The sequence below is a fragment of the Zeus faber genome, assembly GCF_960531495.2.
Source record: "Zeus faber genome assembly, chromosome: 21".
Taxonomy (NCBI): domain Eukaryota; kingdom Metazoa; phylum Chordata; class Actinopteri; order Zeiformes; family Zeidae; genus Zeus; species Zeus faber.
The window spans coordinates 714,991-774,990 of NC_137208.1; the positions used below are offsets into that span (position 1 = coordinate 714,991).

General features: G+C 47.5%; 2 protein-coding genes across 2 annotated transcripts in view; one reads left to right on the plus strand and one right to left on the minus strand.

Moving 5' to 3' along the window:
* Positions 1-7,042, plus strand: part of LOC307246367 (glutamate receptor-interacting protein 1-like) — a gene marked incomplete at its 5' end in the record, with an annotated part of 16,845 nt that extends 9,803 nt beyond the window's left edge. The window contains 8 exons of the mRNA XM_080022286.1: positions 2,127-2,285; positions 2,726-2,867; positions 3,404-3,515; positions 4,494-4,520; positions 4,730-4,843; positions 4,959-5,075; positions 5,252-5,398; positions 5,484-7,042. Coding sequence (XP_079878412.1) covers positions 2,127-2,285; positions 2,726-2,867; positions 3,404-3,515; positions 4,494-4,520; positions 4,730-4,843; positions 4,959-5,075; positions 5,252-5,398; positions 5,484-5,768 — 1,103 coding nt within the window. The 3' untranslated portion in view covers positions 5,769-7,042. The remainder of the gene's footprint in view (positions 1-2,126; positions 2,286-2,725; positions 2,868-3,403; positions 3,516-4,493; positions 4,521-4,729; positions 4,844-4,958; positions 5,076-5,251; positions 5,399-5,483) is intronic.
* A 24,800-nt stretch (positions 7,043-31,842) lies between these two features.
* cand1 (cullin-associated and neddylation-dissociated 1) lies at positions 31,843-57,003 on the minus strand. Its single transcript, XM_080022052.1, has 26 exons — positions 56,786-57,003; positions 53,311-53,386; positions 53,147-53,214; positions 51,947-52,101; positions 48,675-48,798; positions 47,978-48,065; positions 44,595-44,763; positions 44,408-44,513; positions 43,964-44,109; positions 43,605-43,756; positions 41,941-42,078; positions 41,236-41,377; positions 40,743-40,951; positions 40,445-40,613; positions 40,201-40,290; positions 39,919-40,072; positions 39,583-39,820; positions 39,271-39,459; positions 39,047-39,190; positions 38,810-38,948; positions 35,935-36,111; positions 35,387-35,482; positions 34,436-34,605; positions 34,099-34,263; positions 33,328-33,435; positions 31,843-32,983 (listed from the first exon to the last, which is right to left on the minus strand). The coding sequence occupies exons 1-26, from the start codon at positions 56,851-56,853 to the stop codon at positions 32,759-32,761; spliced, it is 3,705 nt and encodes a 1,234-aa protein (XP_079878178.1). The 5' UTR covers positions 56,854-57,003; the 3' UTR covers positions 31,843-32,758.
* Between the last annotated feature and the right edge of the window lie 2,997 nt (positions 57,004-60,000).

Here is a 60,000-nt window from a genome sequence, read left to right on the forward strand (position 1 = left end):
GCGGTGAAGGATGCTAAATGGACATACAGAGAGACTGTGGAGCTACAGATGGAGCAACAGACACCGGACGTTTGTGGGAGGGGCTGCGGACTATTACAAACTACAAGAGCAGCTCTTCCACAGCCACAAGTGCAGACGCCTCCCCAGCCAACAACCTGAACTCCTTTTATGCGCGGTTTGAGTCCGGCAACAGCACCACTAGCTCGCGGGCTAATTGGAGTTACATCGCTGGGGTTGAGCGCGCTCTCTGTGTCTGGGCATGACGTCAGGAGGGCTCTGATGCGTGTGAACACCAGGAAAGCTGCGGGCCTAGATCGCATATCTGGACGAGTACTGAAGACCTGTGCTAACCAGCTAGCCCCGGTGCTCACAAGGATATTAAGCACCTCCCTGACCGAGTCAGTGGTCCCGTCCTGCTTCAAGAGGTCTACAGTCATTCCTGTGCCGAAGATCCTCTCTCTAGCCTGCTTGAATGACTACTGTCCGGTGGCCCTCACCGCGGTGGTCATGAAGTGCTTCTGATCAAGGATTACATCTGTGCCTCCCTCCCCCGCACCTTGGACCCGCTGCAGTTTGCGTACCGGCAGAACAAATCCACGGATGACGCGGTCTTCCAGACACTGCACACCACGCTCACGCACCTTGATGGCCGGAAGGGGGCCTATGTGAGATTGTTGTTCATCGACTATAGTTCAGCTTTCAACACCATAGTCCCCACTAGACTGGCTGTCAAGCTGCGGGGAGCTAGGACCGAACACTCCACTGTTTGCCTGGATCCTGGACTTCCTCACAGGCCAGCCCCAGGTGGTTAGGAGGGGATTACAACCAAGAATGCACACGCAGTTGGTGATTAATGGGACTGCTGTTGATGGGGTGAACAGCTTCAAGTACCTGGGAGTCCACATCACAGAGGATTTAACATGGACTTTACAAACAGACACTCTGGTGAGAAAGGCGAGGCAGCGTCTTTACCACCTCAGGCAGATGAGGAAACTCAGGGTCTCGGTGAGGATCCTCAAGTCCTTCTACTGTGGAGCAGTGGAGAGCATCCTGACAGGCAACATCACTGCCTGCTTTGGGAACTGTACTGCTCAGGACAGGCGGGCCCTGCAGAGGGTGGTGCCTTCAGTTGAACGTACCATTGTAACTACCCTCCCCCCCTTGCAGGACTTATACACCAGGAGGTGTAGTAGCAAAGCTGCAGCATCATGAAGGATCCTCACCACCCCAACAACGGACTGTTCCAGCTGCTGCGGTGGAGCAAGAGCCTCCACAGCCACACAGCGAGAACAGAGACTGAGACGGAGTTTCTACATCAAGACATAAGAACTGTCAACGCTGACCTCACCAGGGGTCCTCACAAAAAGTACTGAGACACTTACACCACCTTACTGTACTGTATGTAGCATACTGTACTGCATACTGGATCACTGTTCTGGGTTACTGCATATTGTACTGCATACTGTATCACTGCTCTGGGTTACTGCATACTGCGCTGGATTGCTGTTCTGTGCGTTGTTACTGTATTGCTGTGTAGTATTGTTGTATACTATACTGTTTATCTCCACACACTACCTCACTTTATTCACATGCCACTTTAATGCACATATCTGTATATATATATAATAGCTTATCCCATATACATAAGTCTATTCCCTTTACTTCTACTTTGTACCCCCACTTGTACATCTTTTTGAGTCTTATTTTATTTTAATTTATTCTATTCACTAACTGCTTTACGTTTTATGAATCAGTTAGTTCAGTTAGTTGCTAGGTAGAACTAGGTTAGATATTATGTTCTGTTTAGTAACTATTGTGCATAATCACCGAGTGCATTGCAAAGACATTTCACTGCATATACTGTATGTATGAAAGCATGTATATGTGTGAATGTATGTACATGTATGAAAGTATGTATATGTATGAAAGTATGTATATGTGTGAATGTATGTACATGTATGAAAGTATGTATATGTATGTGACAAATAAACCTCTTGAATCTTGAATCTAACATGGAACATCTATATGAAAGACACAGTACATGTTGAACTGATGTACAGCCACTAGGGACGCTGTGATATTGGGGGTTGGTTTTCCGACCTAATTGTTAATCCTGATTGGTGCAGGTGTGATGGGGGCGGGGCTGAATCCAGACAAACAGGAAGGGGAGGATGAGCCTGTGGCGCCGCCATCAGGCCAGAGGCAGTACAGCACCCTGCCGTCCGTGGACAGCGCCGTGGAGTCATGGGACAGCGCCAACATGGACGCCCTGTTCAACAGCACAGGTACATGGGTGGGGCCACGTGGGTGGGGCCACATGGGTGTGGCCACGTGGCTGGGGCCACGTGGCTGGGGCCACGTTGGCTAGCGCCAACAGTTATTACATTGTTCATTTGGGAGTTTGCGTAAATTACTAAAATACTGTTTTAGTAAACTTGTCACTTAGACGATTGCATTTGTATTTAAATTTCAGGGGAATTTTAAAGAAATGTCATGTGTCAGTACACTGTTAGTACATTGTCAGTACACTGTGAGTACATTGTCAGTACACTGTGTACACTGTGAGTACACTGTTAGTACATTGTCAGTACACTGTTAGTACATTGTCAGTACACTGTTAGTACACTGTCAGTACATTGTCAGTACATTGTCAGTACACTGTTATGAATTTATTGTGTACTTCAATCTTCCTGTTTACTGACTGGTTTGACTTGGATGTGTTTAGCTCCGCCCGTCCAGTCCGCCTCCTACAGTTTCAGCGAATGGCGCGGCTCCAAGCCGACGCCCGGCGCCACCTGGCGGGGAACCAACCCAGTGCCGGACCCGGGGCTGAGCGACGATGACTGGGACCGTGCCCCCCTCGGCGGGTGAGAGGCTATTAGCGCTAGCACCATGTTAGCATTAGCATTGCTGTGTTGAACCAGTAGGTTTGTTAGTCTTTTGCTAACTAGCTAACTAGCAGTGTGTCTCTCTGCAGAGTCACTTCTATTCCCAGCGGCTTAATCTCTGACAGCAGGTACCTGACCTCTGACCTCCTGACCCCCCAGTGACCCTGGGTCTGATACCCACTACACCCTGATATCCCAATCACGCCCCATGCACCAATATACCCCTATGCCCCTAATTACACTACACCCCTGATACCCCTTTGTACCTTGATACCCCACTACGCCTGATACTTGACTGCACCCTGTTACCCCACTTCAGCCTGATAGCTTACCACACCCTGAAACCTTCCTACCCCCTGATACCCCACTGCCCCCTCACAGGATCCCTTGCTTCTCAGGCATCCAGTGGGACTGTATGTTGTGTGTGTGTGTGTGTGTGTGTGTGTGTGTGTGTGTGTGTGTGTGTGGGGGGTGGTAGTGTTCCACTCTCTGATTGGCTGGCCCCGCCCCTCCAGGTTCAGCGTGGGGCATGATGGGATGGAACCCGACCAGGAGGAGAACTTCTGGTCCCAGGCCCTGGAGGACCTGGAGACCTGTGGGCAGAGTGGGATCCTGCGGGAGCTGGAGGTGAGTCAACAGCACCCCTGCTGGTCACTGACAGCAACTACACCCCTGTTGGTCACCGGCGGGAACTACACCCCTGCTGGTCACTGACAGCAACTACACCCCTGTTGGTCACCGGCGGGAACTACACCCCTGCTGGTCACTGACAGCAACTACACCCCTGTTGGTCACCGGAGGGAACTACACCCCTGCTGGTCACTGACAGCAACTACACCCCTGTTGGTCACCGGCGGGAACTACACCCCTGCTGGTCACCGGAGGGAACTACACCCCTGCTGGTCACCGACGGGAACTACACCCCTGCTGGTCACCGGCAGGAACTACGCCACTGCTGGTCACCGACGGGAACTACACCCTTGCTGGTCACCGGCGGGAACTACGCCCCTGCTGGTCACTGGAGGGAACTACACCCCTGCTGGTCACCGGCGGGAACTACACCCCTTCTGGTCACCGACGGGATAGGGTTACGGTTAGGGTTAGGGTTCCACCTCTGCTGGTCACCCGCGGGAACTACGCCCCTGCTGGTCACCGGCGGGAACTACGCCCCTGTTGGTCACCAGCGGTAACTACACCCCTGCTGGTCACCGGCGGGAACTACACCCCTGCTGGTCACCGGCAGGAACTACGCCACTGCTGGTCACCGACGGGAACTACACCCTTGCTGGTCACCGGCGGGAACTACGCCCCTGCTGGTCACTGGAGGGAATTACACCCCTGCTGGTCACCGGCGGGAACTACACCCCTTCTGGTCACCGACGGGATAGGGTTACGGTTAGGGTTAGGGTTCAACCCCTGCTGGTCACCCGCGGGAACTACGCCCCTGCTGGTCACCGGCGGGAACTACGCCCCTGTTGGTCACCAGCGGGAACTACGCCCCTGCTGGTCACCGGCGGGAACTACACCCCTGCTGATCACCAGCTGGAACTACACCTTCATGTTCAGAGAAACAATGATTTTTTTTTGTTTGTTTTTCTTTACCAGGATGAAACTGGAGCAGAAAACCACCTGGTACTAGTTCCTCTCTCTCTCTCAACCTGTCTCTCTCTTCCTGTCTCTCTCTGTCTACTTGGTTGCAGTGTTAGCATGCTAAAACAATGCTAACACTGCGTGTCATTGTAGATGCTAACAGCCTGAATGCTAACCCTGCTGTTACTGACCAGTACACAGTGTGTATCAGTACAGAGTGTGTATCAGTACACAGCGTGTGTTGTTTCCAGGCCACTATCATGTCGGGTTCCAGTCTGAGTCTGAACCAGGAGCCGGTGGTTCTGGGGCGTGGCACCCTGGGTCGCCAGGCGAGCTTCCAAGAGCGCAGCAGCACCCGGCCTCAGGTGCATCACTCCACTGAACTGTGCATAATATCAAATATCAAATAATGACAAATATTACATAATAATAATAATAATAATAATAATATGTAGTATAATAATGTGGTGGTGCCTCCAGGTGGCACTGCGCTCCAACACACTGCCCTCTGACCCCCAGCGCCGAGCCTTCGCTGTGAGGAAAATGAAGCAGGAAGTGAGCGATGTCCTGACGCCGAGCCCCGTGGAGCTACACAAGGTGAACCCCCCAGACTGGATCAGACTGGATCAGACTGGTCCAGACTGGATCAGACTGGATCAGACTGGTCCAGACTGGTCCAGACTGGATCAGACTGGATCAGACTGGTCCAGACTGGTCCAGACTGGATCAGACTGGATCAGACTGGATCAGACTGGATCTTGTGCCGTGTGCAGGTGACCCTGCAGAAGGCCTCGGACCTGGAGGACTTTGGCTTCAGCGTGTCGGACGGTTTGTTGGAGAAAGGGGTTTACATCAACAACATCAAGGTGGGTGGAGCCGCGCAGGGGGCGGGGCTACGCAGCTACGACCGTATCCTGCAGGTACTTAAGAAAAATTATTCCATCGGATCAGATCATTGTTTACATAAGTTCATAAGTTATTACAGAAGTTCCCCTTCACCCCCAGATCAACCATGTCCGGACCAGGGACTTCGACTGTTGTCTGGTGGTTCCTCTCATCGCTGAGTCCGGGAACAAGCTGGAGCTGGTCATCAGCCGAAGCCCCGCCCCTTCCTCCCCGACAGCCAATCACAGTGACGCTCCAGGCTCCAGAGTCCCCTCCCCCCCCGGGGCGGCCAACGAGCCGGGTCTCTCGGAGGCGGCGGAAGGGCTGCCGGCCCGGAACCGGTCGGGAGATGGGAACCTGGGGGCGGGTCTGGGCATGGTGGGCGGAGTTATGAATTCCTTATAGCGGGGAGAACCAGACCAAACTGGTTTGAGGCAAAACGGCTTGACCTTTGATCCCTGAACCTTTAAACCTGCACATCAAGAACCCAAGCACACGGACCAGACCGGACCAGAACTGGTTCCTGCAACAGACTGAAACTCCTCTGGTCCCAGAAGCAGAAGCACAGTAGCACAAAACCACTTCAACCCTTATGCTCTGAATGGTGAGAGACAGACAGGTGGATATCTACCGTCTCTCTTTCACACAGGTAGAGAGACAGGGCGATATACTGGTCTCTCTCTCTGAGAGGGAGAGACAGTGAGACAGGTAGAGAGACAGACAGGTGTCAGAGAGTGAGACAGGTGTGAGTGTTCCCAGAGACGGGTTGTTTTGTAGTGAAACAGTTACCATGACGACGTACATCCCAGCGTTTACACCGTCCGACTGGCCGCACTGTGTGTGTGTGTGTGTGTGTGTGTGTGTGTGTGTGTGTGTGTGTGTGTGTGTGTGTGTGTGTGTGTGTGTGTGTGTGTGTGTGTGTGTGTGTGTGTGTGTGTGTGTGTGTGTGTGTGTGTGTGTGTGTGTGTGTGCCAGTCTAAACTCCGCCCCCTTCTGCTGACTGACAGCCTGATTGGCTGGAACCAATCAGAGCGGCGGCCCGGCCCCGCCTGGCCCCGCCCCCTCCCGTCCTAGCATGCACCCTGGTAGATCCATCAGTTTATTGATCCGTGTTTCGATCAATCGTGTTTGTTTGTAGATTAAAGTAAAAACACTGAAACCTGTGTGTGTGTGTGTGTGTGTGTGTGTGTGTGTGTGTGTGTGTGTGTGTGTGTGTGTGTGTGTGTGTGTGTGTGTGTGTGTGTGTGTGTGTGTGTGTGTGTGTGTGTGTGTGTGTGTTGGGATCAGCTAATTGGCTGATCTGAATGGGGCGTGGCCTCAGGAGGTTTCACTGTGTCAAATCAAAGCCATAAGGACACTCCCCCCACGTGTGTGTTTGTGTGTGTGTGTGTGTGCGTGCGTGCGTGCACACACTGTGCCAGGGAGTCACACCCTCATACACATCAGCACACACTGTACAAACACACACACACACACACATTGTCCATGTACTTGTACACACAGCGTTCACAACATTGATTCTGTCACACACACGGCAGCACTGCCAGTGTCTCTGTGTGTGTGTGTGTGTGTGTGTGTGTGTGTGTGTGTGTGTGTGTGTGTGTGTGTGTGAGAGAGAGACGCAGGTTATAAACTATTTTTGTACAAATTTAAATTTAATACTTTGGTAGCATGAACCTCCTGACGCACTGTGTGGAAAACTGAATAAACAGACCAGAGTCCACTTCCTGTACGTGCACTCTCTATCTCACACCCACACACACACACAGCAACACACACACAGTTACACACACTCACAGCAACACACACACAGAAACACACACAGCAACACACACAGACACTGCAACACACACACACACAGAAACACACACACAGAAACACACACAGACACAGTAACACACACACAGAAACACACACAGCAATACACAGGCACACACAGCAACACACACACACAGCAGCACACACAGACACACAGCAACACACATGGCAACACACACAACAACACAGACACACACACAGCAACACAGACACACACAGCAACACACAGACACACAGCAGCACACAGACGGCAGCACACACAGACACACAGCAACACACACACAGAAACACACACAGCAACACACACAGACACTGCAACACACACACACACAGAAACACACACACAGAAACACACACAGACACTGCAACACACACACACACAGTAACACACACACAGAAACACACACAGCAACACACACACACACACACAGGCACACACAGCAACACACACACACAGCAGCACACACAGACACACAGCAACACACATGGCAACACACACAACAACACACAGACACACACACAGCAACACAGACACACACAGCAACACACAGACACACAGCAACACACACGGCAACACAGCGATACACACAGTAACACACACAGCAACAAACACACAGACACAGCAACACAGACACACAGCAGCACACACACGCAGCAACACAGACACACACAGACACACGGCAGCACACACACAGCAACACACACACACAGTAACACACACACACACACACAGACACACACACACAGCAACACACAGACATACACAAACACACACACACAGCAACACACAGACATACACACACACACACAGCAACACACAGACATACACACACACAGCAACACACACAGACACACAGCAACACACACAGAAACACACACACACAGCAACACACGCAGACACACACACAGCAACACACTCTTACAGACACACACAGCAACATCTGCCCCTTACCTCTGAGGTCCTGCCTGTCTAAGGTTCCACCCCTTTTCTTTAAAGCCCCTCCTCTTATCTATACTGCCCCTCCCCTTGTCTAAAAGGACCCTCCCCTTATCTCTAACAACACCGACACAGGTTATACATTAAAAAATACATAACAAATATAAATGTATACAAACATGAAAAACAACCTCAATGTCACGGTTGCTTTTATAATATTTAATATTCTGGAATAATGAAATATCGTTACATCAAGTCCCATCATCACCATGTTGGAGCAGAAGTTGTGATGAAGACAGATCATCAATTACATCATCTTCATCATCTTCATCACCATCATTATTATCATTATCATCACCATTGTCAATATCAACACCTTTATCACCATTATCATCATCATGATCTTCATAATCATCTTTATCACCATCATCACCGTCATCGTCATTATCACCATAATTATTTTCATCATCATCTTCATTTTTATCATCCTCATCATAATCATTATCATTATCATCACCACATCATAACCATCTCCATCATCATTATTATCATCACCATCATTATTATCATCTTCATTTTTGTCATCATTATCACATCATCACTATCATCATCCTAACAATCATCGCCATCATAACCAAACAGGAGCCTTTCTGTGTGGAGTTTGCATGTTCTCCCTTGGCTCACATGGGGTTTCCTCCACCTAACGTCATTAAGGACCCCCCCCAAAAACATGGACACTCATCACCTGGTCCCCAGGCATGTCCAAATATGCTGGCCGTGCCCCCGGAGGAAGGACAAGCCAGGATGGGTTAAACATAGAGGCTTCATTTCACAAGCCACCATCCAAAAGCATGTGCGTGCATGTGTTGTAGTGTGGTGTGCTGTGTGACAAATAAAGATTGTTCTTCCATCACTGTCATAACATCATCATCATAATTATCATCATTGCCATCATAACATCACCATCACCATCATCATCATCATAATTATCATCACATTATCACCATCACTATCATCCTTATCATCATCACAATCATCGTCACCATCATAACCACCCCCATTATCATCATTATTATTATCATTATCAACATCATTGCCGTCATCATCAGCCTCATCACCCTCATCACCATCATCATTATCATCATCATCACAGTCATCATAACCATCATCATCAGCATCATAATCACCATCATTATCATCATCATCATCATCACAATCATCACTGCAATCATAACTATCACCATCAACTTCATCATCATCATCACATGACTATTATTATCATCTTCATCTTCATTATCATCATCATTACCATCATCAAAATCATTACCGCCATTATAACATCATCATTATCATCATTATTATATAATTTCCATCATCACCATCATCATCATTATTATCATAATTGTCATCATCACTATCAACATCTTTATCATCACAATCATCATCACCATCATAACCATTACTACCATCATCACCATCATAACCATTACTACCTTCATCACCATCATAACCATTACTTTCATCATCACCATCATAACCATTACTACCATCATCGCCATCATAACCATTACTACCATCATCACCATCATAACCATCACTATCATCATCATCATCATAACCATTACTATCATCATCACCATCATAACCATTACTATCATCATCACCATCATAACCATCATCACCATCATAACCATTACTACCATCATCGCCATCATAACCATTACTACCATCATCACCATCATAACCATCACTATCATCATCATCATCATCATCATCATCATCTTCATTTTTATCATCATCATCTTCATTTTATCTCCATCGTCATTATCTTCATTTTTATTTTTTGCACTCGGTCGAGACAGAAGGAGCCGGAGCCGATGCTGCGTTCAATCAGAGGTTTCAAGGTTTAGAGGGTTAGAGGGTTAGAGATTTAAAGGTTCAGAGGTTTAGAGGTTCAGAGGTTTAAAAGTTTAGAGGTTTAGAGGTTTATTACATTTCACTGCATATATGTATGACAGTATGTATATGTATGTGACGAATAAACCTCTTGAATCTAGAGGGTTAGAGGTTTAGAGGGTTAGAGGGTTAGGTTTCGAGGATTAGAGGTTTAGAGGGTTAGAGGTTTACAGGTTTACAGGTTAAGAGGGTTAGAGGGTTAGAGGGTTACAGGTTTACAGGTTTACAGGTTAAGAGGGTTAGAGGGTTAGTGGGTTAGGGGTTTAGAGGGTTAGAATGTTAGAGGTTTAGAGGGTTAGAGGTTTAGAGGGTTAGAGGGTTAGGTTTCGAGGATTAGAGGTTTAGAGGGTTAGAGGTTTACAGGTTTACAGGTTAAGAGGGTTAGAGGTTTAGAGGGTTAGAGGTTTACAGGTTTACAGGTAAAGAGGGTTAGAGGGTTAGTGGGTTAGGGGTTTAGAGGGTTAGAATGTTAGAGGTTTAGAGGGTTAGAGGGTTAGAGGTTTAGAGGGTTAGAGGGTTAGAGGGTTAGGTTTCGAGGATTAGAGGTTTAGAGGGTTAGAGGTTTACAGGTTTACAGGTTTACAGGTTAAGAGGGTTAGAGGGTTAGAGGGTTAGGGGTTTAGAGGGTTGGAATGTTAGAGGTTTAGAGGGTTAGAGGGTTAGAGGTTTAGAGGGTTAGAGGGTTAGAGGTTTAGAGGGTTAGAGGGTTAGAGGGTTAGGTTTCGAGGATTAGAGGTTTAGAGGGTTAGAGGTTTACAGGTTTACAGGTTTACAGGTTAAGAGGGTTAGAGGGTTAGAGGGTTAGGGGTTTAGAGGGTTGGAATGTTAGAGGTTTAGAGGGTTAGAGGGTTAGAGGTTTAGAGGGTTAGAGGGTTAGAGGTTTAGAGGGTTAGAGGGTTAGAGGGTTAGGTTTCGAGGATTAGAGGTTTAGAGGGTTAGAGGTTTACAGGTTTACAGGTTTACAGGTTAAGAGGGTTAGAGGGTTAGAGGGTTAGGGGTTTAGAGGGTTGGAATGTTAGAGGTTTAGAGGGTTAGAGGGTTAGTGGGTTAGAGGGTTAGGGGTTTAGAGGGTTAGAATGTTAGAGGTTTAGAGGGTTAGAGGGTTAGAGGTTTTGGTTTTGTTGGAGCAGCCTCCTGCTGGGGGAGGAGGGGGGGCTTCTAATGTGAGTTGCTGTGAAGAGGTCCAGGCTCCTGCTGTGGTGGGGGAGGTGGAGCTGCAACGCTGCAACGGTGGAAGGTGTCATGGGGGATGGTGTCAGGACTGTCCCACTGCCTTTCAAAGCGACAGTAGAAGCTGTTCAGGTGGTTGAACAGGTGTGAGTTGTTCAAGGAGTGAGGTGTTAAATGTAACATTCTTCTAATGGTTCAAACTTGGTTTAGCGTGAAATAATCTACTTTTATGTATAAAAGACTTCCCCAATAACAGCACAGTGTTGAGAAGAAAGTCCACCTTCCTGTTTTCTTTACTGCTCAAGGACACAAACCCATCTCCTTGGACCAGCTCCACTCCGCAAACACTGATGTTCCACTAAACACACAGTTCTTCACATCAAAGTTAAATTGGAATCTCAAGAATTGGTTTGTTGGATTCCATTTAAAATTTTAAAGTTGACCTCTTTCCCTTTCGGAGGACGTGGGTATGAGATATATCTTATTTTATTTTATTTTATTAACCTCTTCAGCCTTTACTCCCTGAAAACACATTTCCTTCTCACTGGTGCAGGGGAACATCCCTTCAATATGATGTTTGTGAAATACTCTGTTTCCACATTTATCATCACATCAGTCCAGTACCTTGGATACAGAGCTGCCTCAGCCCAGGAGAGACCCAGAGAACTCAATGTCTTCCTCAACCACTGGACTCTGAGAGATTGGTACAGCGTTCATCTTTCCGTTATAGTACTTAATAGTACGTTGAAGTTGGGATTTCACAGAACTCCTCATGCTGGAACAAATTCCATTGTCATCCATAAGTATCCTTGCATCTCCGTTCCCTGTGTACGCACACTTTGCACTCAGCAGTTTTTATGTATATGACGTGTTATGTGGTGTCAAGTTATGATTGTATATGAACGTCCAGTAGAGAAGGACTTGCTGATGGATAGCAGAGAGTTGAACCGGAAAAGAGCTACGGTTAAAATCACAGCCAAGGAAGAAGTCTATTCTACTGTTCAACCAAAATGGATTGTGTCTGTTCTAAATAAAAGATTTCAGCCATTTCAACTTCAAGACACCATTCATCATATCAAAATCAATGGCCTTCACATCCCCATCTTCATCGTTTTGAACCTTGTCCTGTGTGTTGATCCTTCCTGATGTAATGGCATTTGTTTATCTGTATGAATTTAGAATTGACAATATTATTATTGATTTGATCATTCTTGCTGATATGGATAAGGAGAAGGCCGGTAAATGAGTCTAGAACACAGAGTATTTGTTCCATTGCATGTAGGACAGAGTGAGTTGCAAGTGGAGTTGAACTTTTCAACCTGCAATGAAACTCTTTATTCATTGTTTAATCATCAACAACTGCTGCAACAACTCTGTCCTGTGACGAGCTGTGGGACGAGCAGAGCACAGAACCAGCACCAAGCCCTCTTTGGAGAAGCATCTTACCATGTTTTCATCTCTAAACAGCTCATCACTACTCCAAGATCACCACGGGGGAGACAATGAAACATGGAAACAAACAACAACATGTACATGAAAAAACATAAACCTAGTAACAAACAACAACATGTACATGAAAAACATAAACATAGAAACAAAAAACATGTACATGAAAAAAATAAACATAGTAACAAACATGTACATGGAAAAACATAAACATAGAAACAAACAACAACACGCAGATGAAAAAACATAAACATAGAAACAAACAACTACATGGAAAAACAAACATAGAAACAAACAACATGTAGATGGAAAAACATAAACATAGAAATAAACAACAGCATGTAGATGGAAAAACATAAACATAGAAACAAACAACTACATAGAAAAACATAAACATAGAAACAAACAACAACATGTATTGAAAAACAGTAAATCAGGTCCAGGAAAACTACAACTACAACTGGTCACGTGGCCTCTTCCTGTCATAGTTATGACAGTAAATGAGGGAGAAAAGGAGAGGGATGCCACCAGGAGGGTGTGTGTGTGTGTGTGTGTGTGTGTGTGTGTGTGTGTGCGCGTGATGGGACTGCCTGTATGTGTGTGTGTGGCTGCAGGAAAGGCCCCAGCACCCTGCCCTGTGGCAACAGAAGACTCCCGGGTCCCCAGAGAAGCCGGAGGGTCGTGGAGCAACCACCAAGCCCGGCCCCTTGAGGAGCATAACCCAGTTTCAGGGATCAGGAAGAGACCCCTCACCCCAGGGGCGCACACATTCAACCCACCCCCAGGTGCAGGCACAAGAAGCAGCCGCAGGAACCCGGGCCACATTGTTGGAGAAATTCTCCTGCGTGGTCGCTTAGGTTTATCTGCCCGCTACAAGGAAACAAAACTGAGTATTAAAGATATTTATTCTGCAGAATAAATATCTTCAGCAGTACTGAAGACAGATTCAGGACAAGAGAGTTTTATACCAAAGAGAGGTTGTGTGCCATTGGTCAGATGTAATTTACAAGACTGTGACTCTCAATTGTCTCCCCAGGTGTTACCCTCAAACAGTAATTTAACAATAAAACTCTGGTCACAGGTACAATCCTACTATGCCATACAATGCTCTTTCAAGCCCCTGTAGGGTTATCCTTATCGCCATACAAGGTTGAATGAGATTGGAATGTGATCTGGTTCTTCAATCTTAGAATTGACATTGTAGAGAAAGAACAGTCTCTTAACATAAACTCTGGGGGGGGGGGGGGGGGGGGGGGGCTCCTTAAAAACCCAGAGGCAATGTTTTAAACCCATGTAACATACAAAAGGCTATTGTCCTTATTCAATTAGTTGATCATATCCATTATTCTCTCACACTCTCTCATTTTGTTCCTACTGGAACACCACCTCAAGGTAAATGCAATAATGCTAAAATTTCACATTATTTAGTCAAAGGGATCAGAAAGTCTTGTCTGAAAATCTGTGTACTATCGGGATAGACAGATTGATCAAGCAATGGCTGAGAAAACACAGAAGCAGCCCCATGGTAATCACACACATATCATTTCCAGCAGGACTTCAGGTGCTCAGTCATTCCACAGCTCTCAGATGGAGTACAAAATTCAGATTGCAGTCATTCAGTTTGGTGTTTTGTCTGATGCAGTGACATCATCGAATCCAGTTCCAAAGGAGCACAGTTGATTAGGCTCCTCACCTGTGCACTAAACCTTTTTCAATTGTGCGTTCGCTGTACTTGGAGGCCAAACACTTCATGTTTGTTGGTGGAGGGAAGAATCAGCAGGAGTCAACGCTTGCATTTGATTTTCCATAACAGAAGCTTTTTCGTTGTTCAGAAAATGTCCCAAGTTATTCAGCCTGACGTTGGCCAAACTGGATCTCTGTATACAAGGTTTTCACAGACCTTCTCGGAAATGCAGGAGTAGGCAAGTCTCTCAGCAGGATATCAGGAAAATAGGAATGTTCTTTGGGCTTGTGTGAAGCCCTGGGGTGCTTAATGTGTTTGTTCTCAGACATTATCATAAGATGAAAGGAAAGGTCTACCACTGTAAGAAGCAGTGTCATAGATAGAATCACTCCAGGGTGCTCTGACAACAGTGTCCCTGAGTGTTAACACAGTAATCCTTAACTGGGCTTCTTAACATGCTTCAACAACTAGACTAGACAACTAGAACTAGTCATATTTAATTATGAACTAATCAAAATGATTCTGGTTCTATAGGGCACTCTATAATATCTGATGACTTAATACTTTTTAAGGATGGAGCTCAATATGGGATATAGAGCTAAATTCAATCAAGGTCTCTCCATTTATATACTTCATGAATATCATCTCAAAATAATTCCAATTCAGCCTATTAAATAATCAAATTTGCAAATCAGTTAAATACAAATAGTAATAACATCAATAATGTACAAGGACCTTTGAATGCTGGACATGTTATGGCCTTACTCAATTGTAGAGCAATTTTCTTTGATCTGATTGCTTTGTCAGTCCTCCAGGTCTTCCCAATCAGACACAGTCACATCTACACTGGTCAAAAGTCAAAACTGCAGTCAGTGGATTCCTGCTTAAAACTGCGGGAATAAAACACTGAATAGATGGGTTGGTTATTTCATCAATATATAATTACAACATTAATCGAAGCACAAGATATTTTCAAGTTTAAACCTAAAACTTTTGAATGTCCAAATTAAAAATAAAAAAAACATCTAAATCGCCAACGTATTTCACATTTAATTAAGTGCTTCAATTTTTAGTAAACGAACGTACACAAATCATTACCTCTCTTGTAAACAAAACAAAACAATTATTCCTCTTTGTTAAACTACTTGTTAAATGTTATACTGTATATCAACATCTACCTTATTCAATGTCAAATCCAGATTACTTCTAGAGTAAGACAAAATAAAATAAAAAATGAATAGTATTAATAATGTTGTTCGATCAACTTAAACAATCACCAGCCCTACTGAGAAAAACAAAAAGTAACCGGTACGGATTTGAAACGTACAAACACAATTGTATCTCACACCAAAACTAACAATTCACTCATGCAATATCATGATTTAATGTATAGTGTTCAAGCTATACTATTTAGTTATTTATCATATCCTTTGATTTAGAATTACCAATTTACTAATGCTTTGTGCCATTAAATTTGTTATTGCTGTAACACTGCAGACTATCCCACTGTGGGATACTCAACCAGCAGATCACTTTGACACAAGAACACAAAAGGGAAAAATAAAGTAAATTTAAAAAGAATAAGTCTTTATAAACAAAAAACAAATTCATTTCTGCTGCTACTATGCATCATATCTGCTCTCCGCAATGTCTTAAAACATATTTAGGAAGCAATTTTTTAATAAAAACATTAAAAATAAAATATATTAACAAAGCATAAACTATCGTTCTTAAAAATAACTTCACCATACTCCTAACCTTACCGAAGTCGCATTTAATGAACCAAAGACACTTTCCAGCAACTCAAAACCTGCCTCAACTCACCACAACACTTTTATCAACATCACCTCTCTAAACACAATCCAACAGTTCAAACCGTGCAATATCTATTCATACTACCACAGCATAGACCTCTGTTGTACAACATTTGACTATTAGTTAAATTATTCAGTTCTGCAGCTTCCTCTCCTGAACCAAAATCCTACTAAAATGACTTTTACCCGACTCTTCTCCAAGTTTCATCCTAAACAAAGAATCCCAAATGCATCATGGGCAAACTTTCTCACTTTCATTGTCATTGTCTTTCACATCTCAACTTCCCTAATCCTTTCAGTCTATCATTACCTTTACAGCTCTCTCTCGCCTTGTTATATATAAAAAAAAATATTTAAAAAAAACCCGGTATCCTTTCTCGCAATCCTACCAGATATTTCAGATTATAATTCTACTTTTACACCAAGGACTCATGTGTGAAACTAGTTTGACATGTACAGCACATATACCATGCTTATCTGGCGTATATACATTTGCTTGTTTTGTTGAGATTTTTATCAGCCAGGAGGCTTAAACAAAGACAAGAAACTGATAGAATCTCTCCAAACTTATCTCATCCATACGTGTTGGAGAGTGATCACTCGGCCAGACACCAGTTTCATCACACATGATTCATGTGAATGTATATTATACTGCAAATAGAGTCACACAGTGGGCCCTTGAACTCCGTTCTCCTAACTAATTAAAACTTACTGAAACTAGTTAGAAGTCCCATAGCTGGATTATCAATACCTCCAAAATGAAATCTAAACAAAATAGTAAAAACAATAAACAAAAGAATTAAAGTTATAATAATAACAATTATTGTGTTTGATTTTAATTCCATTTTTTTTAATAATCAATTTTACTCTAGTTATTAATTAATTTTATTGTATTTCTACAGCACCAGAAGTTTCTCACATTCCCTCAACGCTTCTGCATTGGAGGAATCAACAATACTCTATAATATTCTGGCTGATGACCCTGCAGCTGACCCATGGGCAATGGAGGAGGTGTGAGAGGCAGCAATGCCAAGCAGGCGATAACATCTTCCTGTACATTTACTAGTTCTGGTAAACCCAGTGACTACTGTGAACAGGACAGTTGGAGTCCAGGGAAGACTGGAGGACAACCAGGAAAGACTGGTTGGCAGCAGGGAAAGACCTCACCGGGAGTGGGCGGCTAGTTACCCAACCCACTAGTCTCAACAGACACCCAAACCTAACTATGAAGAATCATAACAGAAAACAACCCACAGGCCCTCCGAGACGAAAGATGGGCCCAACTGGAGGGACCACATGGTAACGATGGTAACGGAAATGGACAACGAGAACACCAGAACTCCAGCAAATGAGGAGAAGATCCTCCGGAAGTGTGCACGCGGATGGGAGAAAGTGACCACGTTTAGAGTTAGTACGAATCCACCAGGGGAAATCAAAGTGTGGTCAGAAAGGCCAACAGCAACCTTGCACTGCGTTAGCAGGTGAGACAAGAGGGACCAAAAGCCAGGGTAAAAACCACAGAGCTGAAGGACCCAACGTCGCTGAAAGCACGAGAGTCACAGAGGAAGAAGGTCCTCTGGTGGAAGCTGACCCCCCACGTGAGCACAAAGACCCAGTCCTCACCACCTCACACAGAAGAGAGCCAAACGCAGAGACCAAGAAACCAGCCAAAAGGAGCAAGCTCAAGTGGCCGAAGTCAAACAAAGCAGAGGCATGGCGCACATTGGATACAGACCTGATCAGGACCCTAGAGGGATCGTTGCGCGGAGGAGCTGAGGCTAAGCTTAACCTGATTGGGGACATCATATACCAGACTGCAAGGACAGGTTTGGGGAAATTGTCCCCAAACAGAGGACCACCCCAAGAGAGAAGGGAAGGAAGGAAAAGGAAATCCTCCAGCTGGTGCAAAGGCGCCGGCAACTCCGCAAGAACTGGAGGAAGGCAACCCACGCAGAGAAAGAGGGTCTGAAAGCCCTGTGGGAGGAGGTCCGGAAAAGGCTAGCTGGGCTTCGCAGAACTGAACGCATTCGCAAGCGCAGCAAACGGAAGCAAAAAGAGCGAGCCAGCTTCTTCAAGGATCCCTTCAGGCACGCCAGACAACTGCTGGAGGAGGAGAAGAAGAGCGGCAAGCTTGAAACCACCAGGGAGCAATTGGAGCAGCACGTTAAAGAGCAGTACAGTGATCCGCAAAGGAGCGTCCCCTTAGGAACACCAGGATACGTACCTCGGGCCTGCACTGCCGACAGCTGAGTTCAACATCATGCCCCCCAAGCTCAGTGAAGTCAGGCAAGTCATGAAGAAGGCAAGGTCCTCTTCAGCACCAGGGCCCAATGGAGTCCCCTACAAGCTCTATAAGAACTGCCCCAAGGTACTAGAGCTGCTATGGTACCTAATGAGAAATGCCTGAAAAGCAACTCATTCCATCCGAGTGGCCGTGAGCGGTAGCAGTCTTCATTCCCAAGGAAACAAACTCCAGAGATATTGGCCAATTCCGAAACATCGCCCTGCTGAATGTAAAAGGAAAGATCTTCTTCTCAGTACTAGCCCAAAGGATGACCAACTACCTGCTAGAAAACGGCTATATCGACACCACCAGTCCCAGGTTTCCCAGGATGTGTAGAGCACTCCACGATGATCTGGGACCAGATCCAGAAGGCCAGGCGGGAGAAGATCGACCTGCATGTCATCTGGCTCGACCTTGCCAACGTGTATGGATCAGTCCCACATCAGCTGATCAACTACGCCATGGAATTCCTCCACATGCCCACCTGCATCAAGAACTTGGTAGCACAGTACTTCAGCAATCTGCAGATGTGCTTTTCTCTCCAGGATTTTACCACCGTTTGGCAGCGGCTCGAAGTAGGAATCGCAATGGGGTGTGCCATTTCTCCAATACTGTTTGTAGCAGCCTTTGAGATAATCCTCATCGGAGCAAGACAAATGATTGGAGGGACCAAACTACCAACTGGTCAGAGGCTACCCCCACTGAGGAGCTACATGGATGACGTCATCAGCCTCCTTCAGACAGCAGCATGCACATGGAGACTGCTGAGGAGGATGGATGAGTTGATGTCGGCAAGAATGAAGATCAAGCCCTCCAAATCTCGTAGCCTGTCACTCAGAAGAGGAGTCAGAAATGACAGCACCATCTTTGTCGTTGGAGGAGAAAAAATCCCACTCCTATCTGAGCAACCCATTAAAAGCCTGGGGAGGCAGGACACTGCAGAGCTGTCTGATAAACAGATGGGGAAAGCCGTCATGAAACAGCTCTCTGACGGCCTGACAAGGATCGACCAAAGCCAACTTCCTGGGAAGAATAAGGTCTGGTGCTACCAGTTCATACTCTACAGGAGGGTAATGTGGCCCCTGAAAATGAGTGAGATCCCCTCATCGACCGCAAGTAAGATGGATGGAAAAGCCATCATTCATCCGAACGTGGTTGGGGCTGCCACGGTGCCTATTTGAAACCGGTCTCTTCCGGAAGAACACACTTCAGCTGCCACTGCAGTCCATAAGTTTGGGCTACAAGCAGGAGAAGACCAGACTGGTTCTCGAGCTAAGGGAGTCCACAGACCAGTCGGTAAGGAACGCAAATGCCAAGGTTCCAACCGGCCGTAAGTGGAATGCCCAGACCGAGGTTGACCAAGCTGTCGGTCGGCTGCAACATCGGGAGATAGTGGGCAGAGCCCAGACAGGAAGAGCAGGGCTAGGATGGGGAGTGGCGTGGCGCCACGCTTCTGGTCCAAGGTCAACCGTAAGGAGAGGAAGGAGATGGTGGTGGCAGAGGTGGAGGATGGAGGAAGATCGCTACAAGATCAAGGCTGTGTCGCAGGGCCAACAAGGAAGCTGGTCAACCTGGGAGGGAGTTGTTAACCGGAACATCAGTTGGTCAGACCTGTGGAAGATCCCACAGGCAAGACTCAGCATACTCATTCACTCAACCTATGACATGCTTCCCTGTCCTCGGAACCTTCACCAGTGGTTTGGGAAAGAAGAATGCTGCTCACTCTGCAATGCCCCCAACGCAAGCCTCCAGCACATCCTATCAGGCTGCAAGATTGCGCTTTAACAGGGGCGCTACAGATGGCGCCATGACCAGGTCCTGAGAAAGCTAGCCGAAGTGCTGGAGGTGTGTCAACAGGGTAACAAAGAACCACCATCAGCAGAGGACCACACCAGCTTTGTTTCAGAAGGAGGGGTAAGGAGAAACACCAGGCCAACAGAAAAACCAAGGCCCTTCTCCTCCGACCAGGAGTGGAACATGAGGGTTGACCTCGAGAGGCAACTCCGGTTCCCCACAGAGATCACCACCACATCTCTCCGACCAGACATAGTTGTGTGGTCAACCAAGGCAAGATCTGTGCACCTCATCGAGCTCACAGTACCACTGGAGGAGGGGATTGAGGCCGCCTTTGAACGGAAGAAGGCCAAGTACTCAGAGCTGGCTGCTGAGTGCCGGGAGGCTGGCTGGAAGGCTACCATCTACCCAGTGGAGGTCGGATGCCGAGGGTTTTTGGGGTTGTCAACCACAGGCCTCTTGAGGGATGCAGGAGTGACCGGAGGGAGGCTAAAGAGGGCAAAAAGGAAGGATAGGTGTTGGGGAAAGAACACCTAACCCCAGACAACAGCCGCAGGGGAGAACAACTATCAGCTGCAGGGGTTGACAGGGAGACATCCCTGTCACTGCTCCGCCACCAGGAGACGTTCCAGAATTAAAGGAGCGAAACGTTGGTGAATGGTGGTTTCTGGCTGATGACCCTGCAGCTGACCCATGGGCACCGGAGGAGGTGTGAGAGGCAGCAATGCCCAGCAGGCGATAACATCTTCCTGTACATTTACTGTATTCAATAATGTCAAGTTATTATTGAATAAAAATAATATATGTAAAAAGTAAGGATAAACAAACAAAAACTCATGATCCTCTTTATCGATACAATATTTGCCACTTCCACGGTCCTCCAGACCGATTATCCATTACCCCTTCCTAGTTGCGCTGCACGCAAACAGGCCATACGTCTATGTGAAAGGGGGATTTCTGAGTTAACAAAGAAATTTTACTCAGAGCCATTTCTTACACAATAGCTTTTCCTTCGATCTTCTCTGGTACAATATCGGTACAATATCTCAGTTATTCGTCACCTTAATTTTACCCAGATCTCGTGTTGTCTCTTCTGGGTCTGCTAGTCATGTCCAGACGACTCCTTCTCGGATGTCTTTACGGTCGGTTCCTGCCTGCCTTTGTGCACACAACCTGGTCATGAAGAGATCCAACAGAGCCAAGCAGAGATCCTGCCGACTACGCCAAAACTGTGGAAGAAATTGTTCTGCTTACATCGGTGAGGTTAATCTGCCCGCTACAAGAAAACAAAAACTGAAAATATTCAAGATTATTTATTCTTTAGAATAAAGAGAAAGGTTCAGTACTGCTCCAAAGCAGCGTTCTGACCAGTCTGATCGTATTTATGATCAAGAGGCTTCATACAACAACAGAGGGTGTGGTTTGGGTCAGAAGTCATTTACAAGTCTGTCCCTCAACTGTCTACCTGGATGCCAACCTTAAACAGTACATTCACAGGAACTTGTAAATGAGCTGGCAGACGCGGATTACAATCCCTTACAATGCATCTCCAGGCTCCCTGTGGTTATTCATCATCTCCTTACAAGGTAAACAGGACCAAAAGTGATCTGGTTCTTCCATGTTAGAATTGACATCGTAGAGAGAAAGAACATTTCTCTTTACATAAAGTTGGGGGTTCCTGGGAAAACAGAGACAATGTTTTAAAAAACCCCACCTCTTGAGGTAGAGGCCTTTGTCCTCATTCAAAATAAATGATCGTCAGCATTTTTCACTCACAGGAGACACAGTGGTGACGACAGGAGAAGTCCGGTCGGGTTGGAATGAGTCCGGGACGGCAGGACTATCGGACCAGGTGGAGCATGACAGGACAGGACCGGCGAGGGAAGCAGGGATCCAGATTCTGGGTGGAGGGACGGGGAACCAGGCTGCACAAAGCAGGATGGATGACTTGAACAAGGAGAGGAGACAAGCAGGCAGGTTAAGGCAAGGATGAGAAACTTGCATTATACAGACAAGGAGGCAACCAGGAGAGATACGAACTCTGGTAAATTAGCTGAAGATCTGGCGGTGAGTGACTGGGGAGCCGGAAAATAAATACAGCGGCTGATGATGATGATTCTCAGGTGTGTGTGTGTGTGGAGTTTGCTGGAGGGAGGAGCAGCAGACGAGGGAAGAGCGGCCTCTAGGCGCTAGGAGGCCGTGGGCTTGACACATCTCCCAGTACAAGGAGCCCAGGCCTCACTACAGTTGAACAACCGCTGCTCGCTGGGGGATTCAGGTCCGAATAATCCAGAGAAGGGTTGGCGTGACAAAGTCTCAGATTCCAAGTCGCCTCTTGGTCCAGCGTAATCCTCTTTCGGTTATTGTCGTGTCTTCTCCAGAGCAAAGAATCCCAATGTATTCTGCTCGTCTCCTCTTAGTAACTTCTGCCAACATCTCTCTTTTACAAACAGCTGATCGGTGACACATGCTTCTTTGGAAAACAGCTGCCTTGTTGACGTTATCTTTTCTGTGCGTCTGAAAAGATAACTTATTTATATTTATCACAACATTGATATTAAAATCGACTCTCTATCTCTTGGTCCTACCAAGGCTGCAAGGAATCTAGGTGTCATTATTGATGACCAACTGACATTCTCGGACCATGTTGCCACCGTCTCCCGGTCCTGCCGCTTCGCACTATTCAACATCCGAAAAGTCAGGCCGTACCTGAGCCAATATGCCACTCAACTGCTGGTACAAACCTTGGTGATGTCCCGTCTCGACTACTGCAACACCCTCTTAACAGCCTTGCCGGCCTGTGCAGTGAAGCCACTGCAGATGATACAGAATGCGACGGCGCGACTGGTGTTCAACCAGCCAAAGAGGGCACATGTCACTTCGCTGCTCATCGAGCTCCACTGGTTACCTGTAGCCGCTCACATCAAGTCAAGTCTCTGATGCTGGCCTACAGAGTGATTGTTGGGAATGCTCCCACCTACTTAAATGCTCTTGTAAAAGCACGTTACCCCCCCGGATGCTGCGCTCGTCAAATGAGCGTCGCCTGGCTTTGCCGGCCGTACAACCACGGCAATCCAGGTTATTCCCATTTGTAGTTCCACGTTGGTGGAACGATGGCTGAGCTATTGTCCAGAATCTCCACGCCGATCCCTCCAACTGCCGATCCCTCCAAATGCTGATCCCATCAGTTCAATCCAGGTGCACTCCTGATCTCCTCCCAGCCTGCATGCAGCCAGTGTTCTGACAGCGAGTGACACGCCCCGTTTTGCCGTCTCCTTGCCCTCGCAGAGGTTCTTGTGGAAAGCATGTCCTTTTGCCACAGTGTACAATGGGTGACCCACATAGGGAATGGTCTCTCATTCTATAGGCGGCTCCTATTTGAGTAAACTTTTCACATACCCCACCTTTCCGGGTAGAGCACGGACCCATTGTCCATTCTTCCTTTTCCACGTGCGCCTTGTCTGAAGGTCTCGTAGGTCTCCTGGCACTGTGGTACAATTCTCCTGCGCCAACTCTATGGTGCAAATTTTATTTGAGGGATCACAGACCATTTTCCACAGTCTAGGTGTTACGTAGAGTTGTGGAAGATAACTGGACAGCGGTCCAGGGTGGATGGCCCGCGCCTTGGCATAAACCGTCGCCAGTATTATCCCTACCGGAGGTGTTCGATCTTATTTCTAAATTCTCAGCTTTATAAGACTATTCAATAAATTGGATTAAAACCACAGTCTTACCACTCAGTGTGGGGGGGGACTGGGTTTTGTGGATGAAGACATTTGCTCTCACTGTTCCCTTGATATTACATTTCACTGCATATATGTATGAAAGTATGTATATGTATGTGACGAATAAACCTCTTGAATCTTGAGATGACCACTTTCGTGCCTTCTGGCACTGCCCACCTATCCTAGCATTCTGGACCAACATCACCAAGAAGCTATCAACCCTTCTGGGTCGCAGCATTCCAGTCTCCCCGTCTATATGTCTTCTCGATGACCTCTACTCAGTCGACCCACCACTTAAACAACACCAACCCATTTCGATCGCCTTAACAATGGCCAAGAAAACAATATTACTCAATTGGAAAAAGAGAGATAATCCCACCACATCCCAGTGGTTGCAGTTATTAATAGATTACATCTCATTGGAAAAACTATTGGCAGTATCCCAAAACAATGTTGATTCATTTAATGAGATATGGACTACTTTTATCACTGACATAACTGCATCATTTAATACTTGAGTCTTCCTAAGTCGAGGCAATGTCGTGGTGCTTTGGGGCATGTGGGGGCCCTCCTGGTCTGCCAGGGGCTCTGCGGTTGGGTGGATGCCCGGGCAGCTCTGGGGGCGTCTGTGGTGCGTAGGCCTGTGTTTGTGGGGGATCCCAGGGCCCCACGGGGGAGTTGGGGGGTCTGGGTGGTGGCGTCTGCTCCTTTACCTCCGCCCCTGGATCGATCCAGCCGCGATTCGCCTATCTCTCCCAGTGACAAAACTCATACTCAGCACATACACAACACAATAGGCCGAGGGCTTGTGGGATGGGTGGGGTGCAGACTATGTGGGTGGGGTTGCAGCGGGCAGCTCCCATCTTGCCTGTCACGCTCCTGCCCCAGCGTGCTTCTCGTCCGTCCCGAAATTGAGGTGCCCTGCGCTGAGCACACCCTGCTACGTGTATGGGCGCTTGGTGCTCACGCTGGGTGGGGCATCTGGTCGGCTGTGGTGGGGCAGGCCTCCTCCTTGCTCCTGCTGGTTCGCCCACAGGGTGGGCGGCTCCGGCGGGGTGTCGGTCTGTCGCTGTGGGGCTGGGATCCGGGGCTGCGGCTGCGTCTTGTGCCTGCACCTGGGGGTTGGTTGTATGTGTGCGCCCCTTGGGTGCGGGGTCTCCTCATGCTCCCTGGGACTGGGTTATGCTCCTTGGTAACGCTCCAACAGCCCTCTGGCCTCGCCCTCTCTGCTTTCCTGCAGCCGTAGGGTGTCTCCAAGGCTGTGGAGTTCGGGAGGCTTCGGGGCCCTTTCTGGTGCTTGAAGGCGCCGCGACATAATTCCGACCTTCAACACCAGTACCAAGGGGGATAAGTCATGTACACTCACCGGTGGACATCTTACACACACACTCACGCACGCACGCACGCACACATACCTGCTTCAAGTCCACACCAGCTCCCTCCTGGTTGCATTCCTCTCCTTTCCTCCCTCATTTTCTGCCATAATTATGACAGGAAGAGGCCACGTGACCAGTTGTAGTTCCAGTTTTTCCTGGACCTAATTCACTGTTTTTCAATACATGTCGTAAATGTTCATGTTTTTGTGTAAATGTTGTTTGTTTCTATGTTTATTCACCCGTGGTGATTCTCCCTCTTGGAGTAGTGATGAGTTGTTTATCGACCCAAACATGATAAATAGTTCTCCAAAGAGGGGGGTTGGTGGTGGTTCTCTATAACCAAAAACTGTGCTCTTGTCATTCTACAGGGCATCCACAGGACAGAGTTATTGTAGCAGTTGTTGATGATTGAAGAATTAATAAAGAGTTTCATTGCAGGTTGAGAACTTAAACTCCACTTGCAGACTAACTCTGTCCTAGATGCAATGGAACAAATACTCTGTGTTGTATGTCTAGCATGCTGACAGCACAGGTAAAAAAAAAAAAAAAAAAAGGAATAAACCGTCGCCAGATTTTGCCCAGTAATTTCCAGATTGACTCAAACGTGGTAGAACCCTATTCTTCACCTTCTCCTCCTTGAGTCCCCACCAGGTTTTGGAGGTATCACGGGAATGACTTTCCGACCAGGCTTGTATCCCTTTGGCCATCTCTTGAGCATTGTGCAGTTCCATTGTTGCTGATGTCTTCTTCTCTCTACCCGTTTCTTCCCCATAGTTTATAGCCACAGAGGATGAGAATAAACAGGAATACTACTGCCCATGTCACCCCTACCACCCTGCGGCCTATAATCTGTTTTCATCGTGAGTCCATGCTTGGGTTGTTTTATGTGATCTAGGTCGTCATTGTCTCCCTATTGTAAAACTTTAATCCAACGCCCAGTTGCTGGGCAAAACCCGTCTCTCATACTCCTGTGGTAAGATTCCACAACCTCAGTACAGAAGATCTTTCCTTAAGTGTCTGCGCCAATCAGCCCTATATGGCGGTGCCTCTTCTCCTATATAGAAGCTGTTCCACACCCTGGCTGGGGGATCGAACTTCTGCCACACCCACATCCACGTCATCACTGACACTCTGTCTGGGCATGGTCAAGGTCCTTCCCGTTGTTCTTCCTCCAGTTGTTCAGCACTCAACTCCTTTCCCCTGGTTTATTCTGGAAGCGATCGATGGTGTGTGCCACCAGGGTCATTAGCCGCATACCTTGGTAGGATACCTCTGCCACATATCACCAATCTTCGGTCTTTCCTGGCGTCACTTGCAGTGGGACCTTGTGACAACTGTTAAAGAACTCCTCTTTACGTTCTCTTCCAGTTCGATGCTGAAATAGGTCGCGTGGGCTCTCTCAATTGTATAATCAAGTTTTAGCCACGGACTTTGGACATGAGCCTCGATCATGTCTTCCTGCTTCTCCATGCATTTCCACTTCCACATGAATGGGCTAGTAGTCCAAATCATTATTCTGTTTACTGTATGCAGATCTCTATATATTCCCCTTGTATGAGGTCGGCGTAGTTTGGACCCCAGCGTATCCTCAGTGGCAGCCAACCATACATTCAGGATAACCAGGTAGGGTCGCAATGGGCTCCTTCCAGGCTGGTTGCTGTAGGCTCGGGGCCATTGGTGCTTGGTAGTCGGGCTCCGCCCCTTAGGTCTGCGGCTGCTGTTAACCTGATTTAGGACCGGGTCTCTGTGTTTTGTCCAAAAACTGCAAAAGTAGCTTGGACTGCTGCGCTACAGTATCTAATCCATTGAGTATTCTCTACAGGATTAGGTGTTTCTGGTTTGCCTTCAGTTTTGCTCACTTTCTTCTTTACTGGATATTTCTTCTCCTGGAGACAATATTGCTAACGATGACCATGCGTTGCTGAAATTCTCTGTCCTACTTCTTATCCTTGCTCCTTCTTCGTCCTTTCCCCCTGGGCTTCGGCAGCTTCAGCCCTTCGTCAATTCCAGCTTTACTTTTGTCAGCTCTGCCCCCAGGGAGAATATGCCCAAGAATGGCACGGTCATCGTTCTCACCATAATTTCCACTTTAATCGTTTCTTCTGGGTAACCCGTGTCCGCCGCTCTGGTCACATGAGACCCTGGGATCTGCAATTGTTTCTTCCATTGCCAATCCTCAGGCGTGACCGTCACAATTGCTCTTTTCTCCTTGATCACTGCATCCTCATGCCCCCAGGCATCGGCTTAGAAATGGACAGTTCTGCTAGTCAGTTTGCATGCTTCAGGTCCCGAGGGTCTCGATAGACCTTAAAAACCGGGGTTACCTCATGGGCCAGCACTGTCGGCCAAGCAGGTCCTTCTAGAGGTGAACGAGATGGCCAACCATTATTCATGGCTTGTCTCCACCTTGGCTCGCTGGCTCTCGGGCCGGCTTCTGCCGTCGCCACTGGCTCTTCTTCTCCCCTTATTCACGGGACTCCCTGCAGTGATTGCGGGTTCTCTGCTGGTGCATCTTGTGATCTGCTTCTTCATAGGGCCCTTCTGGTGCAAGGGGATCAACAAACCTCCTCACTTGCCACCTTGACAATTGTTCCTGCTCCCATGCCCCCCCCAGCAGTGGTCACAGGTCTCCAGCCTTTTTCCATCCCACTGGCATCATGCTCCCGCTCCAGCTTCTTCCCTTCGATATCCTATTGGGTTATAAACGTCAGCCTGGCGTGATTTTCCAGCCTGCCATCCCGCAAACATAAGCATCCAAAGACTTTAACCAGTTTCTTCAGCATTTCGTCCAACTCCTTGGATCTCCCATCGACCAGTGTTGGTTTGTCCTCCTAGCATCGTTGCCATAGCATAGGAACGGTGGTGGGTTTGAAATAAACCACACATGCATCCGTAACCTTCCCCACTCCACCATTTATTTTTTGTCGATGAGAAATGCCTTTTTTGCATACTCCAACTTTTCAGAGCTCTGCCTGCCCAGAGCTCATTCACTCCTCTTCTTGTTACAACAACTCCCTTAACTGTGGCTATGAGAACCCAGGATGGTAGGGTAGCGTTGCCAATTTGTAGCTATTGCCGGGATCCTAGTTTCTCCTAGCTAAAAACTGGTTTCAACTGCTCGACTCCTTGGGCTCCAGATCTTCTCAGCAACACAGTGTTGCTGTCGAGTATCTTTTCCACTATGTCTTCTTTCTTGTACTTCCGTTTAAATGTACTGTACCGACCCCAGCTGCACTAATCTTGCGTGGAGTCTCTCCAACTTCTCTCGTGGGAACTCTGTGGTTCCTCGGCCGGTGTATATCTGCCAAGTCTTTCGTCGTAGTAAGGTTGTGGGGTCCTAAGACCCATATGGTACCCTTCCAGATGCCATAAGGTACCTTTCACTTTATCTAATCCGCCAGCTCCACTGTGAGATCCTTCTATCTTTAACTTAACGTGGGTCATGGATACCTCTGCCCTGGAGTCTACTAGGTAGGGAGCATCCTGAATATTGGTATAGATGTCATCCCCCACCCAGTAGGCATTCTCCAGGGTCATCCTCTGCTTGGTGCCCATCACTTCCTGGCCCCTTCAGCTGTCTCTTTACGAAACTGGAAGAAGGCCATCTTCTGCTCTGGCGTCATCTTTGCGAACTCCACTGCCGGAATGTATTCCTTTCGCCACAAACTCTACTTCTCCCGGGAAGCCTTGCCATTGGAATCGTTCTTCTTATGCCCTGCCAGATTGCTGTCAGGGGATGGTTGTCCCGGAGTTGTTACCTCGCAATCCGGATCCGGTTAGGTTCTTCTTCCGCCTCCCCACCAGTATAATGCTCAAAAATCTGTCTTGCTGTGCCTTGGTTTCTCCACGGACCCTTGAGGAGTCTTGCCAGACAAAGCTTCTTAGCCTCCTCGCAGGGAGTGCTCTTCTCCACTATCGGGAAATGTTCCATCATGTACCCTTTACATTCTCCATTGGTCTTTTCCCAGGCACCATCAGATCTATCTTCTTCAGTTCCTTAAGGTCATCACTCTGTGAGATCGGGTCTGCTTGCACTACATAGTATCCGTCTGATGTACTCAGACCAGGCCGCCCATAGTTATGCTCTCCGTCTGGAGGCGGTTGAGCTATCCTCAGCAGTCTTTCCAGCACGGTTCTCCCTTCGTGCCCATCCTCAGAGATCACATCTATACCTACGACCTCCTCAGGAGAATCTGGGTGTGCGTCGGTATATTTTTTACTGCTTTCTTCAGTCGTCTCAGCATCTCATCATGTACGATGCTGATATAGGCTTCCTTGAATGGCTTTGTGGCATCTCCCCAGGGGGATGTCCACCATCACCTCCATTTTCGTTTCTTCTTGCGCCCAGCTTCTGGGCATGCAATAGTCAGGTTGTCCCATCTCAGGAGCATAGACTTTCCGGTGATCCATCGCAATTACGGGACCCCATGTGAGGTCCCTAGACGTTCTCTCAGATGCCCTTAAGGAGTCAGCAAATTTCACCTCCTTCTTCAGGTTCTTGGTGTTATATCAGGCATTGCTAAGAGGTACGGGATGTTGCTGAGAGGTCCACTCCCATTTGAGTAGTTCTGAGGATTTGGAGATGCAATCTCCTTCTTCCCCTTGGCTTTCCTCTTCCGACGACCCCTCGTCGTTGTCCTCGTCCACACCCTCGTTTCTGCTCCTGGCGGGGACTCCTAGTCCTAGGCAGGAACTTGATCTTCCACCCCCAATGTCTCTTGCGCTCAGTAGCTTACAGGTAGACGTGGACCGCGGAGACCCCGCTAGTTTGTTGCCTTGTACTTTGTGCCAGTCGTAACCATCCAGTGGCCCCACCGGTCCCGGTAACGGGGTCGGTTCCCAGCCCTTGGATGTCTTGTTCAGATCTCCACCTCATACTGGTGATACCCGAAAAGTCCCATGCGGGATCAGCGCCAGGAATCGGTCTTAAATATCTCCCTTGCCCTTCAGCTGGGGCGTGATGGGTTGCCGGGAGCTTTGTCTCCTTCCTGGCTCTGCACTCCCTCCAGCCGCTGTATCCGCTCCATCAGGTCATGGCGATCTTGTTCTTGGTTCCAAGCTCTAGTCGTAGGCTTTATTAACAGTGGTTCTGCTTTGGAACAGTTCACCACCGTCATCACCATAGCATCCCATTTGCTATGAGGTCTCACAATATTCCTGATGCTATGGTAGGAAACAAAGTCTTCTTCCAAAACCGTAATCCACCACATTCTTCTTTAGCTGGTTTCCCCGCCTCTGCTATCGGACACAGATATAAACCAGGATCTTCGAACCCTGCGCCTCTTCCCACGTGAAGTTCAGCGGCTGTCTGTTACCAAGGCACTCCCAAAGCATGTTTTTAATCTCTGCCCGTCCTCTCCGGGCAGGGTTGCAGACCCAGTTCTGGATAGCTGAATCCCAGTCCTTCCATCCTGTCACCAGGGGTAGTACTATCATTGGTTTCATCCCAACGGTTGAAGTCCTTTGTTCACTCAATCTTCTCATCTCCTGTGAGGTGATTGAATCCTCTTCCACGGGGCCACCACCTCCGCTCGCCATTTCTCTTTCTTGGTCAGCAACGAGTCGCCTGTCGGCAAACCACCGTACTTCCTCTTTTCGGGCGGTAACTCCAAGCTCTATGGAACCCGATCGTCCTTCTGGATCGAGTTGTTTGTAAGTTACTTGAGGGGTTAAAGGAATGCTGGTCAAGTCACTCCCTCTCTACCCCCCTTACACACATGACCGATTTCTCTATCAGTCTCCCCGATCAGTTCCGTTGATCAGCTGTGGGCTTTTCTCTGACAGATTGCTCTGCCAGATAAAAACCCTTTAATCGTATGTCATCATGGAGTGGGCCCTTGGCTGAATATTCCAACTATTCATCTGATTAAATAGTACTGTCTACCAGACTGACTTATCTCTTGGGAGTGGCATTGAGCAAGAAAGCTACGCTCCGTCCACTATTTTAATAAGCAAAACAATGTATTGTTCTAAGCACATTCTGTCACTTTTCCACTACACAATTCTCCCCTTTTGGGCAACCAAACGTGACGTGTTAGTAACGTGTTAGTAGCGTGGTAGTTGTGTGGTAACATGGTAGTAGTATGGTAGAAACGTGTCAGTAACATGGTAGTAACACAGTAGTAATATGGCAGTAACGTGGCAGTAATGAGATAGTAATACAGCAGTAACGTGGTAGTAACATGGTGGTAATGAGGTAGTAAAAAGGTAGTAACGTGGTAGTAATGTGATAGCAACGCGATGGGGGGGCGACCCGGACCACCACAGGACGGGGTGCGACCCGGACCTCCTCCCGCTGACGGGGTCAGAAAACGGGAGTAAACTGTTTACAAACTCAAGGAAACACCACCCCCAGTGGCCACCACCAACAACTGCACCAACACTATCTTTTGAAGGACAGGAAGTACTTTTTGACGGATAGTACTTTTTTTTTTTTAAAGACAGGAAGTCCAAACAGACAGAAACAGGAAATGAATTCAGGCAGAAATGAACTTTTTTTTTTATTCATTGGGAGATTTAAGAACAGACCAGAACAACTGACACCAAACAAACTAAACCTCCATCAGTTGGACCATAGTCCAGTCCGGTCCGGTCTGGTCTGGTCTAGTCTAGTCCGGTCTGGTGGGGTTTAATCTGGTCCGGTTTAGTGTAGTCTGGATCAGTCCAGTCCTGTCTAGTCCTGTCTGGTCCAGTTTAGTCTGGTCCAGTGTAGTCTAATCTGGTCGGGTTTTATCTAGTCCGGTCTGGTTTTGTCTGGTCTGGTCTAGTCTAGTCCGGTTTCATCTAGTCTGGTCTAGTTTGGCCTAGTTTAGTCTGGTCTGGTTCAGTCCAGTCTGGTCCAGTTTGCTCAGTGCTCCACTGCTCTGGTCTGGACAGATGGGACCAGTCCTCTCTTCCTCCATCCCTCTCATCCTTTCTTCTGTGAGGAAAGGAGGGGAGGAACTAGGACTCGATTGGGCCCATTGGTCCACAAGCTGTTAAGCCCCGCCCCATCTCCTATTGGTCGGTTTGAACCTCAGTCTCTGGTGCCGTCAGAACCTCCTGGAATTAGAAAAACATGGAAGAAAAAACAAAGAAAACTGGAAGCGGAACCTGGAGTGGGATCAGCCAATCAGGGGGCCGCTCTGAGGGAAGGGGGAGGGGCTTCCCAGCCGCCACCCCAAAAAAAAAAAAAAAAAAAAAAAAAAAAAAATTCTCGTGGATTTATTAAGATTCTTTTGATGTTGTTCTGCTCGTCGTCTTTTTGTCCTTTTTTTTTTTTTTTTTATCTGAGCCCGGGACTCTGAAGTGCAATGCATCATGGGAACAATGCGGCTCGCTGGGAGGAGGCAGAGCTGAGAACAAGGCGTAGTGTCTACGGACTCCGTGCCGGCTCCCCCTCGCCTCCCCTTCTAGCTGGTGTCCATGGACTCCATGCTGGCCGAGCCGGAGTCCCTCTGGATGGAATCAAAGATGGCCGCCAGCTCCTGGTTGGAGCAGATCTGTGTCTGGAAGTCGGACATGAGCGGCGACTTCTCGGCCTCAGGGATGGACAGTAGCGCCACCACTGCCCGCATGGCGGAGCGCTTCAGCTCGTCCTGCTTCTCGAATTCCTGCTTCACCGAGTTGGCCTTCACCTGGGGACAGCAGCACATGCAGTACTCAGTACACGTCGTACTTTGCACATTGTACACACAGCACTCAGTACACACATACGATATGCCTCAGAAGCTGTCACCAGGTTGTCCAGCAGGAGGCACCACTATCACTCTGTAGGTGGGAGGAGTTATAGGGAGGCGGGAGGAGTCATCCTACCTTGGTGGTGTGGCTCCACAAGTCGGTCCTGGGTGTGTAGTGCTATGTATGTACTACTATGTGTGTACTAGTACCTAGGTAGTACGCGTACCCTCCAGAGGCTCCAACAGTCAGCCCAGCCTGGGTGTGTAGTACTATATGTGTAGTGCTATGTGTGTACTAGTACCTTGGTAGTACATGTGGCCCTCAGAGGCTCCACCAGTCGGTCCAGTCTCTGCAGGACGGCGCTCGGACACAAGGAGGAAAGTCTGGCCAGCATCAGGAAGGTCAGCATCTGGAGTACACACAGTACATAGTGTGTAGGAAGAACACAGTACACAGTATTTTAGGAGAACACACAGCACACAGTATTTTAGAAGAACACACAGTACACAGTATTTTAGAAGAACACACAGTACACATGTGTCCTCCCCGTGGTTGAGGAAGATGTCAGGCAGAAGGGTTAGCGTGATGTTAGTGTGTGGATAGCGTGGTCTGGGTGTGTACCTTGACATGGTAGTGGTCTTGGTGTGTACCTTGACATGGTAGTGGTCTGGTGTATACCTTGACCTGGTAGTGGTCTTGGTGTGTACCTTGACGTGAGAGTGGTCTTGGTGTGTACCTTGACGTGAGAGTGGTCTTGGTGTGTGCCATGACATGGTAGTGGTCTTGGTGCGTACCTTGACATGGTAGTGGTCTTGGGCGTGTACTTAGACATGGTTTTAGTGTGTACCTTGACGCGTAGTGGTCTTGGTGTGTACCTTGATGTGGTAGTGCTCTTGGAGTGTACTTAGACATGGTTTTAGTGTGTACCTTGACGTAGTAGTGGTCTTGGTGTGTACCTTGACGTGGTAGTGGTCTTGGTGAGTACCTTGACGTGGTAGTGCTCTTGGTGTGTACCTTGACCTGGTAGGGGTCTTGGTGTGTACTTTGACGAGGTAGTGGTCTTGGTGTGTACCTTGATGTCGTAGTGGTCCTTGAGGCCGTCCTCCACGTGGTTGAGGAAGGTGAAGATATCCAGCCGCTCCAGGCAGCTGTCCAGGAGCGTGTACATGCACTCAAACGCTGCTTTCCTCAGATCAAGGCCGTCGTCCACCGTGTGCTTGAAGGGACCCATCTCCACCTGGAGCACAGAGAGGGGGCAGAGCTTACAGAGGTGGACGGCATAGAGGGAGGAGTTGCAGAGAGGGAGGAGTACTAGAGATGGGATAAGGAGCCAGACAAGGAGCCTTAAGGGCTCTGGGAGGGTAGCTTGCAACCAGTGTGTAGTACTGCAGTACTGTGTCTACTAGTACCTCTCGGATCAGCTCCTTGCGGACCTTGGTCTCGTGGTACAGCTTGGGCAGGATCGAGTCCAGCAGCTCGCGGATCAGACTGGGCTTATTATGGGCTGCAGAGTTGAACGTTACCAAGGCAACGCGACGCACGTTCAGGTCTGGATCTTCCAGGGTCTTCAGGAAGTCACCTGGGGGGGGGGGGTGAATATGTAGTGTGTAGTACTCCCTATAAAGTTCTTCAGCAGGGGGAATATGTAGCAGAGTAGTAGTGGCTCTATAGCTACGACTACTCATTACTACTCTTCAGCAGGGGGTCTATGTAGCAGTGTAGTAGTACCTATGGAGTTCTTCAGCAGGGGGTCTTTAGAGTGATGCAGTCGTACCTATGAAGTTCATTAGCAGGGCATCTAGGTTAGGGTTACCTTTGTGGTAGTACCTGTGGAGTTCTTCAGCAGGGGGTCTATGTAGTAGTATCAATGGAGATCTTCAGCAGGGGGTCTACTTAGTAGTAGCAGTGTAGTAGTAGCCTAGTAGTACCAATGGAGGTCTTTAGCAGGGGTCTCTATAGCAGTGTAGTAGTACCTATGGAGTTCTTCAGCAGGGGGTTTATGTAGTCGTGTAGTAGTAGTAGTAGTAGTCTAGTAGTACCTATGGAGTTCTTTAGCAGGGGGTCTATGTAGCAGTGTAGTAGTAGTACCTTTGGAGTTCTTCAGCAGGGGGCCTATGTAGTAGTGTCGTAGTAGTAGTAGTGTAGCAGTAGCGTAGTACTAACTATGGAGTTCTTCAGCAGGGGGTCTATGTAGCAGTACCTATGGAGCTCTTCAGCAGGGGGTCTATGTAGTAGAACCTATGGAGTTCTTCAGCAGGGGGTCTATGTAGCAGTACCTATGGAGCTCTTCAGCAGGGGGTCTATGTAGTAGTACCTATGGAGTTCTTCAGCAGGGGGTCTATGTAGTAGTGTAGCAGTACCTATGGAGTTCTTCAGCAGGGGGTCTATTGCCTGGGGTTGGTCGGAGATGGTAAACTTCACGGCGGTGACTACGGAGCTCCTGGCGTAGGATGATCCTACACACACACACACACACACACACACACACACACACACACACACACACACACACACACACACACACACACACACACACACACACACACACACACACACACACACACACACACACACACACACACACGTCAAAGGACTTCACCTGTTTGTCGTGTGACCATGAGGTCAGAAGGAAGATCCCACATCAGGAAGTGGGAGCTTCCTTCTGAGGTCCACAGCAGGCCAGAAGCCACGAAGCTTGCTAATAAGGTTGTGACGAATTAGGTTATTACTATTCAAGCTGTGAATAATAAAGTTGTGACAAAACAAGTACAGACTGAGTATGAAGTTGTGACTAAAGTTGATATTCATAAAGTTGTTTGTAACAAAGTTTGTCGTAATGAAGGTGTTTCTAATAAAGTTGTACTTATAATGTTATGACTCATAAAGTTGTGACTCATAAAGGTGTTACCGGACAGCAGGTAGGAGTGCAGGCGTGGCAGCAGGCTCTCGGGGTCGATCAGCGTCAGTCTTCCCAGACACTCTGCCACCACGTTCCTGGTTCCTTCCTCTGGACACTCACAGTGCGTCAGTAGAAGGGACCACACGGCCTCCACGTAGGGCTTCAAACCGCTGACACTGGAGGAGCCTACATCGTATAGAATAATATACACAACTCACCGGTCACTTTAGTTGTTACACCTGTTCAATTGCTTGTGAACACAAATAGCTAATGAGCCAATCACATGGCAGCAGCTCATTGCATGGAGGCATGTAGACGTGGTCAGGATGACTTGCTGAAGTTCAAACCCAGCATCAGAACGGAGAAGAAAGGGGATTTAAGTGACTTTGAACGTGGCATGGTTGTTGGTGCCAGAGAGGCTGGTCTGAGTATTTCAGAAACTGCTGACCTACTGGGATTTTCACGCACAACCACCTCCAGGGTTTACAGAGAACGGTCCCAAAAAGAGAAAATATCCAGTGAGCGGCAGTTGTGTGGACGAAATGCCCGGTTGAGGTCAGAGGTCAGAGGAGAATGGGCAGACTGGTTCCAGACGATAGAAAGGAAACAGTCACTCAAATAAGCACCGGTTACAACCAAGGTTTGCATCTATAAGGCACAACACGTGGAACCTTGAAGCAGATGAGCTGCAGCAGCAGAAGACCACACCCGGTGCTGCTCCTGTCAGCTCACAACAGGAAACTCAGGCACCAACAATGGAGGAATAGAAGATTGTAAACACGTTGCCTGGTCTGATGAGTCTCCATTTCAGCTGCCACCTTCAGATGGTCGGGTCAGAATGTGGTGTAAACAACATGAAAGCATGGCTCCATCCTGCCTGGTATCAAGGGTTCAGGGTGGTGCTGGTGGTGTAATGGTGTGTTGGATATTTTCTTGGCACACTTTGGGCCCTAAGTAGCAAGTGTGCATGGTTTAAAGGCCACAGCGTAGCTGAGTATTGTTGCTGAGCATGTCCATCCCATAATGAGCACAGTGCAGCATCTTGTGATGCTACTTCCAGCAGGATAATGCAGCACGTCACAAAGCTCAAAGCATCTCAAAGTGGTTTCTTCAACATGACAATGAGTTGACTGTACTCCAATGGCCTCCACCCTCCACATGTCAATCCGGTAGAGCAGCTTTGGGAGGTGGAGCACCGGGAGCTTGGCCTCCACCCTTAAATTATACGCTCCAGGTCAGGCTTCAGACCGCTCACAGTGGAGGAGCCTACATCGTATAGAATCTTCATTTCTGAGCTGTTCCCGTTAGTGGCCACAGTAAATCATCTGCCTCCAACACCTTGTGTTCTGCGCATCTTCCTCCCTGACACCACCCGCCTGCATGTCCTCCCTCAGCACCTCCATAAAGCTTCTCTTTGACTTCCTCTTTCCCTCTTGCCTGGCAGCTCCACCCTCAGCTTCCTTCTCCCAATGTAACTCATCTCTCCTCCACACATGTCCAAACCATCTCAATCTGGCCTCTCTCACATTTCCACCAAACTGTCCAACCTGAGCTGTCCCTCTAATGTCCTCATTCTTAATCCTGTCCATCCTTGTCCCTCCCAATGAAAACCTCCACATCCTCAACTCTGCCACCTCCACTTCATCCACCTGCCTTTTTGTCAGTGCCACCGCCTCTAAACTGTACAACATGGCTGCTCTCACTACCGTCCTGTACACCTTCCCCTTCACTCTGGCTGGAACCCTTCTGTCACACATCACTCTGGACACTCTTCTCCACCCACTCCTCCCTGCCTGTACTGTCTTCTCCACCTCTCTCCCGCACGCTCAGGTGCTTTGGATGGTCGACACCAAGTACTTGAACTCATCCGCCTTCTCCACCTCCACTCCTTGCATTCTCAGCTTTTCCTTCCCAGCTTGGTCCCTTTGTCTTGCCAATCGGTACAAGTCCTTTTCTCCTTCCATACTGTCCAACCTCTCATACAACTCATTGTACGCCTTTTCCTTTGTCACTTCTCTCTTCGCCTCGTGCCGCATCAGCTTGTACACTCCTGTCTACTTTCTTCATCTCTCTGACTATCCCATTTCTTCTTTGCCAACCTCTTCTGCTCTATGCTCTCCGCTCTCCTGTACTTCCTCATTCCACCACAAAGAGTCCTTGCCTTCCTTCCTCTTCCCGCATGATACACCGAGTACCTTCTTGGCCGTCTCCCGCACCACTTCAGCAGTTGTTTCCCAGTCATCTGGTAACTGTTCATTCCAACTGATTGCCTGCCTTACCTCTTCCCTAAATTGCATGCAATATTCCTCCTTTTTCAATTTCCTCCATTTTATCTTTGGCTCTTCTTTCACTCTCTTCCTCTTCTTGGCCTCCAGAGTCATCCTACAGACCACCATCCCATGCTGCCTTGCAACACACTCCCCTCCGACCACTTTGCAGTCACTAATCTCTTTCAGATTGCACCTCCTGCATAAGATGTAGTCCACCTGTGTTCACTGTCCTCCACTCTGGAATGTCACCCTGTGTTCCTCCCTCTTGTTGAAATACGTATTCACAACAGCCAATTCCATCCATTTGGCGAAATCCACCACCATCTGTCCTTCCATATTCCTCTCCTTGACACCATACCTACCCTTCACCTTCTCGTCACCTATGTCTCTGATCCCTTCGCCAACATGCCCATTGAGATCTGCTCCAAAGAATACATGTATTATTCTATACGACTAAATCGTATAGAATAATATATACAAATTCATAGGCTCCACGTAGGGCTTCAGACCACTCACACTGGAGGAGCCTACATCATATAGAATAATATATATATTCATAATAATACGCTCCACGTAGGGCGTCAGAGATGTGTCTCTCCACCCACCCGTCTCACCTATGATCTCCTTGAGAGAGTGCAACAGCAGGTACTGGCGTTTGGGTTGAGAGGAGATCTCCTGCAGGACGAAGGGAAGATACTCCGGAAGGTTCCCCACCGCGATGCTTCCCAGGGCATAGGAGGCTGCTGACTTCACCTGAGAGAGAGACAGGTGGAGGCGAGATAGATAGTCAGCCAGACAACCAGGTGTTCAGATAGGAAACCAGACATAAAGGCTGGAGGTCAAACAGGCACCTCCTCGCTGGGGGAGCAGAAGGCTTCCAGGATGACGGTCTGCAGCTCTGGCTGACCGCTCAGGTCCACGTGGTGGCCCACCTCCCCCAGAGCCAGCAGGGCCAGCAGCCGGATCGAGTCCGTGGACCTGCTGTTCTTTACATCCTGCGGGAGAAGGCGGTCAAACTGGTCAGACCGTGTATATTGCTGCAACAGTAAGGTGGTGCAATTAACAGATAGGGCACCTGGATGAACTGGCCCACTACGGCGGGTCCTTCAGAGGGACAGGCAGTGGTGAGGGCAGCTACACACTTGGCGATGGAGCAGTACGCCTGTTTGTGGCTGAGAGCTGAGCTCTGGGCGTAGACCGGCCCCGTCAGCATGCGCAGCAGGTCCATGTAGCCCAACCCAGGGCTCCCGGTCCCCACAAGGGCCTGCACACAGCGAGCAACAGAGATAAACCCATCATTATCTAAATAAGATTTAAACTTTGAAAGAAAACAACACTCTACCTTCTACCGTGTAGACCTTGACTACATAGACATGGAACCAGCTACCTGGTAGAAGTCCAGCATAGCAGCCAGCGCCCCGCCCTGCAGCAGTGGAGATCGAACCAGGACGATGAGCTGGCTGAGGATGGATCCTCCTGCCAGTGGGGCCAAGGACGACGGGTGGGTGCGGGCCAGCGTGGACAGAAAACTCAGTGCCACCTGTGACACGTGCATGTCGCTCTCCGAGATCAGGGCGGGAAGCTCAGCCAGGACAGCGTCCACCATGGAGGGGGTCACCGCCGAGCTGAAGCAATGACAATACGGTAAACACACTGCAGTACATGCATAGTACCTGCAATAAACTGTGGTACATACTGTATATATATCAAGTAGTAGTACTACCTGTAGTTGCGTAGCAGAATGTCCAGAGCTGCTAGCGTGCACAGCTTAAGCGCCCTCTGGTTCTTCCGCAGGAACGACGCCAGGATGGGGACAGCCTCCGGCAGGACGGGCCCCAGATCGATGTTCAGCCTGGAGCCGGCGATCAGTGTCAGCGCTGCCACGGCAACCAGACAATCAGACAATGGCTAGTCTTACAATAACAGAGAGATCCTTACAAGCCGCTACCATGTCACTAACATGCTGTAGTTAACAGGCGGAGCTTCATCCGTGGGCGGAGCTTACCTTTGACAGTAGTCAGTCTGGTGATCTCGTTCTTCAGGCGTTCTAAGAAGATCAGCAATGTTCCAGGAAGCTCGTTTGGCAGGTGGTCACCTAGGAAACCAGAGGATCAACTACCATACGCCATCTTTGTCCATATAAGGACTTCCCTGATCTCATTGCCACAAGGCACGTCCCCTGATGACCACAGTATTTCCGTCTAACTGTGGCTAACAGGAAGTCAGCCTAGCGGTTGCTTACTGGTTACCTAGGTTACAGATGATCTGGCCCATACAGGAAATAGCGCGCTCCTTCACTTCCTGGTCGATGTCGGCCGCCTTGAGGCGCCGCACAGTGCAGCTGAACACGTCCTGGACGTAGGGGGCGGGGTCAAAGCCATCCGAGTTGTCTGATTGGCCGTCCAGAGGCCTGATCACCTGGGAAGGGAGGGAGGAGGAACCATTAGGTGAGGGAGGTGCAACACCGTCACCACCGGGATTGGGGGTTGTATTCCCTGGTTGGGGATGCTATTCCCTGTTGGGTGGTGGTGGTGGTGGAGGGCCTACCTTGACCAGCTGCTGGGTGACCAGCAGAGCCTCGGAGGTGATCTTGTAGAAGGGGTCTCCCACGCAGGCCACCACGGGTGGCACCAGGGCGGAGACGTGGGGGTGGAAGGTCTGGGCTGGGTGGTGCAGCAGCACCACCTGTAGGCAGGACAGGGCATCGATCTTCAGGTTGGAGCTGCTGGACCTGTCGTTTAGGGAGAAGATGATTCCTGCAGGAGAGAGAGAAGAAAGGTCTGATGAAGGTCTGGAGGAGATGCGATGGTCCAATGGAGGTGTGGTGGCTGATGGAGGTAAGGTGGTCTAATGGAGGTCTCAGCTATCGAAACACCCTACTCTCAAGCTAGACATTTGGGTCATAACTTTGGACCTTTTAGGCCTACTGCTCCTGGTAGTACAGTTTGTACCTGGTATAGTGAAACTTGTGGTAGTACCCGGTATGAATAGTGCTACTTGTGGTAGTACCTAGTATGAATACAGGCTCTTGTGGTAGTACCTGGTATGAGTAGTGGCACTTGTAGTACTACTGCTCCTGGTAGAACTGTCACTAGCTCCGTCAGGAGGTTGAAGCAACACTGTCGTGTTTTCACACTTTTCTCCTTCAGCTGTCGATGCAGAGCCCTCACTATCATTGGAACCTGAGAGACAGACAGGTGGATAGAGAGACAGGTGGTTAGTGGTTAAGTGATGATCCTTATTAGTACTGTGCAGTACCTGGCTCTGTAGTACTACAGTAGTAGTGCAGAAGTACTTGGCTCTGCAGTAGTACCTGGGTCTGTAGTAGTACTGTAGTACCTGGCTCTGTAGTAGTACCTGGCTCTGCAGTAGTACTGTAGTACCTGGCTCTGTAGTAGTACCTGGCTCTGCAGTAGTACTGTAGTACCTTGCTCTGCAATAGTGGAGTAGTACTGTAGTACCTGGCTCTGCAGTAGTATCTGGCTCTGCAGCAGTGCAGTAGTCCTGTAGTATCTGGCTCTGCAATAGTGCAGTAGTACTTGGCTCTGCAGAAGTGCAGTAGTACCTGACTCTGCAGTAGTGCAGTAGTACTGTAGTATGTGGCTCTGCAGTAGTGCGGTAGTATTGTTGTTCGTGGCTCTGCAGTTGTGCAGTAGTAGCTGGCTCTGCAGTAGTACTGTAGTTCCTGGCTCTGCAGTGGTGCAGTAGTACCTAGATCTGCAGTAGAGTATTAGTACTGTAGTACCTGGCTCTGCAGCAGGCTCAGGGGCGTCTCCTCCTGCTCCATGGCGTCGGGGTCGTTCCAGTTGGCTGAAGGTTTGGTTTGTTTCAGCAGCGACAGGAAGGCGTGGAATACGTCAGCCTTTACGTTCTCCTCCCGCTCCTGGAGTACATGGGGATAAACACTTTATATCATACATACACATATATTAATGCACTTGGTATCATACATACAATACTACCGTTCTGTGAGATGTTACCCTACATATCAGTGACTTGTCCTCCGTCCAGCTAATGATATTTTGACAGTTTTCCTGTTCATGGTGAAGTGTACGGGTGAGGAAGCTCACTTCCTGTTATACTACATCACATTATTATTATTAGTATTATTTCACAAAGGTTTGCTGCACTACTCCTCTCATAGTTTTCCATTTACATGGACATAAAATACATCAAAGCCTGTGTCTGTCTCTACTCGCAGGCTATTACTTTGTGGAAGGACTGTAGTGTTTTCACATGAATCCAGTTTTCTTGACTTGGCTCAAGAGGTTTCTGTAAATGGAGTGGCCATTGTGACTAACATTTCAATCCTCCCACAGCTTTGCACACCATCAAATCTTCAATATTTTCGCACTTACTCAAGCAGAAACCAGTGCTAACAATAGCTCTTAAGCTATGAGAATTTGTTTGGGTAGTGTGCCCCCATACACATCATGGTAAAAGTTAATCATCATGCTCTACTTGGAAGGGAAAATCTTTCAAACAACAGTTCTGCATCGCTGTCACTTTCTCAATTGTTCCCCAATGACCCATGACCCTGTTCTTCAAAGGAGCAATAGACAACTTTTGTGCTGCTGTCGCAAAAACCACCGCATGTCTTTGGGACCGCTCAGAGTGCTCTGGGAAAATGATCAACACAATTTGGAAATAAGCGAAGAAAGAAGCTTGTTCACTTAAATGCTTCATTGAATTGTCACAATTTTAGTTGAATTTGATGTATTTTTATTGAGCAATCATAGACATAAGCTACTTTCACCACATGGTAGGAAGCATAGCTGCTTCCTACTCTTTTCTGCTTTCTTTATTATTCCTTTCCACTCTCGTTTATATTGCGGATATGTCCAAATACATGGAGAATCAATGCCAAAAAAAGGCCAACTACTGATAAATCTGTGGCCTCTTTCCGCCATCTTGTGTGCTGTAAAACTCTTCAATGTCGCATGTCATGTCCCGCCTCCTGCACGCTCTAGCCAGGCCCCGCCCCTCGTCTAAACCGAACTGAGTATTTCGAGGTGGTGTAAATGTGTCTGACACGGACAATATCCGGTATATAATATATTTTGATAGGGGTCAAAAGGTAACTCCGGACAACGTCCAGATAATCAGGCATGAACATTATCTGCACATTTAGTCTGGAGTGCATGTGTGAAAGCAGCTATATACACAGACAGCACATTGACTGCTTCGGCCTGTTTATTAGCCGCCATATTAGAACGGGCGATACCGTAAAGAAACCTTTTCTGGATAAAATGCATTATAACGTTTACATTTCTAGACCCATTTCAATTAGTGTTTTTACATTCGAGGGTTTCTGATCTACGTGGAATAGTTTGCTCCACCGTCCGACGTTTCCGCTAATGGTAAAGGGGAGATGAAGAGGAGGTGAAGAAGATGTGAAGATGACCACACCTTGAAGCGAGAGACCAGCGCCGGGGAAACGGAGCGGTAGAACTCCGGCAGCATCTCGTGGCGACTGGAGACGACAGCGTCCAAACACTTTGCAGACGCCCGACGCACCTTCCAGCTCATGTCGTCATCGTCGCTGTACTCATCATCACTTCCTGTTGAGAGAGATGACATCACTTCCTGTTAGGAGAGATGACATCACTTCCTGTTAGGAGAGATGACATCACTTCCTGTTAGGAGAGATGACATCACTTCCTGTTAGGAGAGATGACATCACTTCCTTTATCATTATGCTGAAAACACCCACCTACATATGAAGTAAGAACTAACTGACATGCTGACAGGCGTGGTGAGCATGGTACCTTGGTAGTCTTCATCGTTCTGCTCTGCGTCCATAGCGTTGTCATCCTCGTCTTCGTCGTCGTAGTTGTAGTTGGGGTCATAGGTCAAGTAGCGCAGGCACAGGGAGATCACCGTGGAAACGTGGGGGTACACCTCCTTAGGGCACCTAGCAACAGTATTCAAGGGGACAATCACTATGACAACACTGTACCTCCTGATGAAGACTCCAAAGACTGGATGCAGTACTCTGTGTATTAGCACTGTGTGTACCTCCTGATGAAGGCCTGGATGCAGTACCATGTGTATACTATGTGTATTAGTACTGTGTTTACCTCTTGGTGAAGGCCTGGAAGGAGTATGCTGTGTGAAGGCACAACTACTAAATACACAGTACTGTGTGTACCTCCTGATGAAGGCCTGGAAGCAGTACTCTGTGTATTATTGTGAATTAGTACTGTGTGTACCTCCTGATGAAGGACTCAAAGGCCTGGATGCAGTACTCTCGCAGCTCGTCGTCATCCACGTTACAGAACTTGACCACCAGGGGGATGATCTTCTCCAGGTACTCGCCTGGAAGCACAGTATGCAGGGTTTCACCAGTAGGACCAGGATGCTAATGTGAGTGCAGTGTGTGTGCGGGTGTGCACGTACCGATGCGGTGGCCTGCCTGACGGCTGATGGCGGCCGTGGCCTGGATGTAGGTCCTGGTGGTGGACATGTTATCATTGCGTCCCAGCTCCGACAGCAAATGCTCCACCAGCTCCACGAACACCAGGTTCCCACAGGACATCACCAGGTGGCCCAGCGCCATGATGGTCCTCTGGGGGATACACGAGGACACAGCTCAATTAAGCGGGGCACAAACCCGTTGTCAGTATACTCAACAAGTTACTTCTTTAAATGTAGTTCCAGGCTTCTAGGGGGTGCAGAGTGATTCTGTGACACTAATTCCAGAGTGAGGTGTCTGCATTTTATACACACGAAGTGCACACTTCATTAGGTACACCTGTACAATCCAATACACCAGCTCTGCCATGAATTCTACTTTTATCTTTTTAAGTTTACAATGCTCTTTTTTTGTTGACATAGTCAGTAATGTGTTAATTCAATGATAGGTTTATGACATACAGTAGGCCATAGCTAAATGTGGTGTTGTACTGAACTACATTATATTCAGGTTTCAAATTTTTTGTCCTCCCTATTGACATGCATGAGGGGGACAGAATATCAGTACACTTACAGTACACGTACAGCGTTCAGACTTTCGACCAACTCTCTGACCAGTCTGTATTGTACCTGTATTGTATTGTACCAATACAATATTGCGGCGGCTCAACGTCAAGCATCTTATCGCGTATCACCCTTCATATACCATATATACACTTTATACATTGTATACATTTCATCTCCGTTCCCAGTCTGTCTTGTTTCCACAGTCTGTCAGTATTCACTACACTAACGTTCGCAATCGGCACGCCCCCTTACCATGAAATAACACTATATACACTATATATACCAGCCACACCCCCTGACCGTGAAATAACACGGGTCCTCGCTTATAGACCAATTTGCTTAATGACCTGGTCCTGAGGAGTACCTGGACAACGCAGCTCAGTACAACACCAGCACCAACTATGACCTCCATGATGAAACATAACACTGAATTTAACTATGACCTCCACGAGGAAACATATCACTGAATTTCACTATAACCTCCACGAGGAAACATATCAATGAATGAACTGGCACCGTAAAAAACCCTCAACATTATAGGAACATAAAGCTACATTTTTGGCTGAGCTGCTCGCTCAAGAGGTTTATTTGTCACATAGATAAACATACAATCATACATATATGGAGTGAAATGTCATTGCAACGCACCCGGAGATTATGTACCAAACTGAACACAATAGCTAACTTAATTATTTGCCTGTCCTTGTTGTCTGCAAACTTGATGGTGTTGGAGCTGGACCTGGCCACACAATGATGTGTGTACAGGGAGTACAGTAGGGGGCTGAGGACGCAACCCTGGGCTGGGCTGTGAGGAAGTCCAGCATCCAAGCAAACAGCGGAGTACTCAGTCCTAGCTCCCGCAGCTTGACAGCCAGTCTGGTGGGGATATGGTATTGAAAGCTGAACTATAGTCAATGAACAGCAATCTCAGATAGGCCCCCTTCCGGCCATCCAGGTGCGTGAGCATGGTGTGCAGTATCTGGGAGACCGCGTCATCTGTGGATCTGTTCGGCCGGTACGCCAACTGCAGCGGGTCAATGGTGCGGGGGAGGGAGGCGCAGATATAATTAATCAGCCTCTCGAAGCACTTCATGAACACTGAGGTGAGGGCCACCGGACAGTCTTCATTCAAGCAGGCAGATCTTCGGGACAGGGATGACGGTGGACCTCTTGGACGGTACCACCGACTCGGTCAGGGATGCGTTGAATATCCTAGTGAGCACCGGGAATAGCTGGTTAGCACAGGTCTTCAGTACTCGTCCAGATATGCCATCTGGGCCCGCAGCTTTCCTGGTGTTCACACGCATCAGAGCCCTCCTGACGTCATTCTCAGACACAGAGTGCACACTCATCCCCAGTGGTGTAACTCCAATCAGCCGGCGAGTTAGCGGTGCTGTTGCCAGACTCAAACCGCACATAAAAAGAGTTCAGTTCATTGGCAAGGGAGGCATCCACACTCGTGGCTGGGGAGGAGCTACTCTTGTAGTTCGTAATAGTCTGCAGCCCCTGAAACAAGTGTCTGGTGTCCCATCTCTCCATCTGTAGCTCCACTGTGTCCCTGTATGTCCGTTTGGCATTCTTCACCACCCTCCTCAGTTTGTATGACACCGCTTTGTAGTTGCCCATGTTGCCAGTTACAAGACCCTCGTTGTAAGCGGCCGTGTGAGCATTCAGAGCACCGCGGATGGATTTATCGACCCACGGTTTCTGGTTCGAAATATCCGGAAACTTTCACCGGGGGAACGATGATGTCTGCTGACGTGGCTATGAAACTCACAGCTACTTCCGTAAACTTGCTGACATCACTGGAACTTGATTGGAACAAGTCCCAGTCTACGTCAGTCAGAGCGTCCTGAAGCACGGCCTCTGATTGGTCCGACCACTGATTTACGTCCCTCGTCACCACCGTTCAATGTACGATGCACGGCTTGTTAACAGGAAGTGACGAGATGGCCGTATGATCTGACTTCCTGAAAGCAGGGAGCGAGACGGTCTTGTATCCGTTCTTGTACGGTGTGTAGCAGTGGTCCAAAGTTCTCTCCCCCTGGTGGCACAAGTGATGTGTGGATCCAAATTAGGCAGAACTTTTTTTAAGGTTCGCCTTGTCCCCAGCCACCAACACAGCCGCATTGGGATGTTTGTTCTGAAGTCCACACAACACAACATACAAGTCCGATAGTGCAGAGTCGGTACCGCCTCGTTTACCACGGTGTTTCCTCCGTGGGCCCACCTGTGGAACAGCCACTCAGTTGTTGTTGTTGTTGTTTTCCTGGTTGGTAGCGTTGGCGCGTAAAATCTCCGGCGGCCACTCTGAATCCGTGGATAAAAAGTCCCAAAGTTGTTCATCGAGGGAAATTTTTATATCCATGAGTGCATTGCGGTCGTAGGAGATCACTGCCGATGAGACAGTGATAAAATACTCAAATGTGCGTAATCGACGTGGAGCGTTTGCACAGGCAACCGCAAGGGGCGGCGCCACAATGGCCAAAGTATTGGAATCTTATTGTATTATGCAGGATTATACAGGTGTACCTAATAAAGTGCACACTGAGTGCGTTATAGATTTCATTATCAGAGGAGATAGCAATTTGATTATTGGATTCCATCTTGAGAAAATACTAAATAACTAATAAGGATTATTAGATTATAAATTGTTATATCATATGATTATTACATTATAATATATCAACACAGTCTATATATTTTATAGTAAATAAGTGATTAGATTATCTGTTTTACTGACTGATTTTAAAATGAACACTGGGGGTGTTTGTTTGATAAAGGTGAGGTCAAAAGGTCACCTTGCGGACAGCCAGTCTGGGCGAGGTGAGTTGAGGGAGCAGGCAGCTGAGGATGGAGGGATGGAAGTTCACCAGGAGACCCCCCTGTCTGAAGGAGAGCCCAACTAGTTAGTCTGCTGACTACCCACAAAGCAACTAGTTATTCTGCTAGACTGCCCACCCAGCAACTAGTTAGTCTGCTGCACTACCCACCCAGCAACAAATTAGTCTGCTTGACAACTCACCCAGCAACTAGTAAGTTTGCTAGACTACCCACCCAGCAACTAGTTAGTCTGCCAGACTACCCACCCAGCAACTAGTTTGTTTGCTAGACTACCCACCCAGCAACAAATGAGTCTGCTTGACTACTCACCCAGCAATAGTAAGTTTGATAGAGTACCCACACAGCAACCAGTTAGTCTGCTGGACTACCCACCCAGCAACTAGTTTGTCTCCTAGACTACCAACCCAGCAACTAGTTTGTCTGCTGGACTACCCACCTAGCAACTAGTTTGTCTGCTAGACTACCCACCCAGCAACTAGTTAGTCTGCTGGACTACCCCCCCAGAAAATAGTTAGTCTTCTGGGCAAACCAGCACCCCCTGCTCTAATTCTTGACTGGTAAAATAGTAAGTGTCTGACGACTTCAAGTAACCGGTTAGTTAACCTAACAAACTAACCAGTAGGCAGTGAGACGGGCAGACAGTGAGACAGGTACCTGCAGAGCATGTCGGCCATGATGTCCAGCGCCTCCAGCTGCACGGACACGTCTTCCTGTTTAGCAATTGCACTGGTCAGACGACCAGTGATCTTCTTACACACACTGGCTGCCAGCGCCGAGCCTGAAGGTAGTACACAGTAATACACACTGGATGCCAGCAACGAGCCTGAAGGTAGCACACAGTAATATACACTGGATGCCAACAACAAGCCTAAAGGTAGAACACAGTAGTACACAGTATTACACACTGGATGCCAGCAACGAGCCTGAAGGTAGCACACAGTAATATACACTGGATGCTAACAACAAGCCTGAAGGTAGTACACAGTAATACACACTAGATGCCAGCACCGAGCCTGAAGGTAGTACACAGTACTACACAGTAATACAGACTGGATGCCAGCACCGAGCCTGAAGGTAGTACACAGTAGTACACAGTAATGCACACTGGCTGCCAGCATTGAGCCTGAACCTGATGGTAGTATACAGTAATACACACTGGCTGCCAGCAGCGAGCCTGATGGTAGTACTCAGTACTACACAGTAATACACACTGGTTAGGGCAATCTTTAAGCAGTGGCAAGGGGTAGCTCTCCCACCGTAGAATTATATTGGTGTAGCACCGGTACTGACCACTAGAGGCAGGGTTCTGTGTAAATGTGTCCCACTACAGCAAAACACGCCATCTCGCACATTTCTAAAATGGCCAGGAGCAGCCAAATAAGTTGAAAAACCCTTTCTTGGAGGAAAAGGAGTTTTTCTAGATTCGAGTTCCTTTGTGTTTTTTTTTAATCTCTAAACGTATTTTCAAAACAGAGTTTGATTTACAAATAGTAGAAAAATGTTTAACCGTGGAGTTACTAAATATTCCCGTTAGATGACACGGGGAAACGCAGTTCCCTTACCGAGACGCTAAACAACGCTGAACAACGACGATCGATGGTTTCCTTTAAAGCGAGCGTCCAGGTGAAGATCATTCCTCCAGATTCCATGTGATGTGAGGTTTCAATGTGGAACCGTTTTGATAGAGTTCAACCTTTAAATCGTACACACACTGCTGTGAAACGGCGAAAAGAAAAACCCTTTGCATCACGCACCTACGTCACTTCCGTAAACGTAAACAGCCGGTTAAAGCGCAGAACAGGGGTGTTTCCGTCTCACTTGTCTGTGAAAACTTTCTTCTCCGTATCGTTATGGATTAGGTGAAGCGGGTGGAGGAAGCTCTGAATCATATCTCGGGCCTTAATCTGATCAGTGCGATATATCCAAGTCAGTGTTAGCAGCGTGTACTGGACTTCATTTTCCGCGATGATAGTCAGATCTCCGTAAGCGCCTCGGAGAACGACAGCGCTGCGGAATGTGATATTACTATTACTTGGAGAACATTTCAAACAGCGGATTTCAACCTTAATGGAATATTTTCAAGAACCACCGGAGGAGACCGACGATACGACTGTTGTTGTTACAACGGAAGAAGTTGATGACGTGATGAAGTCCGTTGAGGTTGGTGACAGATTTTCAGATTTCAGATATTCTGAGACTCATAATATTGATAGGCTCTACATTTTCTTGTGTTGCCTGTACTTTCAAACTCCAAAATAATTCCACATTTATAAAACATGTATATTCTTAGTGTTAAATAAAAGCTTCTATAAAAACAAAATTAGTTGTGTTGTTGAGCTGTTCGTGATTGGCCCATTCAGCAGTTTAAGTAAAGACAGTGGAGATGGTTGTGGACTTCAGGAAGAACGCTGCCCCATCACCCCCATCACCCTGTGTGACTCCCCAGTCGACTCTGTGGAGTCCTGTCGCTTCCTGGGAACCATCATCCCCCAGGACTTTAAGTGGGAGCTGAATATCTCCATCGTCAAGTAAGCCCAGCAGAGGACGTACTTCCTGCGGCAGCTGAGGAAGTTCAACCTGCCAGAGACGATGATGGTGCCCTTCTACACCTCCATCACTGAGTCCGTTCTCACCTCCTCCATCACCACCAAGGACAAGGGCAGACTGCAGCATGTCATTCGCCCACCACGTACTTTAGGTCATTTGGTGGCTTTTGAGATTTATTTCTTTCAGCATCATTTGAAAGTGGAGAATCAGAGCTTCCAAACAAGGTGTCACTTGTGCAAATCAAGCAAATATTTTAAAGCTATAACTTGTTAATGACAAGGATTTGGCAAACCATGTTTCTGAGATAATCGCCTTCAAAGTTTGACCCACACCAGCTTCATTCAGCTCCCACAATGCAACTGGTTGGAGGACAAACAAAGCCTCATGGCTACTTAATCCTGCTGAATGGGCCAATCACTGCTTTGTTCTTGTGTTTTGAGGGAACGTTGAACGTATTTTTGTTTTGAAAAAAGCTTTTATTTAACAGTAAGAAGAAACATGTTTTATAAACGTGGAATTCATTTTCCGGTGGTTCTTGAAAATATTCTGTTTCATCGTCACATTCGGGTTGAAATCTGCTGTTTGAAATGTTCTCCAAGTCTGGAGTAATATCACTTTCAGCGTCGCTGTGGGAGAACTGACTCATGGTGGAAAATGAAGTCCAGTACGCGCTGCTTGAACTGACTTGGATCTATTGCACTGGTCAGATTAAGTTCTGCGACATGATTGAGATCTTCCTCCACCTTCTTCTCCTAATCAACCAAAGTTTTCACAGACAAGTGAAACCGGAGCCTCATCTTGTTTACGGAAGTGACGGTAACGTCAGTGACACGCCCCCTCCACAACGCTGTCTCTGTGTGTGTATAAAACATGTAATATTTAAAGGTTGAACTCTATCAAAATCACTCTATCATATCACATGGAATATGGAGGAATGATCTTCACCTGGACACTCACTTTAAAGCAAACCATGGATATGCACTGTTCAGCGTCGGTAAGTGAACTGTGTTTCCCCACCTCATCTAACGGGAACATTTAACTCCGTATAACACTTTTCTATGATTTATAAATCAAACTCGGTTTTGAAAATACGTTGAGATAAAAAAAAAAAAAAAAAAAAAAAAACACAAAAGAACACAAATCTGGAAAAATCAAATTTTCCTCGAAGAAAGGGTTTTTTCCAACTTATTTGGCTGCTCCTGGCCATTTTAGAAATGCACGAGATGGCGTGTTTTGCTGTGGTGGGACGGGGACGGACACACACACACACACACACACACACACACACACACACACACACACACACACACACACACACACACACACACACACACACACACACACACACACACACACACAGTTGTAGTAGCGGTGCTGACCACTAGAGGCAGGGGGCAGCTCTCCTATCACTGTCTTGAGGCCGATGGAGGAGATGTCTCTCAGCTGCTCCTTGTCTGACAACATGTTGGTGCACAGAGTGTCCACGATGGTCTCCACCTGGTACTCCTTCACCTTGGACACCAGGGGACCCAGGCTGGGGGAGGAGTGACAGGGGGGAGGGAGCAAGACCGGGGGGAGGAAGACAGAGACAGGGGGAGGGAGACAGAGACAGGGGGAGGGAGAGTGTGTATTACAGTGTGTGTGTTACAGTGTGTGTGTTATACAGTGTGTGTTACATTGTGTTAGTATGTGTATTACAGTGTGTATTACAGTGTGTGTTTTACAGTGTGTTACAGTGTGTGTGTTACAGTGTGTGTTAGTGTGTGTTAAAGTGTGTGTTACATTACATTTTTACATTACATTTCATTTAGCAGACGCTTTTGTCCAAAGCCACTTACAATTGTTCAAACACCGACGGACGCAGCCATCAGGAGCAATTAGGGGTTAGGTGTCTTGCTCAAGGACACTACAGCATGCTAGCAGGAGGAGCCTGGGATCCAACCAGCAACCTTTAGATCACTAGACCACCAGCTCTACCGCCTGAGCTACCATCCCCACGTTACATTGTGTTAGTGTGAGTTACAGTGTGTGTGTGAGTTACGGTGTGTTAGTGTGTAACAGTAAGCGTGTTACAGTGAGCATTTTGCAGTGTGTTAGTGTGCGTGTTACAATGAACGTGTTACAGTGTGTGCTACAGTGTGTTAGTGTGTGTGTTACAGTGAGCGTGTTACAGTGTGTTAGTGTGTGTGTTACAGTGAGTGTGTTACAGTGAGCGTGTTACAGTGTGTTAGTGTGTGTGTTACAGTGCGTGTTACAGGCAGCGTGTTACAGTGAGCATGTTACAGTGAGCGTTACAGTGTGTTACTGTGTTACAGTGCGTGTTACAGTGAGCGTGTTACAGTGTGTGTTAGTGTGTGTGTTACAGTGTGTTAGTGTGTGTTACAGTGCGCGTGTTACAGTGTGTGCCTTACAGTGCGCGCGTTAGTGTGTTATAGTGCGCGCGACAGTGTGCATGTTACAGTGCATGTGCGTTAGTGTGTGTGTGCGTTAGTGTGTTACAGTGTGCGTGTGTTACAGTGTGTGTGTGTGTTACACTGTGTGTGTTAGTGTGTCTGTTACAGTGTGTATGTGTGTGTTACCATTTCACTGCCAGGTTTTGGACTTCTCCGTTTTTGTCTTCCAACAGTTTGAGAATCATCTTCACCACCTGGAAACACCACCATGTTGTAAATCATTGTTTACGTTCATATTCAACTCAGTAGCCAAACACAAGGTTCCTGACACACTGAACAGTGGCACACACCTTCCTCTCACTGTCATCGTCCAACTTGATAGAATCTTTCTGCAGCTCAGACATCAGGTCATTGGTGGCCATGAACCTGGCAGAGAGACAGACCGACAGGTGGACGCAGACAGAGGGAGAGAAAGAGAGGGCGGGAGAAAATGAGACAGGTAGAAACATTAGGATCACACTCTGTCTGGTTTCTTGTCACAACACGTTAGAGGATTATACGACGGCACAACCGCACCTTTCCACGGCCGCACAACCGCACCTTTATACACCGGTACAACCGCACCTTTATACATCGGTACAACCACAGCTTTATACGGCGGTATAAGTGGAGAGGTTGACTTATTTCACAGTGGAGGCCAAAGACTGTGGCTATTTATGTGACTTATATAATGCCCCTTTTGTAAATATAAATATCAAGTATAGAATTTGAAAAAATGCTGGTATTGTACCATTTTATGTTTATGGTACCTCTGTACTTTTTTGGTCCTGGTGTACCGCACAACCCTAGTGGTGTGTATGTATGTGTGTGTATCTACACTCAGTGAGCACATTACTAGGAACACCTGTACATTTACATTTAGTCATTTAGCAGACGCTTTTATCCAAAGCGACTTACAAGGGAGAATAACATTCAAGCTACATTGCGACAGAGATTAATGTAACAACAACATTAGTGTAACAATAAATACTGCTAGGTAGGGCTAAGTAATTGTAGGTTAGGACAGGAGGTACTCACTGAAGAGCTGGGTCTTCAAGTGCTTCTTAAAGACAGAGAGGGAGGTCCCTGCTCTGGTCATTTTTGGCAGCTCGTTCCACCAACGTGGAACTACAAATGAGAATAGCCTGGATTGCCGTGGCTGTATGGCCGGCAGAGCCAGGCTACGCTCATTTGACGAGCGCAGCATCCGGGGGGCAACATGTGCTCTTACAAGAGCATTTAAGTAGGCGGGAGCATTCCCAGCAGTCACTCTGTAGGCCAGCATAAGAGACTTGAACTTGAGGCGGGCGGCTACAGGTGACCAAGCGGCTACAGGTAACCAGTGGAGCTCGATGAGCAGTGGAGTAACGTGTGCCTTCTTTGGCTGGTTGAACACCAGTCGCGCCGCCGCATTCTGTATCATCTGAAGTGGCTTCACCGCACAGGCCGGCAAGCCTGTTAAGAGGCCGTTGCAGTAGTCGAGACGGGACATCACCAAGGTACACCTACGTATTTGTGCAGTTATCTAATCAGCCAATCATGTGGCATCTGTATAATGTTTCACATACTGCAGATACAGGGTAGGTGTAGATGTAGGAGTCACATCCTGCAGATACAGGTAATGTTCACATGAACCATTAGAACAGGAAACAATGTGATGTCAGCGGTTCTGTGGAGGAAACACCTTGTTGATGATGGAGGTCAACGAAGAACACTCAGACCGGTTGGAGCTGACAGAAAGGCTACGTCACTAAGATGACCGCTCTTTATAATACAAACAGGAAGCTGAGACTGCACTGGGCACAGGCTCCCAAAACTGGACCGACATAGCCTGGTCTGATCAACCTCCATCTCTGCTGAGAGTCACTGACGTAGCCTGGTCTGATCAACCTCCATCTCTGCTTGAGACACACTGATGTAGGGTAAAATTTGGTGCCGACAGCATGAATGCATGGACCGGACCTGTGTCAACAGTCCAGGTGGTGCTGGTGGTGTCATGGTGTGGGTGGTGGTGTCACTAAGCAACAGTCGTCTCAACGATGAGACGATGAGTTGAGTGTTGTTCAGTTTCCTTCCCAGTCACTGGATCACAACAGACAACCTTTGGGATGTGATGGAGTCAAGTCCTCCATCCTTCGGGAAGTCCTCCCTCTCTTCTTGTCCTCCATCATCCAGGAAGTCCTCCCTCTCTTCTTGTCCTCCATCATCCAGGAAGTCCTCCCTCTCTTCTTGTCCTTCATCATCCAGGAAGTCCTTCTTTGTTCAAACCCGTAAGCTGCACAATTAGTGATTTATTTCAGTTGTTGTATCATTTGATTATTTTATCCCCAAAATTCTTGAAATGAAATACAATCTGAATTCTCTTCTCAGTGTAAATACATAGGAGTTGTTGCTCTGGGAAAAAAAACAAAAAACAAAGGGAACAAATGTACCCCTCCCCAATTCTCATATCACAAGTATTATTTTTGTGTAGAAAATGCATGTACTTTAAGTTGTACTTCATGAAGTACTGTGGACTCTTAATTGTAATACTTTAAGTGCATTTAATAGCAAGTACTGCTACACTTCGACCTCAGTAGAAACTTCAATACGGTATGTTCTCCATCACTCAAGTACTTATTCCATTGAGGTATTTGTACTTGTACTTTAGTACAACACAGCTAGCCTGCAGACAAATGGACTCTTATCGAGACTAGTAGAACGTCGGAGCGCCTCAGACATGTTCATGTCACAGTTGAACAGAATGTCAGTTCAATCCTGTGTTCTACATGAAGATCAAACTGTGGCTTCAAGTCATTCAGCGGTTAAAGACGCTCTTTGTGACTCACTCACAAAGCCCTGAAGCCCCGCCCCCCGCTGGCTTCCACTTTATTCAAAGTTTATTAATATGACACGTGTGGCGTGTGCACGGCATGTCCTTGTGTCCCAGCGACACAGCACCTAGTGGAAGTGGATGGCCAAATAATCCAAGGACAGACAGACAAGTAAGCAGGCAACAGATAGACAGGCTGCCATAATAGTTAGACGGCCTTTTATACCCATGCATTGATGTTGTTGTGGATTACTCTGTTCGCATCTTTAAAAGATTTATTTTATTAATTAAACATAAATTTTTTCTGCAGAAGAAGCATCACCACCATGAAATGTGTTTACCTTCTGCTACAAAAGAAAAAAACGTATATACACTCATACATATACATATATATATATATATATATATATATATATAATATATATGTACATGTATATTGTATATGTAGACGCACACACATATATTTTATACACACACACACACACACACACACACACACACATTTTCATATACATACATACATACATACATACATACACACACACACAAACACACATATATATATAAATATATGAATAAAAGCCACGTTTCTATGCAGCTTGTGGATGAGTTAACGCAAGTGATTCCGACCCGAGAACATTATCCAACTGTTAGCACTATGTTATGAGCATAACGTCATCACTGGATTATTATTATTATTATTGTTGTGTTATTATATTAATAACATTATTTTACTGCACTGTAACACCACCATCATGTTGTTAGCATTATATTATTAGCATTAGCCGCTGCTCAAACAGGTGGAAGTTAGTGCCTAGCCTAGCCTAGCCTAGCCTAGCACGGCAGTCTAGGCCTCCGTCCCTGCAGCTGGCGGGGAGCGAACCGGCTAAAGCTCCGCTGTTCTCCGCGGGCTCTTTCCCAGCACACTGGAGGTCCGGGGGACCGATGCCCCAGAGCCCGGGAAAGCTTTTTACCTGAAGTCCTTGTCGCTGGAAGTCATCTTCTCCAGCAGGTTGGAGATGTGGTACGAGGCGCTCGCCATGTTGCCGCTGCTCCGTCACCGTGTTGGGGAGGATCCGCCGGAGCGACCGTAGCGAGGCTGTATGACCGGGAGGTGCGCTGGGAAACACGGGCAGAGAACAGAGAAGAGCACGGACGCAGCTGGTTCCTCACCGCGGGGCTTCGCTGTGTCACCCCGCACGGAGCAGCGGAGGTCTGGGCTCTGGACGCACTGAGCTCCGGGGTCTGCAGAGGGGCGGGGACTCGGGGGTCAGAGGTCGCAGCGCGGAGGAGCGTCACTAGAGGGCGACAGAGGGTTTACAACATCCTGTCAACATCTGCTTCCTGTTTGTGAGGCGTGGCTGAAAAACAGGAAGTGACATCATGACAGCGTTCTGTTTGGTCAAACCTCAACACCACGTCCCCCCAAGGACCTCCAGGACCCCCAGGACCTCCAGGACCCCCAGGACTTCAGGACCCCCAAGGACCTCCAGGACCCCCAGGACCTCCAGGACCCCCAGGACTTCAGGACCCCCAAGGACCTCCAGGACCCCCAGGACTTCAGGGCCCCCAAGGACCTCCAGGACCCCCAGGACCCCCAGCTCCTCCAGCACCAGCCAGGGGTCCAACCAACCAGGGTTGGTTGGATAAGAACCAATGGTTGTGAGTCTCTCATCCTAAATCTGCAGCAATGCCTTTTTACCGTCATTTATATTTTTATTTGATGCTTTTTATCCTTCTGTGCCATGATGCTTTGGAATGTGTGTTAAACAGCATTAGTTCATACGATAAATAAAACTGTAAACATACTACCACTCAGTACTCTGGTTCCTATTTATGGTGTTTTTTTTGTTTCTTTTTTTTTTTTCTATATATTTTATATTGTTTATAGTGTGTACCTTGATATGCTCTATTACCTGCGGTCCACCTTTTTGCTGCTGGAGCAATGTCATTTCCCCCGGTGTGGAACTAATAAAGGTTTATCTTATCTTATCTTATAAATATATACTTTGATGGACTCCGATACTACTATTCTGTGAAATACTAACAAACACTTATACATAGTTCATATAAAGTAATCAATGAAATTTGAATAAATGGATGTGAATAGTAATAAATTGTAATAAAACTAAGGGTCCAAAGTGACCCCGTAGAACTGCATCCTGAATACCACTAGATGGAAGCACAGCAGACAGGCCGCAATGGATTGTCTGTCGGTCGGTCTGTCTGTCTTATATACAGTATAATCATATTACATATTATATATATATATATATATATATATATATATATATATATATGTCAATATATTGTAGTATATATGGGAGACCATTATACACTGGAAACGATAAACCCTTTGTATAGATGCAGTGTGCCGGATGTGGGCCCCAGACCGCTGCTCTATTTTATTGAACAGCAGCTGCATACACTGTATACTACAGTCATTATGTACTTAGTCTATGTGTAAACATACTACCAGGTGGAAATTTGCCATTTAACATATTTGCAATATTGATTTATTAACATTGTTCTGTTGTTTCTTATCAATTCTTCTTGTGTTTGATGGTGTTTTAAATTGAGAAAATGATTTATACTTTAGAACACCAATTACTTTGTTGTTAGACACTTAATAACCTTTAATTACCTTTAATTACCCCGACCCTTAATAATCCTTAATAACCCTTAATAACCCCTAATAACCCTTAAGTACCCCGACCCTTAATAACCCTTAATAAACCCTAATAACCCTTCATAACCCTGACCCTTAATAAGCCCTAATAACCCTTGATAACCCTGACCCTTAATAACACTTCATAACCCTGACCCTTAATAACCCCTAATAACCCTTCATAACCCTGACCCTTAATAACCCCTAATAACCCTTCAATAACCTGAACTTCAGCAGGAAATGTTGGAGCCTCATCCGCCGTCTAGGAGCTGCAGAGAAACCCCCCAGCCAAAACTGAGCATCTGTCACACCCAACCAAGTTGCATCCCACCTACTGACTATTGCAAAAGCAACCCAAGACAAACCCACCAGAAGAGCAGTTACAACTGAGCTAAAGAAAGCGCTCAGATACCATAGAAACCCTGAACCTTTTGAGGTTGCTGAACTGGAGAAAGTCCTGCAGGGCCTGAAATGTGGAAAGGCAGCAGGATATGATAACATCTCTCCAGAGCCCTAACCTGGCTGACACAATTCTATACCAAGATCATAAATACGAACTTGATCCCAAAGAAATGGCGGACAGCAAAAGTTAATGCCATCTTAAAACCTGGAAAAGACCACAAACTACCTGCCAGCTACCGCCCAATCTCCCTACTCAGAGTTCCCTACAAAATCCTGAAACACCTAATACTACAACGTATCTCTCCAGGAGTAGAGGAAATTCTTTGGGTGGATCAGGCAGGTTTCCGCAAGGAGCTCAGCACAGGAGAACAAGTACTGGCCTTAACCACCTTCATCGAAAATGGCTTCGAGTGTATTGAGTTCACCTTGCACAGAACACGACTAATGGAGAAGACAGACAAACAGACTCCCACAAGGCTCAGTTCTAGCTCCAACTCTGTTCAACCTCTACACAAATGACCAACCCTCCACCAAATCTCGCAGATTCATCTATGCAGATGACGTCGGTCTGGCATTTCAAGCACCAGACTTTAATGAACTGGGACGGGTGCTCACTGATGACCTTGCCAAACTGGACCAGTTCTGCAGAACCTGGCGCCTAAAACCAAGTCCAGCAAAAACTGTTTCCAGTGTATTCCACCTCCACAACGCAAAAGCTGCCAGAGAACTAAACATGTATCTGGGCGGACTCAAGCCGAAGCATGCCTTTAATCCAACCTACCTGGGAGTGACCCTTGACAGGACCCTATCCTTCAAGGAACACCTAAAAGGGACGGCAGCTAAGGTTAAGTCAAGGAACAACCTGTTCTGCAAGCTCGCTGGTGCAAAATGGGCGGCAGCAGCCTCCACACTGCGCACCTCAGCACTGGCTCTCGCATACTCTGCAGCTGAATATTGCGCCCCTGTCTGGTCCAGGTCACCCCATACACACCATGTGGACACCCAGCTCAACACAACCATGAGAACCATAACCGGGACTATCCGCTCAACACCGCTCCCCTGGCTCCCTGTCCTATCAAACATTCCCCCTCCACATATCCGGCAAGCAGCAGCCACTCA

Excerpts from the sequence above, each read along its gene's own strand:
- cand1 (XM_080022052.1), bottom strand. The coding sequence starts at position 56,853 with ATGGCGAGCGCCTCGTACCACATCTCCAACCTGCTGGAGAAGATGACT. Across the intron at positions 52,102-53,146 it reads CAAAACCTGGCAGTGAAATG|CCTGGGTCCCCTGGTGTCCA; the intron begins GTAACACACACA and ends CTCCTCCCCCAG. Across the intron at positions 34,264-34,435 it reads GCAAGGAGCTGATCCGAGAG|GTGGAGATGGGTCCCTTCAA; the intron begins GTACTAGTAGAC and ends TCTGTGCTCCAG.